Genomic DNA, 72,089 nt, shown 5'->3' with positions numbered 1-72,089 from the left:
ATTGTACGTGGCTTGATCTCCACCACACCGGGATGGTGAACGGAGACTCTTAGTGAGCGCCCTCGTCTTGGTGACTTGGGAGGTGACAAGACTCTTTGTGAGTGTCACAACGTGGATTAGGGGTGTGTGCCAACACATCGATACCACGGAAAAAAAATCCAGTTGTCTCTTGTCCACTTTCTTTATTCAAGCATTTTCTTTCATGCAATTTATTCATGTGCTTGACTTAGGGATCATTACTCTTGCTCTACCTTGCTAGGCTTTACCTCTCTTTTATCTCTCTTAGCTTGTGTAGGTAGCTTAGTTATCCAGTTGGTGAATTGATGCCTTTCTAGCTTTGCATAGGTTAAGGTTGCTTTACCTTGTTTTAGAATTTGAAAAAGGCCCAATTCACCCCCCCTCTTGGTCCATCAATCCTTACAATTGGTATTAGAGCCAGGTTGCTCATTTGGATCATTAGGCTTCACCGCCTAGAGCTATGGCCAAGATGGGTGGTTCACCGCCTCACTTCGAGGGCAAGAACTTTGCTTATTGGAAAGTTCGCATGGCCGCATACCTTGATGCGATTGCCCCCGAAGTGTGGTCGGCAACTAAGATCGGGTTCACCGGAACTCCCACCACCGAACAATTAAAATGGAATGCCAAGGCTAGAAATGCAATTTTCGAAGCCATTAGCGAGGAAGTCTTTGCTAGAGTTAATGGCATGGACTTAGCAAGTGATATTTGGAAGGAGCTCATTGAAATTCATGAAGGTTCCACTAAAGTTCGTGAGCAAAAATATCACTTGTTTAGAGCTAAGTATGATTCCTTTAAAATGCTAGCTCATGAAAATTGCAATGATATGTATTCTCGCTTGAATGTCATTGTCAAGGACATTAATGCACTTGAAATATCCAAAATTGACAGTGCCTCCATCAATCTCAAGATTCTCATGCTCCTCCCGAAGCCCAAGTATAACATCATCAATGCTATGCTTCAAAAGGAGAATCTTGACATAATGGAAGTGGGAGAACTTGTGGGGGAAATTCGCGCTCATGAAATGAGCATTCTTGGTATGTCCGAAGAGCCAACTTCAAGCAAATCAATTGCTCTAAAGACCAAGACAAACAAATCCCGCAAGCTCAAGATGATCAAGCAAGATTCAAGCTCAAGCAATGAAGAAGATGATCATCATGAAAGCTCATCCGATGTTGAAGATGATGGAGAACTTGCTCTCATGATGAGAAAGTTCACACGCTTGAATGAAAAGATCAATAAGAAGGGTTTCAACTTTGACTCCAAAAAGGGAATGTTCCGGCCAATGGATGTCAAGAAGAAAATTTGCTACAATTGTGGAGAAAAAGGTCACATCCGTCCAAATTGCCCCAAGCCGGACAAAAGAAACAAGGATAACAAGAGCAAGCATCGCCATGATTCAAGCGATGATGAAGAAGAAGAAAGGAAGAACAAAAAAAAGAGATTTGGGAAGAAGAAGACCCATGACAAGAAGACCAAGCTCTTCCCAAAGAAGAAAGGGCACACCAAGAAAAGTTTCTTGGTGGAAAAACAAGAGTGGGTGACCGATGTCTCATCAAGCGAAGATTCAAGTGATGAAGAAGACATCGTCACCATCGCCCTCACCAATGAAGAACCACCACTACCTCTGCCTCCTATGTGCCTCATGGCAAAAGGTAACACCAAGGTATGTGAGGTAGATAGTGAAGATGATAGTGATGAAGAGTTTGATCCTAATGAATTCACTAACCTCATTAATGAGTATACATCCGTCATCAAGAGGGAAAAGGGCAAAGTCAAAATTCTTGAGAACACTCATGCCAAGTTAGAGCTTGCCCACTCCGACTTGCTCAAAAAAGCACAATGAGTCACTTGTACTTGCTAAGCAAGTTGAAGAGAGCCACAAAAAGCTCAAACAAGAGCATAGGGAGTTGGCTCACAAGTATCAAGAACTTGAATTTGCCTATGAAGCAATTGACCCAAGTCTTGAGAAAGTTGCTCATGAAACTTTTGAAAAAGTCAATGCTTCTACTTCATGTGATGACCTACTCATTAATGCTAATGCCACTGATATTGTGCCCAAGCTTGCTCCTTCTAGGGAAAAGGAATTGATGGATCAAGTGGCAAGCCTCAAGAGTAGTGTGGAGAAACTCTCAAGAGGAGAATACATCCACAAGGAGATTCTCTTCAACAATGCCCGTGACTATGGCAAGAGAGGTCTTGGTTCATTTCCGGAGCCAAACATGGCTACAACTCCTTCTCCGAAGATCAAGACTAGTTTCATCAAGGAAGTTGGTTCATATTGTCAACATTGCCAAGTCACCGGGCACCACACTAGGGAGTGCACTTTACCATCACGTCCTCTTCCTAATTTACCCAAGAATTACTCATCAATGTTTCAAAATAACCATTTTGTCTTGAGTAAAGTGAAGGGCAAGGTGAAGGCCAAGTTCATTGGCAAAATTGCTAAGGAGTCGAAGAAGAAGCTCCCCAAGCAACTTTGGGTCCCAAAAGCTCTTGTCACACATGTGCAAGGCCCAAAGCTTGTTTGGGTTCCTAAAACTCAAAAATGAATTCTCATGTGTGTAGGTGAACTACAAAGCCGGTGGAAAATATTGGGTACTTGATAGCGGTTGCTCTCAACACATGACCGGCAATGATAACATGTTCACCTCTCTTGAAGACCCCGGCAATCATGAACATGTCACCTATGGTGATAACTCAAGGGGGAAAGTCTTAGGTTTGGGTAGAATTGCAATTTCAAAAGATTTATCCATTTCAAATGTCTTGTTTGTAGAAGCACTTAGTTTTAATCTTATTTCTATTGCTCAATTATGTGATCTTGGACTAACGTGTGCCTTTGACAAGAATGGTGTTGTAGTAACTCATGAAAAAGACAAGTCATTGGTATTCACGGGGTTTAGGCATGGCAACATCTATTTAGTGGATTTCTCTTCAAAGCAAACAAGCACCATGACATGCCTCTTCACCAAGTCGTCTCTTGGGTGGCTTTGGCATAGAAGAATTGCTCACATTGGCATGAGCAACCTCAAGAAAGCCCACAAGAGAGGGATTATCACCGGCGTGAAGGACGTCACTTTTGACAAAAACAAGTTATGCAAAGCATGTCAAGCCGGGAAGCAAGTTGCAACACATCATCCTATCAAGACGATGTTGTTTACCTCCAAGCCGCTCGAGCTACTACACATGGATCTCTTTGGTCCAACTTCATACAAGAGCATTGGTGGTAACCTCTATTGCCTAGTAATCGTTGATGATTTTTCACGCTACACTTGGGTCATGTTTCTAGGCGATAAGGGTGAAACTCCGGAGATATTCAAGACATTTGCAAGAAAAGCTCAAAGGAAGTACAACTCCCCAATTGTGAAGATCCGGAGTGACAACGGCACCGAGTTCAAGAATATGAAGATTGAAGATTGGTGCGATGAAGAAGGAGTTAAGCATGAGTTTTCCGCCACCTACATGCCTCAACAAAATGGAGTGGTGGAAAGAAAGAACAAGACACTCATCACCCTAGCAAGAGCAATGTTGGATGATTATGGCACGTCCGAGAAGTTTTGGGCGGAAGCAATCAACACGGCGTGTCATGCATCCAACCGAGTGTGTCCTCACCGACTCCTCGAGAAAACTCCATATGAGCTCATCACCGGGAGGAAACCAAATATATCATACTTTCGAGTCTTTGGTTGCAAATGCTTCATCTATAAGAAGAAAAGGCTCGGTAAGTTTGAGAGTAGATGTGATGAAGGTTTCTTTCTTGGTTATGCATCAAACTCCAAAGCATATAGAGTATTCAATCAAACCTCCGGGTTAGTTGAAGAAACATGTGATGTGGAGTTTGATGAATCTAATGGCTCCCAAGAGGAGGTTGTTGGCTATGAAAATGTAGGGGATGAAGAGATTGATGAAGTCTTGAAGAATATGTCTATTGGGGATATCAAGCCGGAAGAGGTGCATGAAGGCAATGATCAAGGGGGAGGATCTTCCTCATCTACACCAAGCACCTCCACGGCATCCCAAGTGGATGAAGATCAAGAAAAAGTTGATCCACTACAATCACAAGTCACCCATGATCCACCCCAACAAGCAACCACGCAAGAGCCGCTAGTGAAGCATGGTCGCATCTCCAAGGATCATCCAATTGGTCAAATCATTGGTAGTCCTTCCAAAGGAGTAAGAACTCGCTCTAAGCATGCTTCATTTTGCGAACATCACTCGTTTGTTTCTTGTATTGAACCCACTAGCATAGAGGAAGCACTTGAGGACTCGGATTGGGTGATGGCCATGCAAGAAGAATTGAACAATTTCATCCCGCAATGAAGTTTGGGTCCTCGAAGCTCCTCCGAAAGACAAGAACATTATCGGCACAAAGTGGCTCTTTCGAAACAAGCAAGATGAACATGGGGTGGTGGTACACAACAAAGCAAGACTTGTGGCAAAAGGGTTTTCTCAAGTCGAAGGTTTGGATTTTGGTGAAACCTTTGCTCCGGTCACAAGACTTGAAGCTATCCGTATACTTCTTGCTTACTCTTCACATCATAACATTAAGTTATATCAAATGGATGTGAAAAGTGCATTCTTAAATGGCGTTATTAACGAACTTGTTTATGTTGAGCAACCTCCCGGGTTTGAAGATCCGAGGAATCCTAAACATGTTTATAGGTTGCACAAGGCACTCTATGGGCTCAAACAAGCTCCAAGGGCCTGGTACGAGAGGCTTCGTGACTTCCTAATCATGCAAGGCTTCAAGATCGGGAGGGTGGACACCACTTTGTTCACAAAAGACGTCAACGGGGATCTTTTCATTTGTCAAATTTATGTTGACGATATTATCTTTGGCTCAACTAATGATTTACTAAGCCATGAGTTTGCTACCATGATGTCTAGGGAATTTGAGATGTCCATGATTGGCGAATTGACCTTCTTCCTTGGTTTTCAAGTCAAACAAATGAAGGAAGGGACATTCATCTATCAAGAAAAGTATACTAAAGATATCTTGAAAAAGTTTAAGATGGATGAGTGCAAGCCAATCAAGACACCCATGGCAACCAATGGGCATCTCGACTTGGATGTGGACGGTAAACCGGTTGATCAATCCCTCTATCGGTCGATGATAGGGTCTTTGCTTTACCTTACCGCATCTAGGCCCGATATAATGTTTAGTGTGTGCTTGTGTGCCCGCTTTCAAGCTAACCCAAAGGAATCACACCTTTCGACTGTGAATAGGATCCTTCGGTATCTCAAGTACACCCCTAGCATAGGCTTGTGGTACCCCAAAGGCGCTAGCTTAGATCTCTTGGGATACTCGGATTCGGATTTTGCCGGAAGCCGTGTGGATCGCAAGAGTACCTCCGGGGGTTGCCACTTGCTTGGGCGTTCTCTAGTTTCTTGGTCGAGTAAGAAGCAAAATTCCGTGGCTTTGTCCACCGCGGAAGCGGAATATATAGCAGCCGGTGCATGTTGTGCCCAAATCCTATATATGAAGCAAACCCTTTTGGACTTTGGTGTGAAACTAGATAGGATACCACTCCTTTGTGACAATGAAAGTGCCGTAAAAATTGCCAAGAATCCGGTTCAACACTCTCGCACAAAGCACATTGATATTCGCCATCACTTCTTGCGTGATCACGAAGTCAAGGGGGACATTTCCCTTCAAGGTGTGAGATCCGAGGAGCAATTGGCGGATATTTTCACAAAACCTTTAGACGAGAGTACTTTTGTTAGGCTAAGGAATGAGCTTAATGTGTTAGATGCGGCAAACGTCATGTAAGTTGTCATGTCATATAGAAAAATGCATACATATAGGACACTTGTCTAACCATGGTAAGATAGTGATGAGCAAGGGTGTAGCTAGAGGTGGTGGTCCACTTGTTTTCCTCTAGGCTTGTAGAAAGGCTCATCATGAAGAAGCTTCCCGTGGGTCCAAACTTGACAAGTAGAATTTAAATTCTTGCTATGCATTTCCTGTCATATAGATGTGCTCTTCATGATTGCTTTTCTTTCGCATGTGGTTGTAGCTTGCATTATCATTGCATGCGTAAGGGTCACAAAGGAGATCACTTGATGAAAATGAGACTTTTTTCATATACAAGATCTTAACTCATGATAAGTGAAAAGAGTAAAGTGTTAGGTGCGTTATTGCCTAGTGAGCAATGTCATGATGAGTTTGAAGCTTTCCTTCTTCAATATTCCTATGACATGGCTCATACATTTTTTTTGGCGCTTTGTCTCTCTTGTGGCTTTTCCTTGTGTTTTGAAAAGAAAAATTATCTAAGCTAGTGAGCTATCCTATTTGCTTTGAGGGGTAAAGTCGCCTATGCAAGTCCATAAACTTGAGTTTATTTGAATTTTATAAGTTTATTGGACTTAGCATAGAAGAGTGAGCTGAGTGAGGGTTTTTGGCTTCACCGGTTAAACCGACGCTCAATGGATCTTTACCCATCGGTTTAACCGGCATTACTAAGTTTCAGCTACGGCTCAGTCAATTCAAGCGTTCAACCGGTGTATACAAATTATGGAGCATCGGATCAACCGGTGAACATATCACAGATCTGACCTGAAAATCAACTGTTGTTTGTGTCATTCAACCGGCGAGTTCATTTATCGGAGCATCGGTTCAACCGGCGTGCAGATGCGGATTTGGTGGAGTCTCTGGTAAACTACACCGACGCATCAACCGGTGTTCGAACCCTAAGCGTCGGATCGACCGGCGATAAGGAAATCCGCGGGGTCCACCTGTCATATATCTCTCTTGCCCGCTCGCAACCGCCCGCTCACCTCTCGCCTTCGTCGCCACCCGTTCGCCTTCTGCCGCCTGCTTCCGCCCTCGCCGCACGCGCGCACCTTCCGTACGCGCCGCCGCATTGCACCACCACCGTGCCACCACCCGCGCACCACTGCGCCGCCCGCGCGCCACCACGCCGCCACCACCGCCACAGCGCCACCCGCGCACCACTGCGCCGCCCGCGCGTCACTGCGTCGCCCGCATGCCACCGCGTCCTTGTTACTCCCTGTGTCGTGATGGGCCGTGAGAAGAGGAAGGGGAAGGAAGTTGTGGTCGAGGAGCCCGCTCGCAAGCGGACCCGTGCAGCGAGAGAGGCCGAGAGGGCCGAGATGGTGGCTAAGGCCGCCGAGGAGCAGGCATCAGGCCGTGCTCGTCCGTTCGCGATCAGGGATACGCCAGCCAGGGGCAGAGGCAGAGGTCGTGGTATGGGCAGAGTCAGAGGTGCCAGGGCCACCAGAGCCACGACTGCGGCAGCAGCAGCAGAGTTAGATCAGTCACTTTCAGCTGCAGAGTCAGATTCAGATACAGAGGCAGAGCAGTCTGAGCAGTCACAGAGACAGGGCACACAGGAGTCACCGACTCTATGACGTTCTGGCCGCACTCGGCAGACGTCCCTAACAGGAGAGACTTTGCCTGCGACCGAGCGTCGCACTGGACCGAGGACGCGAGGAGGTCACCAGCCACAAGAGCCTCGCAGGTCCGCAGCAGCAGCAACAGCAGCTCGTAGAGCCGAGGCCCTAGCGGCCGAGCGCGCAGTGTTCCGCATGGACACTATTGTGCATCTGGAGCCAGGTGTGTTGCTCCAGAACTTGACCAAGGCCAATGCAGCGAAGGTCAAGAGGCTCAGGTGGAGTGTTCAGGAGGAGGACTGGTTCCCCGTGACACATGATAGCAGGGTCGATCGTAGGTTCTGGACGCTTCTTCAGGCCAGTTTCTACGAGACCTACCAGAGGCGGGGCCACAGGATCTTCCCGCACAGGGTACTTGACTGGGTGTCTTTGAGGACAGCCGTAGGGGGAGCAGACATCAGTGAGCACTTCGCTCACTTTAGGGGCCTGCCCAGGTTACTCCAGATTGATAGGAATAGATATATCGAGGACTGGGTTAGGGTTTTCTATGCCACAGCTTGGATAGCCCCAGAGCGTAGAGCAGTACACTTCATGTTTGGAGGCCAGGTTTTTGGTCTGTCCAGGGCAACATTAGCAGGGATTCTCGGAGTCGACTTGGTCGACGTCTCCCTGCACGAGATGGTTTACGGAGATGCAGATCCACCACGCAGAGCCATGATTGGCGGGATTGCACCTTCTCACGAGGCGATCTCTCAGTGCTTCCCCCAGCCGTTCCCTGCCTCCTACGCCAGAGTTCCTAGCTTGCTGACCCCAGAGGCATACACAGTACATATGGCACTCCGGAGGACTTTGCTACCGAGGAGTGGCTACCTAGAGGGATTTACAGGACTGCAGCAGCTCCTACTTCTACACATCCTCACTCACGAGCTGTTTGATATTGTTGACTTCATCTTGGCTGAGGTCGAGGATGTTATCATTGACGGGATGGGTGTTGTACGTCAGTTTCCATATGCTCACTGGATCAGCTTTATCTATTCTATGATCGTGCCAGCTGAGTCACCTGACAGTGCAGTCTACCGTCAGGACGAGGTTCCCTGGTTCCCAGTTTACCGTCCGACAGCACCTCAGGATCGGAGGAGAGGTAGACAGGCCGATCGAGCTGCCATGGCACGGTTGTCACCCGAGGCACAGGCTCGTGTGGCACAGGAGGATGAGGCACTGCTAGCCGCTGAGGCACAGCTTCCCGGAGGAGAAGATGAGATACACTGGTCCGACCTTGAGTCAGACTCCTCCGAGGATGAGGAGTACTTCCCTGCACCAGCCCCAGCCAGTCACGACCACGAGGCAGGGGGGTCCGGAGAGCTAGCTCCAGTGTCAGCCGCTGCTGCTACAGTTTCTGAGTCCCAGGTGTCTCAGCCGTCTGAGCTCACCGCACTTCTACAGCAGCTTGTGACACAGCAGAGAGAGGACCGTCTTGCACAGGAGGAGGCCAGGAGAGACCATGAGGCCAAGCTTGCAGCTATATAGAGAGAGGCCGGCCGAGAGCGGGCTGCGACCGAGGAGCGTTTTGTCGGGCTTATTGATAGAGTTTCTCAGAGGACAGACGCTCAGTTCCAGCAGATGCAGCAGGGCATGATGGCGATGTTCAGGATGATCTCACAGCTGTACTCTCACACCGGACTCGCCCCGCAGCAGCCAGGACAGCCAGGCCTTCAGGGTGTTGGAGCACCTCCGCTTGCCGTTACACCAGCTCCAGCCCCTACTGCTCCAGCTTCCTCAGCGACCCCAGAGACCATGTTCTCGATGTCCGCACTACTTGGGTCTGCGGGTCGCCCTTTCTTCTCACCACTGCCAGCGACTTCACTCTTCCAGGAGTCTCCTTCAGCAGTGCAGACAGTCGCCCTCCCAGTTGTACCATAGCCATTACCTTCAGGGGGAGGTGGGGAGGGTTCCTTGCTTCAGCAGTCGACTCAGCCGGCAGCTTCAGCACTTACTACTTCAGATGTTGACACATCTTCTGCTGAGCCGGTTACTACTTCCACGGACCCTCTTCCAGGCAGTGCCAGCATGAGAGCTTCGACGACAGCCACACCCCCAGTCAGCTCAGCTCCAGCAGGCAGTTCTGACCAGCAGCTCCCGTCCGTCACCGAGGATCCACCGTCCGACGACGAACACGACGATGACCCGGACCGTTTCCTTGCCGTCCCACGATAGCCGAATCAGTAGCTCGCTCCTTTTTGTGCTTTGATGCCAAAGGGGGAGAGGGAGTTGGAGTCAGGGGGAGGGTAGAGTTAGAGAGAGCTCATAGTGATCAGGACTTTGATGTTTTATATCACATTTGGTGTTAATTCATGGATATGTACATTTGTCGCTTGAGTATGCTGTGTTTTGAGACATATCTATGAATTTCGTTTGAGCCGTTGAATTCTTTGGTTCTCTCTTTCCGAGTTTGCTTGTGTTTATTCTTGCATTATCTTTCTCGCTCTCTCGTTATTTATGTTTGTGTTGTCATAAATCACCAAAAAGGGGGAGATTGTAAGCATCTAGGCCCTCAAGGTATGTTTCGGTGATCAATGACAACCATTATTGTGACTAATGAGTTTGTGCAGCTTAATAGATCATTATCGCTCATTTGGTCATATGTCAAAAGAGGCCCCTAATTTTCGTTATTCAAAAAAGGCGATCTTGGCATTCAACTCAATTATATATCAAGACTAAGGATCTTTCTAGTCCTAAGTGTCATAAGGTTGAGAAGGACACTTAGGTTAGTATAGGTTTTATAGTTTTGTAGTGATCGCACTATTAAGAGGGGTTAAGGCTAAGTAACTTGAGCATGGACATGGTCATTTGAAAATGGATGCACACAATGGTCACTCAGGTTTCTAGCAGTTCAAATAAGTGGTTCTCAACTCATATCTCAAGAATATTTGGATTTCATTCAAGACTCAAATCAGAAAAGGCAAAATTAGGAAAAGTCTTTAACACCGGTTTAACCGACAATCTAAATTTTCTATACGTCGGTTAAACGAGGCAGCAGAGTCTGAACAGTCAATACATCGGTTAAACCGATGATGTTTGAAATGGGACATCGGTGCAATTGACCAGTGAGATGGTTTTTCCAAGGATTTCAGCAGTTGTACTCACCGGTTAAACCGATGATGTTTGAATTTAACGTCGGTGCAGTTGTCCAGAGACTTGGTTTTTCAGTTGATCAGTGGACAACTACACTCACCGGTTAAACCGATGATATGTCGGTTAATCTGCCCAAGTTGTAACGGCTAGTTTTCAGAAGAGGTAGTTGACATTCACCGGTTAAACCGACGATGACTATTGGAGGTACGTCGGATTAACCGGCGCTACGTAGTTTTCTGGCAGCTTTTTCTCCAACGGCTCTATTCGTGTGAGCTGCCTATATATACTCCTCCAATGGGTCATTTTGCTACTCTTGACACCAGGCAACATCCAAACACTCATACTATAGTCAAGAGCCACTTTGAGCTTCATCATCTCACATACTTGTTCATTCAATCAATAAAGAAGCAAGATTAAGGACTTGAGTAGAGAGAAGCTTGTGTGCATCCGTTCTTGGTGATCGGTTCTTGCTCAAGTGAAGGCCTTAGCTTGTTACTCTTGGTGATTGGCATCACCTAGGTGATCTTGGTGATCGAGGTGTTTCTCGCGGAGCTTGCCAAGGATTGTGGGAGCCCGGAGAAGAAGATTGTACGTGGCTTGATCTCCACCACACCGGGATGGTGAACGGAGACTCTTAGTGTGGCAGAACCAACCTGAATTATACTGGCTCAAGTACGCTAGTCCTCCCTGGAGGGCTAACTCGTACTTCAAATAGTATAATACTATTGGTCTGTCGGGTAACGTCCCGATAAACCACCGAACTCAGGATCCAACAAGGTACCTCACACGAAGGTGAGTCCAGAGATATAACGCCAAAATAACTTACACCATAGGCAGTTTATATTACAAGAATGTACAAAATAACATTTATCCTCACAGAGGAGAACTTATTACAACACAAGCTCAAGTTTCTAGTTAACGCAACGGAATTTGAAAAAAAATAGAGTCGATATACACGGCGTCATCACAGATATTATGCTAGCCCTGGCATAATATCACTCGGCGGGGTCTGCGTTGGCCGGGGACGGATCCCATTCCACGGACCAACCATCAGGCAAAGGGTAAGGCCATGGTGTAATGAACGCTGGCTCATCAGAAGGGTTACCTGAAGTAAATCAACAAAGCAAGGCTGAGTATACTAATACTCAGCAAGACTTACCCGGAATTGGGTATATCTTAGCCCATAACTAGACTCATGCTGGCTTTTAGCTTTGGATAGGGTTTTCAGCTGAAAAGCAATAAAGAGTAGATCCTTATTTTCAATTTTTAGCTTTCAGGTTCTAGTTGAATTAACCATTCTAAGTAAGCACCTATAGCTATCCAAACAAGGTAGAATCTTTACTCAAACATCATCTTTAATAATCACATGAATACTCTTGTTACTCTATGTGATAAAGGGGATAAGCAGTCTCATACATCGTGAGAGGCGGACGATTCTGAATCGAGATTCAACCCTTGCAAGGTAAACCTAACACACACGCTTGGAACGCCACAGAGTCGTTCCGAAGCAACCGTTTGCCTTTCATTCCGACTCGTGGATCAGTGCCACCACAAGCGACTGCAGGTCATATGCACTACAAAAGTGCAGGACGTACGTCTGTAGCGCGACTACAAAACCCGTACTCCTGGTTGCCCAGCAACACATATGCCTACACGTCGAACAAAGTAACCAAAAGAAGCAAATACATGTGGTGGGGGTATGTCCACTCCTCGGGCCGATCGGTTACTAGGCTTACCGCTTACCATATTTCACGGCATGTGGCTAGTACTTTCAAACGCTTAACCACCGCTACCACACACTGCGACCTTATCAAATTCATCAACACAGACGGGGTATCATCTTGACCATGATACCTCATAGAACTCCCGTCCGGCATCCTTATAGTGATAACAGGAATGTAAATTATTACAATTCCTAAGTCGCGCGAGTGACAGGAAATCACTCGACTTCTACCGGTCCTATAAGCAGAGCAGCTAGTCGAACTCCAATTCTAGTGTTCAATACATTGGTTCCTAGAATCATGCAACTAAGTTTCCAAACAACTCCTAAGAACCTAATGCATAAAGAGATATATATATAAGTAATATAAGTTGCAGTGTAATAAGGTAGGGGTTATGTCCGGGGCTTGCCTTCGCTGGTGGAGTTGGGGTTAGTCAAAATATTTCCTTCCGAACCTTGGTTCGGGGCTTCAGAGAAATCCGTAATAAGAGTCCCGGGGTCTTCAGAACAATCTCCTTCTTGTTCCGGGAGCAGTTGATAATCCCCGTCAGCGAGCGTGGTCGAATCTATATGAGATGCAAAAATTACAAGTTATGGGATGCTCTTACTTTTATTCTACTTCCCGATAAAGTTGCAATCCAACTTAAAGACAATTACATTACGACGATAATCTAACTACCCTGTACTGGGCAGTCATTTATCGAGTACTAATTAAACTAACTAGTCTCGTTAAGCAACCGTGGTGGGTTACCTTAAACATCTAATTTAACTCTATTGGGTAGTGTATCTAATTACCTTAAGCAACACTACACACACTTAGCAATTTTTATTTATTTTATTAGCTAAACATTGTAATTAACCTTTGGTTATTACTTAATTATGGCTAACTTGAATTATTTAACCAAATCTTAAGTTAAGATAAATAATTAATTATTATGGTTAGGTTTTATGGTAATTTTACTCTAAAGGTTCTAAGTCACAAAACTAATTAAGATTAACATTGAAATATTAAGATATAATTGGAGTTTTATATTAAGACTAGGGTTTTTATACAACAATTAGGGTTCACAATTTAAGAATATCATAAACTACTTAAGTCTAGTATTCTAGAAAAATTCCATAAATTTTTATGCATTCCAATTATTATTTATGACTCATCTTGCAATCTAAGTTTAAAATTTATAACTTAAGTTATATTAGGTTTCTGCTTCTAAAATTTTTATGTTATATCACACTCATAAAGACCAAACTATAGTAAAAATTTCATCCTTAAATATGTATAAATATTTCTGAAATTAAATTGTCAAGCTTTTACTAACTTATAACAAAAGTAACTAATTACTCTAGCTAGAGAGCTGATCTAGGCCTCAAAAATTTACACAGAACTACTTACATTGCCTACAATACATACTCCAAAAATTAACAGCAACAGGATTAAGGATCACAAGATTTAATTAATGCATCCTTTTACTAGTATTTAAAATACAGAACAAACTATGTACTTTCAAGGCATGGTGATAAAATAAAAGTTACAGAGCTTATCATAAGGTTTCCAACCCAACTAATTTCATATTTTTCTGATTTTCCTACTGTTTTCTATGCATTTTCAAAGTTCACAGCAATAACTCAAACAAGGTTTACACATCAGTCCCTGGAACTTAGCACAAAACCCCCTAGATTTTCATTTCTTCTAACCCGCAGTCCCTGCTCCAATCCCCCCCCTCGGTCAAGACAACAACCCGACGTTGATCGGCCGATTCCGGCGACGGCGAGCTCCGGGGATGGAAACAGAGGGGCGGGAGAGCATCCAGGGCTCGATGCGCACCTGTGCGAGCCGGGAATTGGAGGGAGATGGCTCGGAGCGGCGGCGCGACGAGGACCTGCGGCCGGCGGCGAAGTGGCTCGGTGGGGCAGTGTTCTAGTGCCTTTGGACGACGGTGGAGAGGTCCGGGAGCTGCCTAGGGAGGTGCTGGAGCTCAGGCCGGGGTCAGTTGGGGCTAGGGAAGGCCGGGAGATGGAGCCCCACGGTGGACTGGTCACGGCGGCGGCAAGGAAGTTCGGGGAGCTCGTCGGGGAGCCAATGTAGGGCCTTAGACACCCAATGGATCGGTCGGGGAGCGTCGTGGGGGTGATGTGGTGCAGGCTCAAGCATGGAGGTGGCGTGAAGTGGCTCGGGCTGAGCTGCCCACGGCGGTGCCGAGGCGGCGGAAAGGGAAGAACAGCACGGCGGCGCTACGGTGGTCGAGTGGGGAAATTGGTTGGTCGAACAGCTGCGCAAGGATGCGGTGAAGCTAACGGTGAGGTGGTTGCAGGCGGAGCAGCTGCAGAGAAGCGGGACGACGGTGAGCTTGTGCTCGCCGGCGTTCGGGCGGCGATGGCGACGGCGTTCCGGAGGCTAGAGGCGAGGAGCTAGCGAATGGACAGTTAGAATAGGTCGAGGAGATCCCAGTGGTGTTGATGCGCTCACAAACATAGGAGTTGGCACTCGGGTTGGAGCTCGCCACGGCGGCAGCTCGGTTGCGGCCGCACAGCGACGGCGTGCGCGTGGCAAGCGCGGGGAATGCCAGAAAGGGAGGGGAGCAGAAGTGGAACAAGGCAAGGGCAACGCGTGGGAGTGCTCTGCAGCTGGAGGTGGCACTCGGGTGGTCTGCGCCGGCGGTGAGCGGCGGTGGCAGTGCGGAGCAGACGGGGAAGCGGCGCGGCCAGAGGAGGAAGAAGCAGAGAGCTGTCAGGAGGACTAGTTTGTGAATTCCAAAAATTCCAGGGACCCCACTGTAATCTAAAATTTTCTCACTGCTACAAGGATCAAATGGAAAAGTGTTCAACATGAAAGTTGTAGAGAATTTCAAATCCTACAAGATTGCTTTAAGGTTCAAGTTCCAAATCTCAAAGAATAAAGTTTTATTTAAAACTTTAGAGTGTCATTCAATTTATACATTTTGTCTTGTAATTCCAACAATTTGCTTTAATGCTTAGGGTCTTTTTGCAAGTTTTCCTGCAGTCATCATTACTAGTTCTTTTTACACTTTAGTCCTTAGGTAAAATTGAGTTTTACTTTTATCTTTTACCATTTCACATGTAAATCCTTATATGTTTGTAATAATTACATAAAGGCCCTTAGTTTCATATTAAGCCTATTTCCCTTAGTGTTTATTTATCTTTTGCTCTTTTCTTTTCTATAACCATCTGAAATTTGACACTTAGGACCATTTCCACATACTTGCACATGAAATTTATAAGACTTGAGATTTACAATGTACCCTTATTGCTTTGTACACTCATATACACTATATCCTGCTTACATATTCTACACCTAAACTTAGTATCTATTTGATTAACTACCTGGATATCACAGCCTTCCCCCCTTAAAAGAATCTCGTCCCGAGATTCCGAAGCTGAACAGAAATGGATAATTAGATTTGGGGATTGGCTTGAAGGAAGTTTGGAAAATTCCGTTGAAGATAGGACTCAGTTTCCCAAGTCGCTTCTTCTTCGGTGTGATGATCCCACAAGATCTTGTACATCTTAACTGCCCTCCTTCTGGTGAATCTTTCCTTAGTATCCAGAATTCGAAGAGGTTGTTCGATGTATGACAGATCAGGTTCAATCTCAAGGATACTTGTCTCAACAATTTCTGTGGGTACTTTGACACACTTCTTAAGTTGAGTGATGTGAAAGACATCGTGAATAGCTGCCCATTGAGATGGAAGACGAAGTTTGTAAGCCACTGGGCCACAAACATCAAGAATTTCAAAGGGTCCGACATACCGAGGTGTTAACTTCCCCTTTATGCCAAAGCGTTGGACGCCTTTAGTTGGTGACACTCGGAGATAGACAAAATCTCCTATCTGGAATTGCAGAGGTTTTCTCCTCTTATCTGCATAACTCTTTTGTCTGGACTGAGCAGTTTTAAGATTAGATTGAATAACCTTAACCTTATCTTCGGCTTCAACAACTTGGTCTGGTCCGAAGACTTTGCGTTCACCGGTCTCTGACCAATTCAAAGGAGTTCGGCATCTGCGACCGTATAACGCTTCGAAAGGAGCCATTTGAAGACTAGCTTGGTAACTGTTGTTGTAAGCGAATTCAGCTAGACCAAGACACTTGTCCCAACTTGTACCATAATGAATAATACAAGCTCGGAGCATGTCTTCAAGAATTTGGTTAATTCGCTCAGTCTGCCCATCAGTCTGGGGGTGATATGCAGAACTTCGAATCAATTTGGTTCCTAGAGCTGATTGCAATTGCTCCCAGAACCTTGCAATAAATTGGGGCCCACGATCAGATATGATAGTTTTCGGAACCCCATGCAATCGAACGATTTGTTCCAGATAGACTTCAGCATACTTCTTAGCAGAGTAAGTGGTATTTACCGGAAGAAAATGAGCTGTTTTTGTGAGTCTATCGATGATTACCCATATGGAGTCATGTTTTTGAGATGTGTTGGGAAGACCGACAATGAAATCCATACTAATGTCTTCCCATTTCCACGACGGAATGGGTAATGGCTGAAGTGTACCAGATGCCTTGAGATGACTGGCTTTGACTCTCTGGCATGTATCGCACTCAGACACATATTTGGCAATTTCTCTCTTCATTCTGGTCCACCAAAAATGTTGCCGAAGATCGTGATACATCTTGGTGCTACCAGGATGAATAGAGAATTTGGACAAATGTGCTTCGTCGAGGATTTGCTTACGAAGTTGATGATCCTTAGGCACAACAAGTCGATCGTTGAACCATAGGACTCCTTGACGATCAGTGTGAAAACACCGATACTTAGCTTCTCCCAAGGATAGCTTGGATTTAATAATTTTGACACCCTCATCATGTAGCTGCGAAGTGACGATCTCATCCCGCAAAGTAGATTCAATGGAGATCAAGTTTAAACTACCTTGGGGAATAATCTCCAGATTGAGTCTCCGCATTTGATGACAAAGAGTGTCATTAAAAGTGGATATGGTCAAACAGTGACAATGTGACTTGCGGCTAAGTGCATCCGCAACCACATTGGCCTTGCCCGGATGATAGTGTACTTCCAGGTCATAATCCTTAATTAACTCCAACCAACGCCTTTGCCTCATATTTAAATCAGCCTGAGTGAAAATATACTTGAGGCTCTTATGGTCAGTGTAAATGTTACACTTGGCGCCCATAAGATGATGTCTCCAGATCTTGAGAGCATGAATAACTGCTGCCAACTCAAGATCATGTGTTGGATAATTTTGCTCATGAGTCCGGAGTGCTCGGGATGCATAAGCAATAACCCGGTTGTTTTGCATAAGAACACAACCAAGGCCAATTCCGGAAGCGTCACAGTAGACATCAAAAGGCTGGGTACTATCTGGCTGAGCTAGCACTGGAGCAGTCGTCAGAAGTTTTCTTAAAGTGTGAAATGCTTCCTCACACTTCTCATTCCAATGGAACTTAACTTCTTTCTTGAGTAGCTCAGTCATGGGTTTAGCTATCTTGGAGAAGTCGGGAATGAATCGGCGATAATATCCTGCCAATCCAAGGAAACTCCGTATTTGATGGACTGAAGTGGGAGGATTCCAGTCCATAACTTCTTGAACTTTGGTTGGATCAACCGATATGCCTTGACTAGAGATAGTATGTCCCAAAAATTTCACACTATCCAGCCAGAATTCACATTTGGAAAATTTGGCATAAAGGCGATGATCCCGTAATCGTTGAAGAACGACATGTAAATGGTTAGCATGGTCTTCTTTGGTTCTGGAGTAGATCAGAATATCATCGATGAAGACCACGACGAATTTATCGAGCTCCGGCATAAATACGGAATTCATGAGATACATGAAATATGCCGGTGCATTTGTAAGTCCAAATGACATGACCAGATATTCATAAAGTCCATATCTGGTTGAGAAGGCCGTTTTTGGAATATCACTAGGTCTGATCTTGATTTGATGATAACCAGAGCGTAAGTCGATTTTAGAAAAGACCTTTGCTCCAGCTAGTTGATCAAATAAGATATCAATGCGGGGAAGAGGATACTTATTTTTAATAGTAACCGCATTGAGTGGACGGTAGTCGACACATAGCCTCAGACTATCGTCTTTCTTCTTGACAAAGAGAGCAGAACAACCCCAAGGTGAAGCACTGGGGCGGATATAACCTTTATCAAGAAGATCTTGCAACTGAATTTTCAATTCTGCCAATTCGTTTGGAGGCATACGATACGGTCTTTTTGAAATTGGAGCAGTGCCCGGTTGAAGTTCAATGATGAATTCGATGTCTCGATCTGGTGGCATTCCAGGCAGATCGTCGGGAAAGACATCGGGAAATTCACATACTATCGGAATATCCTTGACCTTAATATCTGTGATAGCATATGTGCAGGGGTGCAGATATTCTGGCTGGGGCAGATAAAGAGTGGTAATCCCATAGTATGGTGAATTGATTTCAACCACTCGGGAACAGATATCTAACCGGACTTGATGCTTAGTCATCCAGTCTGTCCCAAGTATAATATCGATACCCTCCAAACTTAATAACACCAAATCAGTTTTTATTTCTATACTACCTAACTGAATTGGCACATATCTACTTATTTGGTTGGAAGTAGTATTTCCTCCAGGGGTAGTGATCATATATGACCCTTGGATAGGACAAGATTCAAGTCCTAGTCGGGTACCACAGTTGTTACTAATAAAGCTATGTGTTGCTCCAGAATCAAATAAAGTAACAACTGGTTTATGGTAAATAGAAAATGTACCCGACATGACAGGAGCTCCTTCTGGAAGTTCTGCCAGAGTGGTGAAGTTAATCCGTCCTTGACGAATTTGCATCACCGGCTTCTTTCCCTTATTCTGGTTTCCCTGGTTGGAGCTCTGTCCTGGATTGGATTTCTTAGGTCGCGGGCAATCTCGGATAAGATGATCCGCACTCCCGCAATTGTAGCAGCGATAGTTGTTACCCTTCTGTGGCACTTGCGGAACATTTGGCCGTTGGCCAGATTGTTGTGCTTGTTGTAGTGGCACAGGAGGTCTGAACCTTCCTTGCTGCTGAGGCGGCCTAAAAACCAATCTTCCCGTAGGGGCATTGCGTTGTGGTGCTCTGGGTGGCGTATTGGAAACAACCCGATACCTCGGTGGTTGTGTACTTGAGGTCCCAGCAGGGTTCTTCCGCTTCTTCTCAGCAGAATGCGCCACAATGCAGTCTTCTTGAGTTAAGGCCATGTTGACCAACTCACTGAAAGTATTCGCCTTCACAAGATTCAGGCGTTCCTTGAGTTTGGTGTTCAGGCCCCGGCGAAAACGGTCTTGTTTCTTGGTATCATTATCTGCATGATACCCTGCATACTGGCACAGATGATTAAAATTCTGTGCGTACTGCAAAACTGTGTTGGCACCTTGTGTAAGAGCCAGGAACTCGTTAAGTTTCCGCTCCAATAATCCTGCGGGTATGTAATGCGCTCGGAAGGCAACCCGAAATTCATCCCACGTGATGACATGCTCTGCAGGTTGCATGGCATAAAAATTGTCCCACCAGATTCTAGCAGCACCACGAAGTTGTTGAGCAGCAAAAGAAGCCTTGCTAGAATCTGCACATGGTATGGTCAGGAGAGCGAACTTCGACTCAATGATGTGGAGCCAGGCATCACATCTAATGGTTCCTCTGCCTTACTGAAGAAAGGCGGTTGGGTACTGAGGAAATCCTGGTAGCTAGCCACAGGAGGATTACGATCATCCCGGCCTCCTCGGAATTGTTGCTGCTGATTCAGCTGGGCTTGAACCAACATATTAAGTAATTCCGTTTGCTGAGCCATGACTTCGGCAAGATTGGGAGGAGGTGGTGGTGGTTGCTGAGAACCACTGGCTTGATCAGCCCTGAAACCCTCCGGGGTTCCTCGTGTAGCTCCAACCATCTGAAATAAAGGAGATGTCCATTATTAACCATATATCCTTACTCCCAATTTCAGAAGACATAATCAATGCATATATTCCGCAAATCATCTCATCTCAAGATTTAAAGATAATGAACAAGATGATGAAACCGGAAATTATATTACATTGGTGATTCAGATAGTTCTCACATCGCATGTCGAAATTTTACTACATAGGCCATCTATATTACATCAAATGGCGCGAGGTTTGACTACTTTAACTATTACATTCCCTTATATTACATCTCGAAGGTTGACGATTTTACTAAAAATCGTCGAAATTTCCTACAGAAGATTGACTGCCAGAAAGAGAGTGATGAGGACTAATAACAGGGTCCCCATGCTCAGAATCAATCTCTGAAATACCCTCAATTTCCTCGGGGTCTTCTTCTTCTTCCTCTTCAGGTACAAGGGGTATAGCAGGAAGGATGGGTTGCTGCTGCAATTCTTCAATATGAGCCTGGGCATCATCCGCTTCGAGCATCAGATCATGAATATGCTCTTGTAGAAATTCTATAACAGCATCACGTTGGGTGATAAGATGATCACTCTCCATGATCTGATCTTCGCGGTGAAGAATTGTTTCATCCCTAGCTGCAATGATTTCATCCTTTTGGGTTACCAAAGCTTGTAACTCTTCTATTTGGGTCACTCGGTGATCAGCATTCCGATAGTGGCCTTGAGCCACACCGGTTATCTGATTTACCCCATGACGCAGTAGCTTTTGGTAACGGTATTGCACATCCATAAACCTGGTAACGATACGGACAGTTTCTTCAGCTACATCCCCTAGCAAATGACCATAATGGTCTGTCCGAACATCCCAGTCCGAATTACTCGGGTCTATGGTAGGAAATAACCCAATAGGATATGCAGCAACTTCAATCGGATGTTGATTGCAGAAGAGTTTGATTCCTTCTAAAGCAGCAGTTTCAAGAGTATCCACTAGACGATATCCAACCACTTCCACTTCTATGGGAGGCCATAAGGAGCGGAAAGGGTGTTGAGGAATCATCATCTTAACCCTGCAGCGGAAAACTCCTTCTTCAAGATACTCTACCCCATCATACATAGGAGGCTCTGTATAATGGAACATACTCAAGGATTCCCACAAAAGACGAGGAAACCCTTCCCAATGTAAACCATTGGTGTGAAAATGCCCCTCCTGATCCCAAAAGGTACTAGTAGGAGCAGCCATCTGCGACAACAATGCAAATGGTAAGATATTTTTACCCTGTTGAGAAAGCCTACAAGGTAAAATGGATTAAGACAGCTAATTCTGATAACAGCAAAGGCTGGAAATCAGATAGATACCTAAGATACCTAGCTAAAGATTCTTACCCAAATTAAGAAATACCAACATGTTATCTATTCCTTAGGAAGTATCGATTTAAACATGCAATTTAGTTGATTAATGGAGTATGCATGCACGTACTAAACGATCTCACAACCAAAAATTAACTGCCAAATAATCTTGGTCTTACGTGGTTAATTACGGTGGCACATTATAAATACGTCTCTCCCTATTAACTAGTCGATAAGCCCTATCCGTCCTAGTTTTGGAATCGTGGTTAGTGTACCTGCAGAAAACCACAATGCATATATATATCCAATGAACCTTTCATGCCAGCATATCATGAAAGCGTCCCCATTCATTACTGTTCACTATAGAAACAGCATCTGTACAATTACCGCCGTACAGACAACGTTAGCATACGTTATTGGATAACGTATTCACGGGGGTACCGCAAAATGCGGGGATATGAACAGCGATCGCCATACCCTGCGCCGAACCATATACTCCCAATGTAGTCAACCGAGGTTGGTACATTGGCAGCATCTCAAGTAGGCCACTGCTTGAGACACAGCGTTCGGTTCGCATCACCGACAGGAAGGCCAAGCTCCCTCAGTTGACTGAGGATTCTTACCTTCTTACCTTCCGATCGAAGATGTCGTTACATAATTGTAAAGTTGGATTGTACATAAAATTAAATTTCAACTGAAAGGTAATGCTGGAAGTTAGTCATATATATACATATCACAGCCACCTTTAATTCCCATAATAGTATTACCCTAGGGCTTACGTACTATACATAATCCTTAACGAACCAACGTAGTTCGCAAATACTTGATTAATGAAATTTTATACTAAAAATTACTTTTTAAGGTTAATTATATCTCCGGGGTACACTTGTTAGCTCTGATACCAGCTGTGGCAGAACCAACCTGAATTATACTGGCTCAAGTACGCTAGTCCTCCCTGGAGGGCTAACTCGTACTTCAAACAGTATAATACTATTGGTCTGTCGGGTAACGTCCCGATAAACCACCGAACTCAGGATCCAACAAGGTACCTCACACGAAGGTGAGTCCAGAGATATAACGCCAAAATAACTTACACCATAGGCAGTTTATATTACAAGAATGTACAAAATAACATTTATCCTCACAGAGGAGAACTTATTACAACACAAGCTCAAGTTTCTAGTTAACGCAACGGAATTTGAAAAAAAATAGAGTCGATATACACGGCGTCATCACAGATATTATGCTAGCCCTGGCATAATATCACTCGGCGGGGTCTGCGTTGGCCGGGGACGGATCCCATTCCACGGACCAACCATCAGGCAAAGGGTAAGGCCATGGTGTAATGAACGCTGGCTCATCAGAAGGGTTACCTGAAGTAAATCAACAAAGCAAGGCTGAGTATACTAATACTCAGCAAGACTTACCCGGAATTGGGTATATCTTAGCCCATAACTAGACTCATGCTGGCTTTTAGCTTTGGATAGGGTTTTCAGCTGAAAAGCAATAAAGAGTAGATCCTTATTTTCAATTTTTAGCTTTCAGGTTCTAGTTGAATTAACCATTCTAAGTAAGCACCTATAGCTATCCAAACAAGGTAGAATCTTTACTCAAACATCATCTTTAATAATCACATGAATACTCTTGTTACTCTATGTGATAAAGGGGATAAGCAGTCTCATACATCGTGAGAGGCGGACGATTCTGAATCGAGATTCAACCCTTGCAAGGTAAACCTAACACACACGCTTGGAACGCCACAGAGTCGTTCCGAAGCAACCGTTTGCCTTTCATTCCGACTCGTGGATCAGTGCCACCACAAGCGACTGCAGGTCATATGCACTACAAAAGTGCAGGACGTACGTCTGTAGCGCGACTACAAAACCCGTACTCCTGGTTGCCCAGCAACACATATGCCTACACGTCGAACAAAGTAACCAAAAGAAGCAAATACATGTGGTGGGGGGTATGTCCACTCCTCGGGCCGATCGGTTACTAGGCTTACCGCTTACCATATTTCACGTCATGTGGCTAGTACTTTCAAACGCTTAACCACCGCTACCACACACTGCGACCTTATCAAATTCATCAACACAGACGGGGTATCATCTTGACCATGATACCTCATAGAACTCCCGTCCGGCATCCTTATAGTGATAACAGGAATGTAAATTATTACAATTCCTAAGTCGCGCGAGTGACAGGAAATCACTCGACTTCTACCGGTCCTATAAGCAGAGCAGCTAGTCGAACTCCAATTCTAGTGTTCAATACATTGGTTCCTAGAATCATGCAACTAAGTTTCCAAACAACTCCTAAGAACCTAATGCATAAAGAGATATATATATAAGTAATATAAGTTGCAGTGTAATAAGGTAGGGGTTATGTCCGGGGCTTGCCTTCGCTGGTGGAGTTGGGGTTAGTCAAAATATTTCCTTCCGAACCTTGGTTCGGGGCTTCAGAGAAATCCGTAATAAGAGTCCCGGGGTCTTCAGAACAATCTCCTTCTTGTTCCGGGAGCAGTTGATAATCCCCGTCAGCGAGCGTGGTCGAATCTATATGAGATGCAAAAATTACAAGTTATGGGATGCTCTTACTTTTATTCTACTTCCCGATAAAGTTGCAATCCAACTTAAAGACAATTACATTACGACGATAATCTAACTACCCTGTACTGGGCAGTCATTTATCGAGTACTAATTAAACTAACTAGTCTCGTTAAGCAACCGTGGTGGGTTACCTTAAACATCTAATTTAACTCTATTGGGTAGTGTATCTAATTACCTTAAGCAACACTACACACACTTAGCAATTTTTATTTATTTTATTAGCTAAACATTGTAATTAACCTTTGGTTATTACTTAATTATGGCTAACTTGAATTATTTAACCAAATCTTAAGTTAAGATAAATAATTAATTATTATGGTTAGGTTTTATGGTAATTTTACTCTAAAGGTTCTAAGTCACAAAACTAATTAAGATTAACATTGAAATATTAAGATATAATTGGAGTTTTATATTAAGACTAGGGTTTTTATACAACAATTAGGGTTCACAATTTAAGAATATCATAAACTACTTAAGTCTAGTATTCTAGAAAAATTCCATAAATTTTTATGCATTCCAATTATTATTTATGACTCATCTTGCAATCTAAGTTTAAAATTTATAACTTAAGTTATATTAGGTTTCTGCTTCTAAAATTTTTATGTTATATCACACTCATAAAGACCAAACTATAGTAAAAATTTCATCCTTAAATATGTACAAATATTTCTGAAATTAAATTGTCAAGCTTTTACTAACTTATAACAAAAGTAACTAATTACTCTAGCTAGAGAGCTGATCTAGGCCTCAAAAATTTACACAGAACTACTTACATTGCCTACAATACATACTCCAAAAATTAACAGCAACAGGATTAAGGATCACAAGATTTAATTAATGCATCCTTTTACTAGTATTTAAAATACAGAACAAACTATGTACTTTCAAGGCATGGTGATAAAATAAAAGTTACAGAGCTTATCATAAGGTTTCCAACCCAACTAATTTCATATTTTTCTGATTTTCCTACTGTTTTCTATGCATTTTCAAAGTTCACAGCAATAACTCAAACAAGGTTTACACATCAGTCCCTGGAACTTAGCACAAAACCCCCTAGATTTTCATTTCTTCTAACCCGCAGTCCCTGCTCCAATCCCCCCCCTCGGTCAAGACAACAACCCGACGTTGACCGGCCGATTCCGGCGACGGCGAGCTCCGGGGATGGAAACAGAGGGGCGGGAGAGCATCCAGGGCTCGATGCGCACCTGTGCGAGCCGGGAATTGGAGGGAGATGGCTCGGAGCGGCGGCGCGACGAGGACCTGCGGCCGGCGGCGAAGTGGCTCGGTGGGGCAGTGTTCTAGTGCCTTTGGATGACGGTGGAGAGGTCCGGGAGCTGCCTAGGGAGGTGCTGGAGCTCAGGCCGGGGTCAGTTGGGGCTAGGGAAGGCCGGGAGATGGAGCCCCACGGTGGACTGGTCACGGCGGCGGCAAGGAAGTTCGGGGAGCTCGTCGGGGAGCCAATGTAGGGCCTTAGACACCCAATGGATCGGTCGGGGAGCGTCGTGGGGGTGATGTGGTGCAGGCTCAAGCACGGAGGTGGCGTGAAGTGGCTCGGGCTGAGCTGCCCACGGCGGTGCCGAGGCGGCGGAAAGGGAAGAACAGCACGGCGGCGCTACGGTGGTCGAGTGGGGAAATTGGTTGGTCGAACAGCTGCGCAAGGATGTGGTGAAGCTAACGGTGAGGTGGTTGCAGGCGGAGCAGCTGCAGAGAAGCGGGACGACGGTGAGCTTGTGCTCGCCGGCGTTCGGGCGGCGATGGCGACGGCGTTCCGGAGGCTAGAGGCGAGGAGCTAGCGAATGGACAGTTAGAATAGGTCGAGGAGATCCCAGTGGTGTTGATGCGCTCACAAACATAGGAGTTGGCACTCGGGTTGGAGCTCGCCACGGCGGCAGCTCGGTGGCGGCCGCACAGCGACGGCGTGCGCGTGGCAAGCGCGGGGAATGCCAGAAAGGGAGGGGAGCAGAAGTGGAACAAGGCAAGGGCAACGCGTGGGAGTGCTCTGCAGCTGGAGGTGGCACTCGGGTGGTCTGCGCCGGCGGTGAGCGGCGGTGGCAGTGCGGAGCAGACGGGGAAGCGGCGCGGCCAGAGGAGGAAGAAGCAGAGAGCTGTCAGGAGGACTAGTTTGTGAATTCCAAAAATTCCAGGGACCCCACTGTAATCTAAAATTTTCTCACTGCTACAAGGATCAAATGGAAAAGTGTTCAACATGAAAGTTGTAGAGAATTTCAAATCCTACAAGATTGCTTTAAGGTTCAAGTTCCAAATCTCAAAGAATAAAGTTTTATTTAAAACTTTAGAGTGTCATTCAATTTATACATTTTGTCTTGTAATTCCAACAATTTGCTTTAATGCTTAGGGTCTTTTTGCAAGTTTTCCTGCAGTCATCATTACTAGTTCTTTTTACACTTTAGTCCTTAGGTAAAATTGAGTTTTACTTTTATCTTTTACCATTTCACATGTAAATCCTTATATGTTTGTAATAATTACATAAAGGCCCTTAGTTTCATATTAAGCCTATTTCCCTTAGTGTTTATTTATCTTTTGCTCTTTTCTTTTCTATAACCATCTGAAATTTGACACTTAGGACCATTTCCACATACTTGCACATGAAATTTATAAGACTTGAGATTTACAATGTACCCTTATTGCTTTGTACACTCATATACACTATATCCTGCTTACATATTCTACACCTAAACTTAGTATCTATTTGATTAACTACCTGGATATCACACTTAGTGAGCGCCCTCGTCTTGGTGACTTGGGAGGTGACAAGACTCTTTGTGAGTGTCACAACGTGGATTAGGGGTGTGTACCAACACATCGATACCACGGAAAAAATCCGGTTGTCTCTTGTCCACTTTCTTTATTCAAGCATTTTCTTTCATGCAATTTATTCATGTGCTTGACTTAGGGATCATTACTCTTGCTCTACCTTGCTAGGCTTTACCTCTCTTTTATCTCTCTTAGCTTGTGTAGGTAGCTTAGTTATCCGGTTGGTGAATTGGTGCCTTTCTAGCTTTGCATAGGTTAAGGTTGCTTTACCTTGTTTTAGAATTTGAAAAAGGCCCAATTCACCCCCCTCTTGGTCCATCGATCCTTACACAAGGTTAAGCTTTCTCATCTCCCAACAGAGGGTTTCATTCAGAGCCTCTACTGACAAACAAGAGCAATGCGCCTTTCGGCTCAAGGCATCTGCAACTACGTTGGCCTTGCCTGGATGATAATGGACTTCCAGGTCATAATCTTTGATTAGTTCCAGCCAACGGTGTTGTCTCATATTCAAATCCGCTTGGGTGAATATGTACTTGAGGCTTTTGTGATCAGTGTAGATGTTACATTTGGTTCCCATGAGATGGTGTCTCCAAATCTTGAGCGCATGAATCACAGCTGCCAGCTCAAGATCATGGGTAGGATAGTTTTGCTCATGTGGCCGGAGTGCTCGAGAAGCATAAGCGATGACTCGGTTGTTTTGCATAAGTACACAACCAAGTCCGATGCCCGAAGCATCGCAATAGACATCGAAGGGTTTAGAGGCATCTGGTTGAGCTAACACTGGGGCAGTAGTGAGGTGGGCTCTTAGGGTGTGAAATGCTTCTTCGCATTTCTCACTCCAGACAAACTTAATTCCCTTTTTCAGTAGCTCGGTCATAGGTTTGGCTATTCTGGAGAAATCAGGGATGAATCGATGATAGTAACCTGCCAAACCCAGAAAGCTATGGATCTGATGAACAGAAGTAGGAGGCTTCCAATCCATTACCTCCTGGACCTTGCTGGGGTCCACAGATATGCCATCACTAGAAACAGTGTGGCCGAGGAATTTTACTGTATCAAGCCAAAGTTCACACTTGGAGAATTTGGCATACAGATGGTGATCTCTTAACTTCTGAAGAACTATTCGGAGATGTTTGGCATGATCTTCAGGGTGTTTAGAATAGATAAGAATATCGTCGATGAATACCACAACGAATTTATCTAGCTCCGTCATGAAAACTGAATTCATGAGATACATGAAATAAGCTGGAGCATTGGTAAGACCAAAGGACATAACCAGATATTCGTAGAGTCCATATCTGGTAGAGAAGGCTGTTTTTGGAATGTCACAAGGTCTTATCTTGATTTGATGATATCCAGAGCGAAGGTCAATTTTTGAAAATACCTTGGCTCTGGCTAACTGATCGAAAAGAATGTCAATGCGGGGCAGAGGATATTTGTTTTTGATTGTCACCGCATTGAGAGGGCGATAGTCTATGCACATTCGTAGGCTATTGTCTTTCTTTTTCACGAATAGGGCTAGGCATCCCCATGGTGAAGCACTTGGATGAATGTAACCCTTATCAAGAAGATATTGAAGTTGGGTTTTTAGTTCTGCCAGTTCATTGGGTGGCATACGGTAGGGCCTTTTGGAGATAGGTGCTGTGCCTGGCTGTAATTCGATAATGAACTCAACATCCCTATCCGGAGGCATCCGTGGCAGATCATCTGGAAAAACATCCGAATATTCACACACAATAGGAATGGCCTCGAGTTCAATCCCTTCTGCCGTATAGGCGCAAGAGTTGATACACCCCCTTTGTGATAGATAAAGGGTGGTGGTTCCTTGATAGGGTGAGTCTATCTCCACAGCTCTGGACGAGATATCTAGGGAGATATGGTGTCTAGACATCCAATCCATACCTAACAGAACATCCATTCCTTCTAGATCTAGCAAAAGCAAATCTGTCTTCACCAGATTGCTGCCCAACTGGATTGGCACATTTCTACATATTTGACTGGATGCAACTCTACCACCCGGGGTTGCAATCAAATAACTTCCCCTAACCGGATTTAATTCCAAGCCTAGTTTGGTTCCAAACTTTGAACTGATAAAACTGTGAGTGGCACCGGAATCAAAAAGTATAATGGCGGGTTGATGGTAGATAGTGAAAGTACCCGTCATTATGGGAGTGCCCTCGGGGAGTTCGGAGACGGTGCTGAAGTTCACCCTGCCTTGGCAAACTTGTACCATCTGTTTCTTCCCTTTGCCCTTATGATTTGCGTTGGAGGGCTGCCCTTGGGATGATCTCCTAGGTTGCGGACAGTTCTTGATGAAGTGCGAAGGGCTGCCGCAATTGAAACAACGGTTGCCATTGTTTCCTTGACCAAAAGGAGGGGAAGTGGGCCTAAGGCCTTGCTGCTGTTGCTGCTGTTGAGGAGGAGCCGACTGTCGGTTAAACTGGGACTGCTGTGGGGGTCTGGCTACCCATCTCCCTGGTAAATTGGCGCGAGGTGGAGGTCGCATCGCTGACTGCGGCACCAACCTAAACCTCGACTGTTGAGTGCCGGAGGGACCAGGGATGATCCTTCTCTTCTTCTCAGCCCGATGAGCTGAGATACAGTCCTCTTGGGTGATGGCCATATTGACCAATTCATTGAAAGTGTCGGCCCGAGCTAAATTCAAACGTTCCCGGAGCTTGGTGTTAAGACCACGACGAAAACGGTCTCTCTTCTTGGCGTCGGTGTCTGCATGATGGCTCGCATATTGGCACAGGTGATTAAACGCCTGTGCATACTGCATAACATTGCGAGTGCCCTGGGTTAACGCCAAGAATTCATTGAGCTTGCGCTCAATCAAGCCTTCGGGAATGTGATGGGCGCGGAATGCAGCCTTGAACTCTTCCCAGGATACCACATGACCATCTGGTTGCATCGCGAAATAGTGGTCCCACCATATACGGGCAGTACCACGGAGTTGTTGTGCTGCAAAGAGGGCCTTGTTTGCCTCCGAGCATGGTGCCGATAGTAGGGAAAACTTAGACTCCACAGTGCGGAGCCATGTGTCAGCGTCTAGAGGTTCCTCTGTCTTGTGCAATAGCGGGGGCTGGGTACCAAAGAAATCCTGATACCCGGCTGAGGCATTCTCCTCGCGGCTTCTAGACTGGTGATGGAAGTGCCCCAGCTGTGCCCTCACTAGCTGGTTCAGTAGTTCAGTCTGCTGGGCCATTACCTCTGCTAGATTGGGTGGCGGAGGTGGCGGTTGTTGCGAACCGCTGGCCTGATCGGGCCGGAAACCTTCAGGGGTTCCACGTGTTGCTCCAACCATCTGAAACAAAACGAAAAGTCCATTATGTTCTCCATGCTTGTTTCCTTTTGTTAGCAGGCATGCGTATCATAGGTTCAGTTGATCCATCACACATAAGTATGGAAACAAAATATGCAGCAATTGGATGCTAAACTTAAACTCCATAACTGAACATATGGTACAACATATAATACAACACAACTTCCACAATTCATGGTACAAGGCACACCACTTATATTACACCCAAGTGGTCCTTAGTCTGTACAGCTGCTCGTTCTACCCACGAGATCATCCTATTCTACACTAGGTACATCTAGTACAACAAGGAGTGTGACGGACTAAAAGTCGTCGAGATTTCCCACCGACAACACACTTCCGGAAGAAGAGTGATTAGATTGAGGATTTGGGGCGGGATCACCGTGTTCGGAGTCCAGACTTGATTCTCCTTCTATTTCTTCTGGCTCTTCTTCTTCTTCTTCCTCACTCTCATTTTCTTCTGGCATTACAGGTAGTACGGGCTGCTCATGGAGTTCATTGATATGGTTAACAGCATCATCAAGCTCAATGGTGAGATCTTGAACTTGACCCTGGAGGAACTCAATAATGGTATTGCGCTGAGCAATAACTGTCTCCCTCTCATGGATCTGGTTTTCCTGGTTATTGATGATCACGTCACGCTGGGCCAACAGATTGACTTGGGCATTCGTGACAGTGTGAAGCTCATCCAATGCATCAAGCTGTTGGGTGATAGTTCCATGTTGAGCTTGAGCTATAGTGGACAACTGGTTCATGCTCCGACGTTGCAGCAACTGATAATGATGCTGCACGTTCATGATCTGGATAAGAGCCTGCAGTGTCTCAAGAGACAAATCTCCCAATAGATGATTGCAGCAGGAGATCCTGAAGGTCCACTCGGGGTCACGAAAGTCTGTGGCTGGGAATAAACCGATCGGATAGGCAGCCACTTCCTCGGGGTGCTTGTCACAGAAGATGTGAATAGCTTCAAGTGCTGCAGACTCAAAGGTATCCACAAGGCGGTGACCAATCGTGCTAATTGTGACAGGTTGCCACAAGTAGCGAGAGGGATGCTGCGGAATGGTCATCTTCACCCTACACCGAGGAACACACGCTTCAACAAACTCATGTCCGTCGTAGAGTGGGGGTGCATCATAGCCGAAAATCTGAAGTGACTCCCACAAGAGACGGGGAAAACCCTCCCAATGCAAGGCATTGGTATGAGCGTGTCCTTCGCGATCCCAATGAATATTTGGAGTCTCAGCCATCTGAAGCAAGATTTCAAAGGGTGAGATACAGAGGTATAGCAACACAGAACAAGAGTCTAAAGAAATGATGGCATAATTGCGTTGAAAGGCTAAAATGCAACTATTCTACAGAAGACTCACAAGATAACTATACTTGAGATAACAGATTCTGATAACAGCAAAGACTGGAAATTAGATGGACATCACTGATCTTAAGGATGGATAAGCAATGGGGAGATACTAAACTCAATGGCTGTCTGAAAGATTGTGACAAGTCTGCATCTGGGATAGACCACTCTTCAACAGTCCTTAACCAAGCACTCAAACAAAACATTCAAACAGGTTTATTATGCATGCACGGTTCTACTCGACCTTACCAACACACAATTGCCAAAGAAACTTTGGACTTACGTTGTTAGTTTCGGTGACATATATATACGCCTCTCCTTTATAACTAGTCGTATTTCCTATTCGTAAGCCTATTACTCATGGTGAGTGTACCTGCAGAAACCACAGTTGAATAGTGAACCTTTCATGCCAGCACGTCATGAAAGCGTCCCCAAACATTACTGTTCACTATAGAAACAGCATCTGTACAATTACAGCCGTACAGACAACGTTAACATACGTTATTAAAATAACGTATTCACGGGGGTACCACAAAATGCGGGGGTATGAACAGCGATCGCCATACCCTGCGCCGAACCATATACTCCCAATGTAGTCAACCGAAGTTGGTACATTGGTAGCATCTCAAGTAGGCCACTGCTTGAGAAAAAGCGTTCGGTTCGCATCACCGACGAGAAGGCCAAGCTCTCTCAGTTGGCTGAGGATCCTTACCATCTTACCTCGGCGGCGGACGATGATGACTTATACAGTTCTAAAGTTGGTTGTACTGGAAAGTATTTTTTTGCAGAAAGTAGTACTGGAAGTTAGAAACCTAGTATAGTATCTAGCAGTCATCTTGTAGTAGTTCCCAATAAACCTTTAGGGCTCTACGAACTAGACACACAACCTTAGCGAATCCAACGCCTTTTGTAAATTCCTTTGCTACGCCACTTTTATTCTGAAATCATCATTTTTTTTAAGCACTGTAATATTCCTGGATCTTCTCCTACATCTTGTATAGAGTGTAGGTAAACCTACAGCTCTGATACTAGCTGTGGCAGAACCGCCTGAATTATTCCGGTTCAAGTGCACTAATCATCGCTACAAAAGCAAAGATGATCTCAAATGCATTTCAAACGGAACAACTCATGGGTCTGTCGGGTCACCGCCCGATGCAACCACGGTTTCACAGGATCAAAGTAGGTTATACTTATACAAGATAAGCTCCAGGTACATAACAGTGCAAACTTTTATCACAGAGTAAGTAGCATTATTACAAACCAGTTTTTCTCCAGCCCTGACTGGAGCAAATTAACAAAGGGTTGTTTAAAAGCACCGGGTAAACACCCGTTGACCAAAGTCACAGCGGAAAGATAACACGACTAACAACGTCGCTATCAGCAGCACCATGCGTAGCCGATGGCTTTTCATAAACCGATTAGTACTATTTACACTATGTAATCAAATCAACATGCACCTGGTACAGCTTGTCGGTCTCTATAATGTATTTGAAGCTGATTTATTTCGCAACTTGATTGGTGATCATCAGCCTAATGAATTCATCGCCTATATTGTGCTTCCGAATCGACAACACCCAATACTTTGACTCGATACTTCTGATGTTCAATTAAATCTGTATCGGCAATTGAAATAATATTGCTTGGGTATGAACATGTACCACCATGGAGCCGATAGATATATCGACTATCTCGTAATAATCATTGGCACATCGTTCGTGAATGTCTGACCGAGCATGCCAAAAATATGTTGACGCAAAAATTGAGCGGTGAACCACTGCATTGATAACACACGAAAGGATTAGGAGATTTGCTTGACTCCGGTTCTGGTCCTGTATTTCGACTCGTGAGGTGTGCACGGGCGTGCCAGTCAATTTGACCTGTAGTTGACAAGAAAAATGTAAAATACATGAGCCGATAGGCAGCGAAGCCTTCATGCTCATAGATAGGCGTTCTTTGAATAAACACCACATGCAAATAGATATTGAATGAAATTATGTAGTGTAAATGACTAAAACAATTGTGGCACGGGCTACCGATTATGTCAACCGACAGGCTAATAAAGCATGATAAGTAAATAATTAGCCTTGAGGCCAATTCCAGCATCCTGATGAGCATGAGCGGCTCATCGGCTGTCCAAACTAGATTCACACAATTGATAATAATAAAGCATGAAAGCTATCAGCTAGAAAGCCGATAAGAAACGGAGCGCCGTTGAGCTCTTACTCCACTATGACAAAGGCCATAAGCCGATGAAACTTAAATTAACGTTACAACCAGTATTTCTAGTTGAAACTACAGCGATGCGCCCGGTAATTGCAATCTAGAAATGATGGCGGCAAGATGTTAATCTAAACATTACAAGCCAATGGATCTATCCACAATAGAACTTGATCCCAACAGAACTTGAGAGGTAACTGAGATTAAGATGCAACAGACCATTAAATAATCTATCGTCTATTTCAACAAGATAAAAGCTAATTAAAGCAAACTAAACAGTTAGACGATAGATTAAAAGAATATCAGCCGATGCAAGCTTAATCAAGGCTAAGATAACTATGATTCTACCATATTAAGTAAGAGATCAAATGATGCAGTCTTATGAGACAGGATAAAACCGATAACTGGTGAATACACTAGATCAAGATAAAAGCGATGCGTTGTAAATCAGAGATCTAACAGATATGTTAACTTGTGAATAAAATAGATTAAGGAAGAACTGATGCACCATCAACCTAAGATCTATGTTACTCGATAACTAGTAGACAACTCGTGATGCATCCGGTAGTTAAAGCCTAGAATACCTAGTGACGGAAACTTGAAGCTTGCCACAGATGGAAGTCTTTGCAGCCCCGCTTGCTAGAAGACAACTCGTCGAGAAGCTACATTACTTCTACTCCTAAGGTACGGTAATGGCGTGAATCCAAAAAGGTAAATTGTGTTGTATTGATTGAGACAAAAAAATTACAATGACCGCCATCCCCTTATATTTATAGGGGCAGCTTTGGACCTCACGCGGACTCAAACTTGCCTAAACCAACTATGACTTGACTACCTTAATTAATGGCTAAACAAAAAAATATTAAGATATATGGACTCTGAATTTCCTTGTGTAGAGTCCTTATCCATGAAGCTTCTTTGTCCGACCTGTTCGTGAAGAAGCCATTCTGCTTACGTAATTAACTTGGACTTGTCCTTCTCATGCTGCAACTTACTCTTATTTTATTCCATTTACTTTGACATGCACGTGCTGGCCTGCCCTTCCTTTATTTGTCCTACCTCCATTATTAACAATAAAATAATTTGATCAGGGTGCTAACTGTATCTGATTAACAAAGCTCTTCACGTGTGACCTCACGTACGTGCATGCTGCAAGTCTTCTTTACTTTAATTGCCCTGCCCGTGAGCTTTCTTTTCTCTTGCTTGTGCCATCTGATGAAGCTAAGCCAATATTTAAATAAACCTTCTGGACTCCGGCATGAGCATTAACTCCCAACGCTCTCTGGACAAGTCAAACTTGTGAATCATCGGCATGCGTGCCCGCTCGTCGCATGTGATCCATACCAATCCACGCTAGTAGCCGATGATCTCCATATTTCAGCTTAGATCGGATTTACTGATAAAATCCGGTGTCAACAGAAGTCAAAAGTCTTACATATCTTGTACCAAAATATAACTTTAGCTTGGATTATATAAAATAAAAACTAGCCTGGACAGCTTAGGAAATCGGTCCAGCTAGTTTCCTATGGTGTGGATTTCCCTGCAACCACAACTCTCTCATGTGGATTCCAAATTAGACACTATATGTATATATGGATATCGATCCTGAAGAGCTATGCAATAGTAGAGTCCAATCCGTGATTCAACAATTTTCTCCAATCAGTTTGGCCGGTTGTTTTAAGCCATGCTACTTTTTTTGCAATCAAAAGTGGTAAACATTGAACGCAAGAGTTTTGTTTGAAGGGGAATGGCAGGTGCTCTGCCTTTTCATTAAAGGAGAAACAACCACACCATTTCATGAAGTGGTTGTTTCTTCATTTTCCATAACGTGGTTTGCAGGATGTGTACCTACATTGCTGCACATCAACTACCATTGCCAGAGCAATGAGAGTCTGACTCTAATTTACTTAGCTAGTGCGCACCGTGACCTCTGAATTTTTTTGCTTTATGTGGAAATACTTGGCAAACACGCACCCCTATACACACTACAAACAATAGTCATTGTTAGATAGGCTTGGACTTGCGCATGGCATCAGTCAAAATCATAATAAAAGCGTCAATGCACAACAATGGTCCATCCGAGAAAATTGCAATTTTGGGAAACATTGCGCTTCGCATATTTGAACATCGTAATCCATGCAAGAATGAAGAGTAAAAAGATCTTTTCGCAGCCCAAATACATGAAAAGAAAATTAAAAATGAGAGGAAATACACCTAGTGGCAGTATAATTAAGTTGTTAATATTTGGAGTCCCAATTTTACAATGTCAACGTTATTAATGGCAAATATGCGAAGCGCTACCTTTCGAGTCCCAAAATTGTAATTTTCTCCATCCATCCCGTCTAGATTCATTTTTGTCATTGGATTACAATGTGACAGTGTCAATGTAGTGGTGTTCGCGACGAATCGTACGTCTTGTATGTGGATTAAAGTCAGACAGGACGTGGTCTATTCATCCCATCAACTAAGACATGGTCTTCCTTTCATCACTACGCTAGCTGCTCGCACAGTCTAAGTCAATCGGAAATATGGCATCCGCTCTTAAGTACTTTGTATTGACTGCATTAATTATTTACCGGTATGTGCTATTCTCTTCACATTTCCAATTACAGTATCTCCATATTTGCATCTATCGAATACATGAACGTCAGCCAGGGTATGGAGGTTGCGCTTTGCGTGGTCCCATCAACATTAACACCAAACCGACCTGATTAGTCAAGTATATGAACTGCATCTTTGGTCGAATGGAAGACCAATTAAATCCAAAACGGGGAAGACCGTAATGAAGAAAGTAAGAGCACAGTCACATCAATTAGCTGAAAAACATTGAACTTTGAAGCCTCATTTTATTGGGAGGATGCAGATCACGTCCTGACCTAGGTGTTTAATCTCTACTGATCTCCGATCTTTATCCATTATGGTGAACACATGGGACTATGTCACATGAGTGTAAGTAAATACAACATCTATACATGCTAACCGAGAAATGCATGCATATACTACTAGGCCGCATAGCATGAGGTCAAATTTAAAGATCGCAGAAATAGTCCCGTATAGCATAACTATGTTAATATGTTGAGGGTGAAAGGTGAACTCTTACGTCAGATATTGTTAACCATAAAGTATCTTTGACGATAGATCTAGTGGTACACATTTTATTTTACTTAACTAATTGATTAAATAAATACTATTGGTCAAAGGTTTGGCAAAAAACGTCAAGATATTATCCGAGATTGTAGAAATACTACTAGGCCGCATAACTATGTTAATATGTTGAGGGTGAAAGGTGAACTCTTACGTCAAATATTGTTAACCATAAAGTATTTTTGACGATAGATCTAGTGGTACTGATTTTACTTTACTTAACTAATTGATTAAATAAATGCTATTGGTCAAAGTTTGGGCAAAGAAGTCAATGGTGTCATCATATAATTAAGATCAGATGAAGTAATAATTAAACTGACCAAGCAATACAACATTTGCCAATTTATCCAGGTACTAAATACTCCAGCATAAGAACAATATAATACATGAAAACTAAAGGTAGCAAAGGAGTTTACTCCTGTTGTGGCAGAACCGCCTGAATTATTCCGGCTCAAGTGCGCTAGTCATCGCTATACAGTCGATATTAACTCAACGCACTTCAAACGGAACAACCCATTGGTCCGTCGGGTCTCCATCCGAAACAACCACGGTTCAACAAGATCGAAGCAGGTTTACCTCGCACGAAGGCGAGTTTACAATCACATAACAGCTCAACAACTTTAATTTACAGAAATTGAAACATTATTACAAACCGTTTCAAACTTGAAGTAACAAACAAACATTGTTTAACACGACAAGCTAAACAACTTGTCCAGGTTCACAGCGGAAAAGAATTTAACACACGACTAGACGTCGCGAAGGTTGACACCATGCTTAGCCCAAGGCCTGGTGTCACTCAAGAGGGTCACTGCCAGCCGGGGCCGGATCCCACTCCACGGACCAGCCAAATGGAACAGAAGTTGGCCATGCAGGGCTATCCGTGGGGTTCTCGAAGGTCATACCTGAAAAGTTCACTAGCAAGACTGAGTATGCTAATATTCAGCAAGGCTTACCCGGGATTAGGGTATACTTTGCCCATAGCTAAACTCATGAAGGCTTGAAAAGGTTCTGGGTTTACTTTCAGCTGAAAAGCAACAAAGAGTATGAACTATTTTCAAGTTTTAGCTTTCAAATTCTAACTTGATTAACCATTCTAGGTAAGCACCTATACTAGACAAGCAAGGTAAAAATTAACATTCATCAAGATTGTTTCATCAATAGTTGCACTTCTTACTCTATGTGGCAGAAGGAATAAGCAGTCTCAATCTCCGTGAGAAACGGACGATTCTGAATCGAATTTCACCCTTGCAAGGTAAACCTAACACACACGCTTGGAACATCCAAAGATCGTTTCGAAGCAACCATTTCCATCATATTCCGGGTTATGGATCAGGGCCACCACAAGCGACTGCAGGACCGTACGCACACCAATTGTGCAGGACATACGTCTGTAGCGTGACTACATGACCGTATTCCTGTCTGCTTTGCAGAACGCACCCCCACACGTCGGTGCGTGTAAACATAAAATAAAAGTCAAGTGGTGGAGACATGTCCATTTGCCGGGCCAATCAGGTACTAGGCTTACCGCTTTACCATATTTCGCGGTATGTGGCTAGTACTTTCAAACGCTTAGCCACCACTACCACACATTGCGACCTTATCAACTTTTATCAATACAGACGGGGCAAACTTCCAGGTCATGTTATTGCACATGACCCCATCCATGATCCTTATAGTGATTGCCGAATAGTAAACACTCAACTCCTATATCGCGCGAGTGACAGGGAATCACCCGACTTCTACCGGTCCTATTAGCAGAGCATCTACTCGATAAGGACTCGGGCACAATACATAGGTTCCTAGGATTCATGTATCTAGGGCTCCATTTCAACTCCTAGACTTAATGCAAGATAGAATATATAAGTATAAAATTTTAGTAAATTGAAATACTGGGTCATGCACCGGGGCTTGCCTTCTTGAGTGGGGTTGGGAGCAGGAGTGTCAAGGAATTCTGAACTTTGGTTCGGAGCTTCAGTTAGATTCTCGGCGACGTTTGTTGGGTCTTCAGAAAACCCTTGGTCATGTTCGAGGACTAGCTCGTAGTCTCCATCCTCGAGTGTCGTTGATTCTACATGATATGTGTCGGTACATTCAGACAGGGGTACCTCCTGCTAGGGTGTCCAGGCCCTTGGCATCTTACAATCCGTAATCTTCCCCTCGCCTTTTGGGTGACGTGGCAATACGGCCCGGGCCAGGCAGTTGGGACCACGGTCTTCGGACCTTCCCCAGGTTCTATGAGGTCCGGTGCCTCCGCACACCCAGGAGGGCAGGAAGGCTCTCGAGTTGCCCCCGCGGACCGGGACTCTCCTAGGGGTCCGGGGCCGCCGCGTGTGATGGCCGGACCGTCAGGGGCCTGACCGCACCAACCGGCCACGGGGGTCCGGACCTCCATCCCTCCGGGGAGGGGTCCGGAGCTGCCACGTGCCGCCCCTGCAGAGGGAGCAGGGCTGGCCCTGCCACGTGCCTGCAGCCGGAGGCCCTTTGTGTGTCTCCAGCCCACCTACCAGCATTCAATGCGGTGGCTGGGCCGGGCGCACCCAAGTCAAAAAGAGCGGCCTGCCACTGGCACACGAGGCAGGTATGCTGACACCACGGTAAGCCCGCCTGTTTCCAAGGCGGCGCGTCGTGTCACTGTGTACAGCACACCAGCGGCGTGCAGTCCCGTCACGGCGCCGCGCGCGGTGTAATGATGGGCTGTAACAAGAGAGCCGAGGCGTGCGCTGCTATAGTGCATGCAGAGGCGCCGGTACGGCGGGTCAGCGCTGCCTCCCCGCCTGTCCGAATCGCACCCGACAGTGGCAGCACAGCACCACTGTTGGGTAACACTGACAGCAGTCACTGTGCCTGCAAGGCAGCACACGACCGTATCCAGGTTATGGATACACTCATTATCTTCTGGACCGTAAAGGCTACAGCAGGGGGCTGAGGATGGAGATCTCCATATCACATAGAGTAGGCTCCTGTTGGCCGGGCCCACCTGTTGGGGCCCCGCACAGTGTAAGCACCTCCCTTGAACTATAAAAGGGAGAGTGTACTCATTAGAAGACAAGTTTTTAGACACACAAGCTTGGGCTGCTTCCCATTCAGGCTCACACAATCAATACAACTCCCCAGTGGATGTAGGGCGTTACGCTCCGGCGGCCCGAACCACTCTAAAATCCTTGCGTCCTTCCTGTGTTCATCGGCACATCGATCAAGCGCTCCTAAGTCTCCTCCAAATCCATCCTTAACTAGGATTAGGCGGGTGCTTTCCGCCACCTGGCTGGAGAATTCCTCCGACATTTGGCGCGCCAGGTAGGGGGCTTAGGTTTGGTTTGCGCTCGGTCGACCTTCACAACCTCAATGGCGCAGGAAGATGGTCACAACGACCTCCTGTTGGGTGAGGAGGTGGCGTCAATGACGCCACATGTTTCCCGTCGTCCAACGTCCAGGGCGGCGCAAGCAGCTCCGCAACGCGCTGCGGCGCGGGCCTCAGTGGCCCAATCGGTGCCCCCACCGAATGGGCCGCTCATGGCAGCCAGGGAGTTGCTCCGCAATCCCCCTGGTGAGGCAGCCTCGCCCGACGCCCAGAGGCAATGGCGTGACGACGTCGACCGCCTCCTCAACCTGGCACAGGCTTCCCCATGTTCTGCGGGGGGGTCTGCCCCCAGGCAATACCGTCATCAGGGCGGCACGTCCAACTCCATGCACTCACCATCGGTGAGGAGTGCACGGACCGAGGACCTCCGGGCGGAGCTCAACCGCAGACGTGCGGGAGAGGACGCCCGTGTCTCCATTGAGCGGGCGCGTGGTCGCCGGCGCAGTATCGAGGGTTGGGACCTCGATGCCGAATTCACTGCGGTGGCTCCGGCCCCGCAGGGACCTGCCCAGGCACCGGTGTTTGGGGTGGGCTGCGCCGCGCTAGCAGACCACCTTCGTGCGGTCGCCTGGCCATCCAAGTTTCGGCCACACCTACCGGAGAAGTACGACGGGTCCTCCAACCTGTCAGAATTCCTGCAGGTCTACATCACCGCCATCACGGCGGCTGGAGGTAACGACGCCGTCATGGCAAGTTACTTCCATGTAGCCTTGACCGGGCCAGCCCGGACCTGGCTCATGAACCTTACTCCGGGATCTATTCGATCCTGGGGTGAGCTGTGCGCACAGTTCACGGCAAACTTTGCCAGTGCGTATTAGCAGCACGGAGTGGAGGCTCACCTCCACGCCGTGAGGCAACAGCCCGGGGAAACCCTCCGGACCTTCATCTCCCGCTTCACCAAGGTACGTGGAACTATCCCGCGTATCTCTGATGCATCTATCATCACGGCCTTCAGACAGGGGGTCCGAGACGAGAAGATGCTGGAGAAGCTGGCGACCCACCAGGTGGAAACCGTTACCACCTTGTTCGCTTTGGCGGACAAATGCGCCCGGGCTGTAGAAGGCCGTGCATGGCACTCCGCAACCCAGGCAGGTCCCGCTCAGACGAGTGGACCCAGTGTCGCTGCCCCTGGCAGCGGCAAGAAAAAGAATAAGAAGACCCGTGGCTTTGACAAGTCATGGATCAGGGGACCGGCCGTTGCTGCGGCAACGACCGGGGGGCAGAACCCCCGTGGCAAGCGCCCACGGCAATAGCGTACTGACCCCGGGTCGTGCCCTGTTCACCCTGGGGCTCGCCACAGTGCCACTGAGTGCCGCGAGATCCAGAAGCTCGCGGAGCGCCTCAGCAAGAGGCGCGACCAAGCCTCAAGGGAAGGCACCTCCCCTCCGCGGCGGTCCGGCAAGGAGAAAGTCTCCGACGCCGATGCGGCCGCAGCTGAGAGGGAGTTGGGGTACCAAACCCCCAACAAAGACCTCAAGGGTCTCTTCCACCAGTCTAACTCCGAGTCCGGTGGCGACGAGCGCCGCAAGAAGCTGTACATAATGTACGGCGGCAGCTCGGAACTTGTCTCCCAGCGGGATGTCAAGACCCTCCGCCGAGAGGTCCTCTCGGTGAAGCCGGTGACGCCGAAGGCGGCGCCGCACCAGCGGTGGAAGAACACCACCATCTCCTTCGGGCCGTCGGATTGCCCGGAGAACATGGCGGGTGCAGGTGTGCTGCCGCTTGTCACGGCACCCACCATCACCAACGTCCGCCTCCACCACGTGCTGATCGACGAGGGAGCAGGCTTCAGCGTCATCAGCTATGCAGCGTTCAAGCACCTGCAGATCCCGGAGTCCAAGCTGGCTCCTTCACGCCCATTCTCCAGAGTGGGCCCTGATCCGGTGTACCCGGTAGGGACCATCACCCTACCGGTTACATTTGGGACGGAGGACAACTTCCGCACCGAGAACGTGCAGTTCGAGGTTGCGGAGGTTAACCTTCCCTTCAACGCCATCATTGGTAGACTGGCCCTGTACCGGTTAATGGCCATTGCCCATTGCGGGTATTTGGTCCTGAAGATGCCTTCTCCGGTAAGCGTCCTCACCGTCCAGAGCGACCGGGCCGCTACTGTAGTAGCGGTCGAGAAGCTCCACGCGCTGGCAACAGGACTTGCCCCAACAGCTGGCGCCCAGGGGTCCGACCCCTCGACCTCACGTGCCAAGGCTCTGGCCAAGGCACCGAAGGTCCGACCGTCCGACACGGACGATGTTCCCGTGAAGACCGTCCAGGTAGGAGCGGAGAACTCCCAGACTACCCGCATCGGTGGGAATCTGGGAGAGAAATAGGAAAGCGCGCTCATCGCCTTCCTCCGGGCAAATGTTGATGTGTTCGCCTAGGAACCGTCACAAATGCCCGGGATCCCTAGGGAGGTGATTGAGCATCATCTGAAGATCCACACCGACGCCAGGCCGGTCCGGCAGAAGCCGCGCAAGCAGTCCATCGAGCGGCAAAACTTCATCCGTGAAGAGGTCCGCAAGCTACTGCAGGCAGGTTTCGTCGAGGAGGTCTACCACCCAGTGTGGTTGGCCAATCCAGTCGTGGTCCCGAAGGCTAACGGGAAACTTCGGATGTGCATCGACTACACCAATCTTAATAAGGCATGTCCAAAAGACCCTTACCCACTTCCGCGCATAGACCAGATCGTAGACTCCACCACCGGGTGTGATTTGCTGTCCTTCATAGATGCCTATTCTGGTTTTCATCAAATCAAAATGGCTAACGATGATAGGAAGCACACGGCTTTTGTAACAGTGGATGGTCTTTATTGTTATATAGTGATGCCTTATGGATTACTCAATGCTCTGCCCACCTTTGCTCGTGCAATGAACATCACTTTAGGTGACTTGGTTAGGGATATAGTTGAAGTGTATGTTGATGACATCGTTGTCAAGACTAGAGAGTCAAATTCCCTCTTAGAAAATTTAGCTCAAGTCTTCGACAAGTTACCAGCGACCTCCACCAAGCTTAACCCCGAGAAATGCGTCTTCGGCGTGTCGGCGGGAAAGCTTCTTGGTTTCCTGGTCTCCCACCGGGGAATCGAAGCCAACCCAGACAAGGTCCGGGTGATCAAGGCAATGAGGCCCCCTGCGCGCGTCAAGGATGTCCAGAGGTTGACAGGGTCCCTCGCAGCCCTCAGCCGCTTCATCTCCAGGCTGGCGGAGAGGGCATTTCCCTTCTTCAAACTGATGAGGGGGTCCGGTCCATTCACATGGACTGAAGAGGCAGAGCATGCCTTCCAGGAGATGAAGCAGTACCTTACCTCCTTGCCGGTCCTGGTTGCACCAGACCCAGGAGAGACACTATTTCTTTATCTTGCAGCAACGACCGAAGTGATCAGCATGGTGTTGGTCACCGAGAGGTCCAAGCTTCTCCCGCAGGGGGGCCTGGCGGACCCTCCTGCAGAAGAAGGAGGTCCAGCCTCCACCTCTTTGGCAACCGGTCCTACTTCCGAGGATCCGTCCGGGTCCCAACCCGGACAAGAACCAAGCGACCTGGGGACCAATGGGACCCCAGCACAAGCTGAAGGATCCAGTCCGCCTGGCAGAGTCAGGACCGTCCAGAAACTGGTCTACTACATCAGCGAGGTCCTTCATGAGGCAAAGGTCAGGTATCCTGAGACGCATAAACTTCTTTATGCTATACTCGTAGCATCCAGGAAACTTCGCCACTACTTCCAGGCCCACAAGATTGTGGTGGTTACCTCCTACCCATTGAGGGCCATCCTCCATAATTCCAACGCCACTGGCAACATCGCCAAGTGGGCAGCAGAGCTCGCTGGATTCCAGCTCGACTTCCAGCCACGCCACGCCGTCAAGAGTCAGGTTCTTGCTGACTTTGTCACAGAATGGACGCCATCGCCGAGCGTCCCTGGGGGTCCGGGAGATGGCTCGGACCCCCCGCATATGGAGGTCAGGGCTCCGGTGTTCACCGGACCCCACTGGACCCTCTTCTTTGATGGGTCTGCCCGCAGCAAGAGGGCAGGGGCTGGTGTGATCCTCATTGACCCGCATGGTGAACAGGTGAAGTACATGGTGCACCTCGATTTTGAGGCCACCAACAACATGGCGGAGTACGAGGCCTTGATCTTCGGACTCACGGCGGCTCTGTCCTTAGGGGTCCGGGAGCTCCTGGTCAAAGGGGACTCCCAACTCGTCATCAGGCAAGTTCGGGGGGAGTGTTGCTGCAACAACCCCCAGCTCGCAGCCTACCTCATTCACGTGAAGAGGCTAGAGAAGGACTTCAATGTGCTGGAACTGCAACACGTTCCACGCGAGGGTAACTCAGCAGCTGATGCACTCTCCGCGAGCGCATCGACTCAGGCACCCGTGCCTGAGGGCGTCTTCCAGAGACGCCTGCTGAAGCCTTCCGCCCAGCCTGCCGACCTGGGCGAAGGGGGTCGGACTAGCACCTCGAAGCTAGCAGTCCCGGCGGTGCTCCATCCGTGGAGCCCGCCAAGGGTTATGTACTCTCTTGAGGGTCCCGAAGTCCTCAGGGAGCTAAGCCCAAATTCTCAGGAAGGTCCCGATGCATGGATCTCTAAGGTCCGGGACTACCTGAAAGATAATTTCCTTCCTGAAGACCAAGCATCTGCTGAGCGCATTACCCGGATGGCTAAGCGGTACACAGTGGTAGAAGGGGATCTCTATCACCGTGGTGCCAACGGCATCCTCATGCGATGCATCACCCAGGAAGAGGGCCGCGACTTGCTCGCGGAGATCCATGGAGGCGAGTGCGGAAGTCATTCCTCATCCCGCACGCTGGTCGGTAAGGCCTTCCGGCACAGCTTTTACTGGCCAACAGTGCTCCAGGATGCAGCTGAGTTGGTAAGGTCCTGCAAAGCGTGCCAGTTCCACGCAAAGCAGATACACACTCCAGCTCAAGCGCTGCAGATGATTCCTCCCTCTTGGCCCTTTGCCGTGTGGGGGTTGGATATCCTGGGACCTTTCCCTAGGGCCGTCGGCGGGTACCGGTACCTCTACCTCGCCATTGACAAATTCACCAAATGGCCGGAAGCAACCCCAGTGGTCAATATTACCAAGGCATCAGCAACTGCTTTCCTCAGGTCAATCGTGTGCTGGTTCGGAGTCCCGAACCGTGTCATTACCGACAATGGGACTCAGTTCACGAGCCAATACTTCCAAGAGTACTGTGAAGACATTGGCATCCAGCTCTGTTTCGCCTCAGTGGCGCATCCCAGGAGCAATGGCCAAGTTGAGTGGGCCAACGTTGAGATCCTTAGAGGGCTCAAGATCCGGACCTACTGTGATCTTGAGAAGCATGGCGCAAGGTGGATTGATGAGCTTCCGAGTGAGCTGTGGGGAAACCGGACCACACCCAGCCGGGCAATAGGGGAAACCCCTTTCTTCCTGGTCTACGGGGCCGAAGCGTGCCTTCCCCCGGAGATCACCATGGGCTCACTACGAGTCCGGTCTTTTGATGAGGGTTTGCAGGAACAGCAGCATCGCCAAGAAGTGGACCTCGTCGACGAGCGCAGATGGCGAGCAGCAGTCCGAAACGAACGGTACAACCAAGCGCTCCGGCGCTACCACCACCGGTTTGTGCATCGTAGGGAGCTCCGGGTTGGGGATCTAGTCCTAAGGCGGATCCTAAACCGAGAAGGCATGCACAAGCTCTCCCCCGGTTGGGAGGGGCCCTTCAGGGTGACAAAGGTGTACCGACCCGGATCTGTTCGCCTGGCTACGGAGGAAGGCATGTAGCTACCCAATCCATGGAACATTGAGCACCTCCGTAAGTTCTACCCCTAGGACCTAGTTGAGAGGAAATTTTTCCTTTGTAATTGGTAGCATCAATGTGCGGACCAGGGCGGTAGAGGTCCGCCCTCGTAAACCCGGCCCCTGGCCTACATCGCACAACTGTCCTGTACCAATTCGTTAAGGAAAAATTTGTTTCTCAATGTGTCCTTGATACCTATGCAATTCTGTTTATCCCTATTTTCCGTCACGCTAACCCCCCACGTGGTTTTTCACGTCTGTGCCGTATCCAAGGTCCTATCTAAGTTGCTGCACTATGTCTCTGCCCGGGACCCCCATCTTGCGGATGAAAAGGAACCGGACACCTGAGAACTGCTTCAGGGAGACGTGCCCGTTCTTTGCTGGGGTCCATGGCTGTGTAGCCGCTTAGCCTGGTTTCGTACCCTAAGCCTACACGCCCTGCCCCCCTAGGACGAGTACTGTTGTACCTCGAACAAATGGACCCAGGGGCCGGGACCCCTTAGATTCCCGAACTGTGGCTCCGGTGCTCTGACCCGTTACGCAACTTAGTAGGCCTTCGCTGGCCGGACCGGGACCTCATGGGGATGTCTACTAAGCGTCGATCTGAGTCACGTGCAGGACCTCACGTTTATGGCAGCTAGCCCCGATCTATCGCGACTACCTCCCAGGGGGCCACAGGACCTCGGTGTACTCAAGAAGCACTTTACAGATCGACAACCGGGAAAACAGCTAAGTTTTTCACGAAGAATAGACGCATGAAACACTTGAATACATCACTGATAATATGTACAACATTACGAAGTTATGTTACAAAAATAACTAAAAGATACTAGTACTACTGCTCTGGTGGTCCGGAGGCACTCCCACTTTCTGCAGGTTCGGGACGGCGCCGGAGGCGGGCTGCAACCATGTCCACTACCTCCAGGACCCCTTCTCGCGCGGCGGCCGTTGTTGTCCGGAGGGGTCCGACCAGGACTGGAGTCAGCTGGATGGCGGGGTCGTGGCTCCGGAAGCTGGTGAGGATGTACTCTGCCATTCCCCGAGCAACTTCTCGCCCCTCTGTCTCCAGCAGGTCCTGTATGCCGACCTCCACGTCCCGCAGCCGCACGGCGGTGGAGTCCAGTACCTGAAGGGCGGTGCCAAGTGGCGAAGGAGTCTCTGACACCCAGATGGGGTTGGCACCGAGTGCTTCCAGCAGAGGGTTCACTGCACCGACCCATCTTGCGATTCGGTCGGCGCTGGCGCTTCGCTCCGGCAGGAGCCTCCGTGTCCCAGCTGCCAGCTCCTCCTGCATGGCCTCCTCCCGCTCTTGGAGCCTCTGTCTCCCGGCTGCCAGCTCCGCCTCCATGGCCTCTTCCCGCTTCTGGAGCTCTTGGAGCGGGGCCATCTCCTCCGCTTCGCGGGCAGCCAGCCACTCCTCTTTCTTCGCCGCGGCTGCCGCCAGCGTTGCAACAGAGGCTTCGTGCGCCTCGACCACTTTCGACACCTTCCTGACCGGGTCGGCCAGCTCCCGGGCGGTCCGCTCCCTGTCCGCTGCCGCCTGCATCCTCTCCTCCGCCGCGATGTGCCGCTTAAGGGCTTCCGCTTCCCGTCGGACTGCTGCTGCCTCCCGAACACGAGCATCCTGCAGTTGCTCTTGCAGGAACTCGCGCTCCAGCAGGAGCTTGGCGCGCTTGTCGGCGTGGCGGGCAGTAGCGGACTTGATGCGGTCCCCTAGGCGGTGCTCCCAGTTGGAGAGCCGGAGGTCCTCCGCCTCCAGCTTCTCCAACTCCCGGCGCATCCAGCCTCCAGCTCCTGCAGGACTTGCTGGCATTTGGCTATGAGTCGGGGGAGGGGGATCTCCACTGGGCTCGGGAGGAGGCGCCTTCCCAGCACCACCTCCAGTTCTTCCTCCTCCGTCGGTGGTGCGGCGGTGCTGGCGACCTCAGCGGCCTCCGGTGCCGCTGCCTTTGTAGCCTCCAGTGCTGCTGTCCCTGGCGCCGCTGCCTCCGGTGCCGCTGCCTCTAGCTCCGCAACCTTCGACGCTGCCGCCTCCGTTGTGGCAGCGGCCCCCTCTATTGCTGGCTCAGTCGGAGGGGGCCCGGCCTCGACGCTTGGTGCTGCTGCTGGTGTCTCGGTCGCTGCAGCGGGACTGGCGGTCCCCTCCTCTTGGGGGGCGGCTTCGGGTTGTAGCGGTGTGGTGGCCTCTGGCTCCGGACCCTTGGGTCCGGAGGCTTCTGGAGCTGACCCTGGCGGAGGCCCTGCTGGGGCCGACGCCGAGGACTCCGACGCTGGCTGGGGGCCGGGTCCCCCAGTTGGAGCATCTGAAAATTGGGGCCTGCCGTACCACCATTATGGTCAAGGCCCAGAAGCTAAGAGGGATAATGAAAAACTATTAGAAGACTGCTTACGTGTAGTCATACCACTCCCATCTGCCCCGGGCTGCAGGGGGGGCCTTCCTCCCTGCTGAAGACCCCTCGGACCTCTGGCGGGTGTCCCCGGCCACCGGCACTTCTGGTGGCGGTGGAGGGGTCTGTGGCCTGGGCTCGGTCGGAGGTGGTGGTGTCGCCGGACGCCGTGCTGGTGGTGGTGGTGGAGGTGTCTGCTACCTCGGAGGAGGCCGTCGTGCTTCCTCCGGCCTCCTCTCCGACCGCTGCTGTTGTGGCGGAGATGGTGGAGCTCCGCTCTGCTCCTCCGCCCCTACCGTCCTCTAGCGCTTGGGCGCCGGCTCCCCCACCAAGGAGCCGTCACCACATTGGAGCCTTTGGGACTTACTCCCTTCAGCTTGACTGCTTCGCGCGGGTGCCGCCCCCTGAGCCTAGTCGCTCTTTTTGGCCGGGGCAGCACCCGCATAGTCCTTCTCCCGGTGCTCCGGCACCGGCACCCTCTCCTTCCCTTTCCCGCTGGGGGCTGGGCCTCCGAGATTTGGCCCCCCGGGACCTCCGCTGGTGCGCTGCTGACGGTCCGGTGCGGCGCCAGGGATTTGGAGCCCACGATTGGGGTCGCCTCCCAGCTGCCGGACCACCAGGCCGCCCTCGTCCAGGGTCGGCATCGACGCTAGGACTGATGTCCGCAATGCCTGGTCCTCGTACAGGGCCTTGACCCCACTCAGGAGGACCAGGGACTCTGGGATGAACGCCTCATCGGTCATCGCCCGGAGCGCCGCCTCCAGTTCCGTCCTGGTGAAGTCGCCGCCTAGCCCGCGCGCGATCCTACAGCAGTCATTTAGCCCTGTGTACACGTAGGCCATCCGGGACCGCTGCTGCAGGGGAGCGATTCGCCGCTTCAAGAAGTCACCCAGCACCATCATGGATGTCAGGCCGCTCCTTGCCAGCTTCTTGATCCGGTCCAGGACCGAGTCGAGCTCCGCTGGGATCGTCGGCCTGGCCTTCCAGGTACTCCGGTCACTTTGGGGGGCCTCCGTTGGCAGCTCCAGGCGGTCGTGGGGGTCAGCCACCGCGATGACCCAACCTTCACGCTAGTCCTCCCACTTGGAGCTGGAGAAGGCGCCAATGTAGGAGCTCGCCATCCCGTGCCGGAGCTGGAAGTAATAAGCGCCGATCTCGCTGTGCTTAGCCCTTCCAGTTCCGACCAGGGCGTAGAAGTGTTTGAAGATGGTGGTGCAGGGGCGCACCCCTACGAACATCTCCATGAAGTGGGCAAAGACCGCCGCGAGGAGGATGGAGTGGGGGGTGAGATGATGAAGTTGAAGGCTGAACTCCTCTAGGAGTAGGAGGAAGAAGGAGGAGAACGGAGCGACCAACCCGCACATAATGTACGAGTTGAAGAGAACGAACTCCCCGGCGGCAAGGTCGTCGAGGGGAATCCTGCCGGCCCTGATTTTCCCGGCCAACGCCGGTGCAGTCCATCCAAGCAGGCGCCGCACTAAGTCCAGCTGAGCCTGGCTCTGGAAGCGGCGCGGGAAGGGAAGCGAGGACATGGCGACGGCGAAGAGATCGCAAAGGGGCAGGGAAGAGAAGGAAGCCGAGCGCAAGGAAGCAGATCGCAGGAAGGGATGCGGAGACGAAGAGGTGCTACAGCGTCTATTGTTGGCAAGAGCGAAAAGGTAGCCGTTCCCTTCGGCGGCTACCTTTTATGCCAAAAGCTGTTGCCCTCTGGCGCTCTGCGACGACCAAGGAGAAGCCGAACGGTGTGACCGCAGGATGGAAGGGGAAAAGGCGGAATCCGAACCGCCCGAGCCATGGAACGGGCTCAAATAAGACAAGAATCTGAACCGCCTGATGCGCACGGCGCGGGCGGGGGACGTGCCCCTCGGGAATCCCGCTTTGGGCGAAAGGACGTTCGTGCCCTTACCCGGCGGGAATGAGCTGTCCAGGCCCTTGGCATCTTACAATCCGAAATCTTCCCCTCGCCTTCTGGGTGACGTGGCAATACGGCCCGGGCCAGGCAGCTGGGATCACGGTCTCCGGACCTTCCCCAGGCTCTATAAGGTCCGGTGCCTCCGCACACCCAGGAGGGCAGGAAGGCTCTCGGGTTGCCCCCGCAGACCCGGACTCTCATGGGGGTCCGGGGCCGCCGCGTGTAATGGCCGGACCGTCACGGGCCTGACCGCACCAACTGGCCACAGGGGTTCGGACCTCCCTCCCTCCGGGGAGGGGTCCGGAGCTGCCACGTGCCACCCCTGCAGAGGGAGCAGGGCTGGCCCTGCCACGTGCCTGCAGCCGGAGGCCCTTTGTGTGTCTCCAGCCCACCTACCAGCATTCAATGCGGTAGCTGGGCCGGGCGCACCCAAGTCAAAAAGAGCGGCCTGCCACTGGCACACGGGGCAGGTATGCTGACACCACGGTAAGCCCGCCTGTTTCCAAGGCGGCGCATCGTGTCACCGTGTACAGCACACCAGCGGCGTGCAGTCCCGTCACGGCGCCGCGTGCGGTGTAATGATGGGTTGTAACAAGAGAGCCGAGGCGTGCGCTGCTACAGTGCACGCAGAGGCGCCGGTACGGCGGGTCAGCGCTGCCTCCCCGCCTGTCAGAATCGCACCCGACAGTGGCAGCACAGCACCACTGTTGGGTAACACGGACAGCAGTCACTGTGCCTGCAAGGCAGCACACGACCGTATCCAGGTTATGGATACGCTCATTATCTTCCAGACCGTAAAGGCTACAGCAGGGGGCTGAGGATGGAGATCTCCATATCACATAGAGTAGGCTCCTGTTGGCCGGGCCCACCTGTCGGGGCCCCGCACAGTGTAAGCACCTCCCTTGAACTATAAAAGGGAGAGTGTACTCGTTAGAAGACAAGTTTTTAGACACACAAGCTTGGGCTGCTTCCCATTCAGGCTCACACAATCAATACAACTCCCCAGTGGACGTAGGGTGTTACGCTCCGACGGCCCGAACTGTCGGTGTTTAACCGGCTGCCCACCGAGGGATATACCCAAGGTGGTAAGTTTTTGGTGAGGGGACACCGAGATCAGGAACTCGAAGGTGCAAGGAACACAAGACTTTAGACAGGTTCGGGCTGCACGGAGCGTAACACCCAACGTCCTGTATGGTGGTGTGTATTCCTTTGGTGTAGAATGACCTAATGATCTTCTGTTTTGAGGGGGGTCCCTGACCTCCCTTATATATCCGAGAGATCAGAGTTACAAAGATGCTAACCAACTCCCGTCGAGGGATCACACCAGAACACATCTCGAGTAGATCTTCTCCGTGTTGGTTAGCTTTATCTCCTATTTAAACGGGATAAACAAGAGATAAACAGAATGAATAAGAGATAAGACGGGCTTAATCTCTTAAACTACATAACGTGCCCAGCCCGGTGGCCCCGGGTCTGACAAGCCCCCGAGCTCTTCGTAGCTGAGTACTGCAGGCTTATCGAGTACTTTCGAAGCAGTCTTCAACTTCTTCTGATGATCCGTCTTGAAGTCCTTCTTCGAGTACTTGTTTGGCTGCATCGAAGCTATGAGGTGCTCATGCCCCGAATTTTTGTTATGGTGTGCGATTTTCAAAATCGCACTCCATATGGAGTAGCCCCCGAGCCTTAGGTTGAATAGGAGAATCAGGCTGAGGGTCCCACTTGTCTGTAATCCTCTTTATCCTTCAAAGAAATTTGAAAAATAAGTAGTCGATGCCACATACCCCGCAGCCCCCGAGCCTTGAATCCCAATCCACAAAATTTGGAGATAAGGATCCAACAACCGTGGCATGCAGGCTAAAAATGACAACGTGCCAAATTACCAAAACGATGGTACAGATGATGGGTATTAGATTGTTAATTCGAAGAAACGCTTTTTTCGGGCGAGCAAACCCTGAAAAAATTATTAATCGAATATCCAATCCAAATAATCCATCAAACGACCCCTCAGATTCGGAATATTCTCGGAAGTGACTCTTGAACTTCAGAACAGTAACTTTTCCCCACCCCGCTGGTTATTTAACCCCGCGATAACTGTAGGAAAAAACCACGCTTTCAATCTGCATCCCATCAAGAGCCACCGAATTCCCCAATCCGAGCCAAGCACCGCCGCCTTCCCCCAAGAAAAATCTCCCGCTCCGACCTCCCCGCCCCTCTCCCCGCAGCCCCGAGCATCTCGTGGCCAGCGCATCGGAGATGGCGTCCAAGAAATCAGAGATCGAGGAAATGAAGAAGGATGCGGAGCCATCGACCGCGGAGTGGACACACAGTAAGTGCTCCCTCAACAATCTGAAAAAACTGGTTTCCGAGGGGTTGCTGCAAGAGAAGAACCTTGTCAACTAGCGCCCCTCTTTCCGTGAGCAGGCCTCACCGTCAGCAACGAGCATTCCTCGACGGGCCTGGCGGGTGAAGAAGGCCGCCAAAAAGAAATCGACACTGTGAGTTGTCCTCCTGTCGCTTGAAGATCCTGCTCTTGCCCACTTGGATAACAATGTCTTTGATGTCATCAGGGCTGCAAGCGCAGTGCAACTCCAGCTGGAACCAGGCACGGCTGCAGCAGCCCCAGAGCCATCAACCCGCGCTGATGCGGAGCCTGCCTCGGCTGCTACAGCCTCCGAGCCCTCGGCGCCTGGGGGGCCAGTGCCCGCGGAGGGGGCCCCTGAGGCAGATGTGGCGCTCCCCGACTTGCCGCCTCCCGAGCCCCGACAAGAGGGAGCCGGACCCAGTGGCGGAGAACAAGTCGAGAACCCTGATGCCGCTCATACCGATGGCACAGGTACGCGCTTACCTGCCCGCGACTGGTTGCCGAGGTCGAGGCACAATGTGTTGATTACATTGTATGCGTGCAGGTGTCCAGCCGCCGCTGTCGGGGGATACCGCCGGGCCCTCGGGGAGTCCCCGTGAAGTGCTGAGAGCCGGGCCGGGGCACCGGAACGTCATCACCACCGACCTGGTGGACGACCTCCTGCTGTCGGCTGAAAATCTGAAGACCTTCAAGACCACCTTCAAGGAACTATACGACTTCTCCATGGTAGTGCTCGGGTGATGTTCCAGATGTATACATTGGTGAGTTGTTTGTGACTCAATTTCCGCCTTTTGCGCAGCATGTAATCACCAAATCCCAGAAGAAGTCGGAGAAACTCCGTGCGGTCGTGAGTGACGCGCGAGAGTTAGCTGCCCTGGACAAGCGCATCTCCGAGGAAATCACAAAGAACTGCTATCTGCAGCAAGAGCTGGATATGCTGAAGCAAGAGAGAACTCGAGACACCCGGCTGCTCAAGAATGATCTGAAGAACCTCGAAGAGGCCAACTCCGAGCTCCGACAACGGCTCAAGGAGCAATAATCAGAGTACCAGGAGCAGCTCAAGGCTGAGAAGAAGGCGCACCAAGGTAGGCCATCGCTTCCCTCGAGTACTGTTCCTCAGTAACTCCCCTTAGATGCTGAAGTGCCTTTACCACAGAGCTTAGGAAAATAACGAAACACAAAGAGGAGCTGCTTACTGACGTGAAGAATATGCTGTATCGTCGTACAGATGATGTCGAACGGCTGCAGAAGGTGATCGGCGACACGGAACGTCAGTTCGTCGACTGCCTTCAGCAAGTCAAAACGCTGGGTGAGAAGGACGAGCAGCTGCGCAAGGAGCTGGAAGACCTCCGGGGGGCCGCCCAGGAGCTGGTGGACATGGTGGATCCGCCAGAAGAAGGCGAAGCAGGCCCGCGGCCCCTGCTAGAGCGACTCCACGAAGCCCTGAAGAAAATGCTCAAGTTCCTATCCGAAGCTCCAGTTGCGTGCGTGAGTAATGCCCTCGCCTATGTAAAGTCCTTCGTGCTGAGCGCGCAGCTGAGCATCTCTGCACAAGGGATGGCGGCGGACTGCACAGACGAGCGGTTCGAGGAGTACCTGCAAGAAGCCCAACCTGTAGCCGAGCAAATTATACACAGTGTACTGCAGGATTAGGGTGTATGAAACAATTAATCAGTCTCTTATGTAAATGCTTCACGCGACATCTCTACTTGTTTGTGTGTCTTAGCTGAATTGGGATCCAGGCTTACGAGACTCAAGTAGTAGATGCTTCCCTGGGTGCAACGACCCGAAGGGCAGCTAGTACTCGTCTAACAGAATAGCCACAACTCGATCAAGCGGGTCTAGACTTGTTAGGAAAGAACGCGAGCATCGTCGTGGGGTTGCCGTGCATAGGGAAAAAAAGGGACTACCCCGAGTATGGCGACTCGGAGTGTAGTCGAGGAGCGCTCCTTCTATGAGCGTGCTCCGTAAGCTAGGTAGGACCCGGACGGACGGATCAAGCTTGCAAGGAGCAAGTGCGGGCAGCATCATGAGCTTGCCATTCTTTTTGGCAAAAACAAGACTGTTCTGAGTGCAGCCACTCAGGATGTAGTCGAGGTAGCTCTTTATGCGAGCCTTTCCAACGTACTAGGTGTAAGCCAGTCAAACGGATCGACTGTGTTGGAAAAAATGCGACTACTGTCGCGTGCGACCATCGAAGGTCGCGGCAGAACTCGATATGCCGAGGAGTTAGCCGGAGCCGAGGGCTCCATCAGAAACGGAAGTTGACGGGAGATGACCGTGGCCGAAGCCCCCGCGTCATGCACGACAAGAAGTCGATTTTGTATTTATGTATGTTTGCACGTGGCACTGGCCATCATGGAAGTAAGGAGGCATGTACAACCCGAATCATGTGGCTTATGGCCTCCAAATTGATTCGGGGAAAGAAGATCTTCTGAGCCCCCGGAGAATTAGCGATCACCGGCCCCGACTTAAGGGTAGAACTTGCGCAAGTTCTGAACGTTCCAGGAGTTCAGGACATCCTGACCCTCAGGGTATTGTAGTCGATAAGACCCTGGCCTTGTGACCTGCTTGACGACGAACGGGCCCTCCCATCTTGAATTGAGCTTGTGTAGGCCAGACTCGTCCTGAATACGACGCAAGACCAGATCACCGACGCTGAATGACCGCTCCCTGACGTTGCGATCATGGTATCGCCGGATCCCCTGTAGGTACCGGGCTGACTGAACAAGGGCGGTACAGCGAGCCTCTTCCACAGAATCGAGCTCCAACTGCCGTGCCTCATCCGCCTTGCCTTTATTGTACATTTCGACCCTTGGAGACTTCCACATGATATCGGCTGGTAGGATAGCTTCGGATCCATACACGAGGAAAAAAGGTGTTTGTCCTGTGGCTTTGGACGGCTGAGTCCGAAGCCCCCAGATGACATGTGGCAGCTCATGCACCCATTTGCCTCCCTTCTTGCTGTTTTCATCATAAAGTCTCTTCTTGAGGCCGTCGATGATCAAGCTGTTCGCCCTTTCGACTTGTCCATTGGCCCTTGGGTGTGCAACCGAGACATATTTGACTTCAATGCAAGCATTCTCGCAGAACTCCCAGAACTGGTTCGCCGTGAAGTTTGACCCCAAGTCCGTGATGATGGAGTTGGGGAAGCCAAAACGATGCAAAATATCTGAGATGAAGTCGATGACCCGATCTGGTGTGAGCTTGGCTATCGGCTTGTACTCGATCCACTTAGTAAACTTGTCGATAGCCACCAGAACGTGGGTAAAACCGCCTGGTGCCATCGTGAAGGGCCCGATCATGTCAAGACTCCAACAGGCAAAAGGCCAGGATGGCGGGATGGTGATGAGGCTGTGAGCTGGAACATGCGTCTGTTTGCCGAAGAATTGACAATTTTGGCACCTGCGCACGAGATCCTCCGCGTCGGTCACTGCGGTGGGCCACCAGAAACCGGCTCTGTACGCTTTTCCCACCAGTGTTCTCGAAGCCGCATGGTTGCCGCAGATGCCATCGTGGATCTCCCGCAGTATGTCGTAGCCATCTTCCTTTGTGACGCACTTCATGAGAACCCCTGACCGAGCGCCTCGCCGATAGAGCTTGCCGTCGACCAGGACGAAACCCTTGCTTCTTCGCAAGATGCGAGCTGCTTCGGCGCTCCTAGCGTCGATTCCTGCTGGTAATCGCTGGTCTCGAATGAAGTCGATAAAAGCCACTCGCCAGTCCTCCTCCAGCACCATAACCTCTCGATCGGGTTATTGGGGACCCGCATTGATGGCTACCTGCGGAGAGGACTTGATGGATGGCTGTTTGAGCTCCTGGACGAAGACTCCTGGCGGGACCTGGGCACACATGGACCCCAGTTTGGACAGGGTGTCCGCGCCAACGTTGTGCTCCCGCAATACATGATGAACTTCCAGGCCGGAAAATTTGCTTTCCAACTTGCGCACTTCCTGCACATAAGCATCCATTGTCTCCTTGTTGCAGTCCCATTCCTTGTTGACCTACTGAACCACAAGGAGAGAGTCGCCATATACAAGTAGTCACTTGATCCCTAGTGATATCGCCAAACGAAGCCCGTGAAGCAAAGCTTCATACTCGGCTTCGTTGTTGGATACCGCCCACAGGATCTGAAGGACGTACTTCAACTGCTCACCTCGTGGAGACATAAGCAGAACCCCAGCACCACCGCCGTCGAGCTTGAGGGACCCATCAAAATACATGGTCCAGTGCTCTGGCTTGTCCACTGGAGTTGGGATTTGATTCTCCCTCCATTCAGCCATGAAGTCGACTAGAGCCTGTGACTTGATTGCAGTGCGTGGCTTGAAGTCTATTGACAAAGCCCCCAGTTCCACTGCCCACTTGGATATGCGCCCCGTGGCATCTTGATTATGAAGAATATCTGCCAGCGGGAAGTCCGTGATCACAATGATCTTGTACTCGTCAAAGTAATGGCGCAGCTTTCTTGATGTGATTAAGATTGCATACAAAAGCTTTTGAACAGCAGGATACCGTACCTTGGATTCGGAGAGGACCTCGCTGACAAAGTAGACAGGCCTCTGCACTCCAAACACATGGCCTTCTTCGCCTCGCTCGACTACAATAGCACTGCTGACAACATGAGTTGTTGCCGCGATGTAAAGTAGTAGATCCTCCCCTGGCAACGATGCTGTAAGGATTGGAGGTGATTGCAAATGGTGTTTCAGATTCTGCAAGGCCCGCTCAGCCTCCTCCGTCCATTGGAACTTATCCTGGCATTTTAGGAGCTTGAAGAAGGGCAGTCCTCTCTCCCCGAGCCGGGAGATGAACCTGTTCAGAGCCGCCATACAACCTGTTAACTTTTGCACATCCTTGATTGTGGCCGGAGCCTCCATATCAGTGATGGCCATGATCTTCACAAGGTTGGCTTCAATGCCCCGATTGCTGATGATGAACCCAAGCAATTTTCCTGAAGGTACGCCAAAGATGCACTTGGTGGGATTGAGTTTCCAACGAAATCTGCGCAAACTGCTGAATGTTTCCTCCAAATCTGCAATCAAGTTATCGGAATCCCTGGTCTTGATGACCACGTCATCCACATAGGCTTCAACATTCCGGTGCAGCTGATCCACGAAACACATCTGGATCGCATGCTGGTATGTTGCTCCTGCGTTCTTCAACCCGAAGGACATTGTTTTGTAGGCGTAAGTCCCGTACGGGGTGATGAATGCAGTCTTGATTTGGTCCTCCTCCTTGAGCGCAATCTGATGATACCCTGAGTAACAATCAAGAAAACAAAGAAGGACACAACCAGCCGTCGAATCAACGACTTGGTCAATGCGCGGCAGCCCAAAATGATCTTTTGGGCAATGCTTGTTGAGATTGGTGTAGTCGACACACATTCTCCATTCATTGTTCTTTTTCTTTACAAGGACAGGATTGGCTACCCACTCTGGATGGATTACTTCCTTAATGAATCCAGCCACGAGAAGTTTAGCGATCTCCCGTTTAATGGCCTCATGTTTGTCGTGGGCAAACCTCTGCAAGCGTTGCTTCTTAGGCGTAGCCTTCGGGTGTACATTCAAAGCATGCTCGATCAACTCCCTGGGCACCCCTGGCATATCCGCTGGTTTCCATGCGAATATGTCTCGGTTAGCCCGAAGAAAGCTGACGAGCGCGAGTTCCTATTTGTCACCCAAGCCCGCACCAATGACGGCGGTCTTGGATGAATCTCCCTCCTGGAGCTGGATCGTCTTGAGGGCCACATCATCAGTCGACTGGATGCTCGACTTGTTGGCCTTCTTGGAAGGAATCTCCAGCCCGGTCTGGGAGAGCTGCTGCGCGGCCGCGAGTACTTCTCCCGAAGCATCTGGCACGCGAGTAGTCGAAGCGTACTGGATCGCCTCCTGATTGCAGTCGTACGACTTCTTCAAGTCGCCGCGGAGGGTGAGCACTCCACCGAGTCCTGGCATCTTAAGAAGCAGGTAGACATAATGCGGCACTGCCATGAACTTGGCAAGTGCCGGACGACCCAGTATTGCATGGTAAGAAGAATCAAAAGTAGCCACTTCGAACTTGATAAACTCAGTACGATAATTCTCCCGCGTGCCGAAGGTGACTGGGAGAACCACCGTACCAAGTGGGTGCGCCGCATTACTCGGGACGATGCCGTAGAAGGGGGACTTGCTGGGAACCAGCATATCCTTGAAATCCAGGCCCATCTTCTTCAAAGTGCTGATGAAGATGAGATTGAGCCCGCTCCCGCCATCGATCAGGACCTTGGTAAGCTTGACCTCCGCCACCACAGGATCCAGGACCAAGGGAAACTTACCAGGCTCGGAAAAGCTCGTCCACTGGTCATCACGAGAGAACGAGATGGGGACCTCCAACCAACGGAGTGGTCGTGGTACCGCCGGCTCGATGGACAAAATCTCTCGGAGGAGCAGCTTCTGATCCCGCCTGGAACAGAAATCCTCGTTCCCCCCCTAAGATGACGTTGACCACCTTTGACGCATCCTGAAACTTCGGGTTGCGCCCGTGATCCTCCTGATCATCATCCTCGGGTTCTTTGTCAGCAGGCTTCTTGTTCTTCTTGCCGCCACCAAAATTGCTGAACGTCCTCCGAAGGTGGTAGCAGTTGATGGCGGCGTGGTTGGCGCCCGGGTGCCACGGGCACTTCTTCTGCAGGAGCTTCTCGAACTCCTCCTGAGTTGTCAACTTCTTGCCCCGTGAAGGACGATCGATAGCCCCGAAAAGTCCCGCTGGCCTTTGTCGCCACGGTTGTCACTTGGGCGCCGCAGATTGCTATCTTGACGCCGTGAGAACCGCTCCCGCATTTTCTCCTCCTGCTCGGACCAATCGTGCATCATATCACGAAGGCCCGCAACAGTTTTCGGCCTGTTCCGCCCGAAGTCCCTGTATATGCCCGGGTCGGTGATGCCGTTGTAGAAGCAGTCGATGATGTCCTCCTCCGAGATGTTCGCGATGGTAGCGCGGACGTCGAAGAAGCGACGCATGTAGGACCGCAGGAGCTTGTTACGTTCTTGCTTGCACTGGGCAAGATCGTGTTGAGTACCTGCACGGGTGATCGCTCCCTGGAAATTGTTGATGAAGACCTTCTTAAGTCATTCCCAGGAGTCGATGGAGTTGCTGCCGAGGCTCTCCAGCCAAGTGAGCAGCGCAGGGTCCAAAGCCATCGGGAAGTAGACGACTTTGGTGATATTTGAGCCCCCCGCGACCTCAATGGCCGTGGAGTAGCAGCGGAGCCACTGCTGGGGAGCCTGCTTGCCGTCGTACTTGGTGATGCCAATCGGCTTGAAGCCCTCCGGGTACTTGTAGCTGCTGAAACGAGCAGAGAAAGCAGGGAATCGATCGCTACAGTCAGTACCTTCAGCTTCGACTTCTTCACGGGTCTTGCGCCTGGAGGAGATCACGGTGCGCGCGTCGCGATCTTCGTTGATGTGCTGGCGCAGATCCTCCGGAGGAGGTCATCGACTGGCCTGTCGCAGATAACCCCCTTGCGGTGGCTGTTGCCTCCCGCCAGGGGCCTGGCTCCCGCGTGCATTGTCGTTGCTAATCTGGTGTTGAGGACGTCCACCAGCCGTTCAACTGCGAGCCTGGCTTCGACTCTCGTCCACGCGCTCTTCCCGGATGATGGACGCCGGATTATGTTGATCCAGCTGGATCCAAGCCCTCTGCGCATAGAGGAGTGCTTGACGTACCTCCGGGTCGTGGCTGCGCTCGAGGATGGCCGTGACCCTGGTGATGTTGGCCACCAGAGTCCTGAAACCCCGCTCGCTTGCGGTAGCAAACTCAGGGTTGAGCTCGCGATGCATAGATCGCCTTCGCTCATTGGCTCTCCTCCGCCGGATTGCGCGGGCCCTATTCCTAGCCCTCCGCGCCTCACGATCAGCATCGTTCTCGTTACCGGTGTTGGCCGTGATCTCATCTTCAGAGATCGCTTCAAAGTTGTCGATGGGAAAATCCCCACCGTCCTCGCCTTCTTCAGCAATTAGCACCTGGCGGGAGGAAAGCTCATGAGAACTTTCATCGACTAGCTCTGTCGACCCCTCCGCTGTGGTGGTCAATGGCCTGCCCTCTTGGAAAGGCAATGGCTCGAGGTGAGCCACAAGCTGGCTCTCAGCCTCGAGTAGATTGGAGAGCATCATGCCCCTCCAATGCACAATGTGCCCCTTCGGCGAGGAGGTGATCACCAAATCGCCGGGACCAGAAATACCCGAAGCCTCCCGACACGCGGTGGCTTCAGGATTTCTATCCCGAAGCAGCAGGTCCAGATCCTTCTCTAACATGGGAGAGGGATCCAGATGCGTTGGCCTCCCGAAGATCAGTGGCCGGTTCGCACAAGCCGGGTTGAGTCCGACCATGCGAATCCCTAGATTGGAACAAGTCCAAACCAGGGGAAGTTGTCGCGACACCAGAAGAAGTCGAGCTTGGAACAAATTCCATCTTGATCTGTGCCGCGGAAGCATGGAACGGCAAGTTGTCGAGCTCGTCGACGAACTTGTCGAGGCCGCTGCGAGGATCCGCAGCGACAGTTTTCAGCGTCATGTCGACGAGGAATCGCCGAAAGTTGCCTGCACCATCTGCGATGCAAACCCACGAGCCAAAAACGAACGTCGTTCCCTGAGAGGGAACTGACCTGATGAAATTGAAAGATGCCATCGAGCTCGCCGATGGATCTTCGATGCGCACCCCTACCTGGCGCGCCAGCTGTCAGTGTTTAACCGGCTGCCCACCGAGGGATATACCCAAGGTGGTAAGTTTTGGGTGAGGGGACACCGAGATCAGGAACTCGAAGGTGCAAGGAACACAAGACTTTAGACAGGTTCGGGCCGCACGGAGCGTAACACCCTACGTCCTGTATGGTGGTGTGTATTCCTTTGGTGTAGAATGACCTAATGATCTTCTGTTTTGAGGGGGGTCCCTGACCTCCCTTATATATCCGAGAGATCAGAGTTACAAAGATGCTAACCAACTCCCGTCGAGGGATCACACCAGAACACATCTCGAGTAGATCTTCTCCGTGTTGGTTAGCTTTATCTCCTATTTAAATGGGATAAACAAGAGATAAACAGAATGAATAAGAGATAAGACGGGCTTAATCTCTTAAACTACATAACGTGCCCAGCCCGGTGGCCCCGGGTCTGACACGAACCACTCTAAAATCCTTGCGTCCTTCCTGTGTTCATCGGCACATCGATCAAGCGCTCCTAAGTCTCCTCCAAACTCATCCTTAACTAGGATTAGGCGGGTGCTTTCCGCCACCCGGCTGGAGAATTCCTCCGACAATATGCACGGATTTAAGTGAGATGGTGCTTGAGGTAAAGATTTTATTTCACAATAAAGTTGCAATCCAATAAATTAACAAACATAAAATCATGAAACAAAGGGGGGTTTGAATTCTAAGTTATTAGTTACACTTAAGTCATGAAATTACGTTGAAGTAATTGACAAGTTTAATTTTTATTTTAAAATCCATAAAGATTCTAACCTTGAATTGTGGTGGTTAAATTTATTTTCAATAAATAAGCTTATTGTGAATTTTTTATAATTTTCTGAAAATAGAAACTAAAGCTTTAGAATTTGAATTCAAATCTTGGGTAATTAGAACTATAAAATCTTGAAAATTTAATTATGAACTAATTATCAATATATTAGATTATGGTAAAAAGATCTAAACACAGAAGCCTTAGGATCATGCTTAATTTAATTCAAACCATTTCAAATTTGATTTGCAAAAGTTTAAAAGAACTTAAACTACAAAGAAATACTAGGCTTGAAATTTTTACATAAGCTTACTCATGACTCAAAGGAACTACATACCAAAAATTATAAGAAAATAAGTTAGTATGCAAAAGTTATGCATAAGATACCCTTTTACTTTGAGTTTAAAATAGATCAAAATGCATTTAATTTCATACTAAACTTTATTAACAAAAGTTGTAGATTTACATTTCTAGATTCCAGCAAAACTGGTTTGGCAATTTTTGGATTTTTCTACACATTCTTATGGATTTTACAAGTCAGCTGTTTTGCACACATGAAATAATAAAGGAGTTTCGCAGAGAGGCCCCTGGTTTCTTGCATATGGGACCCTAATACATAAATCTAGATTACAATTGGGTCCTTGCTGGGGGAAAACGATGGCCGTGGCGTCTGGCCGGCGTGTTCTCGCCGTCGGCGAGGGTTTGGCCGGAGATGAACTGATCCCACATGATCTACATGAGCTACTGTGTTCACGGGTGGGTGATGTGCACCAGAACACGCGACAGAGCATGGCCAGCGATGATGGATGGCGGCGGCCGTGACAGGGTGCTCATGGTCCCGGCGAGGGGCCGGCGAACACGGACCACTAGGGCATGCATGAGCATCACGGGAGTGTGGGGATGCTTTCCCAGTGCCTAATTTGGTCGGGGACAGGGCGGAGGGCGGTGCTCAACGATGGGGTGGTTCAGGTTCTCACCGGCGGTGATGGCGGCGCGACGTTCTGTGGGTTGGGATGGCAGAGGGCGGTGAAGGAGGGGTGGGATCGCTTCAGGGAGATGACGTGGTGCTGTTGGTGCCCTTGGTCGGGGTGAAGAGGCCCTGTACCGGCGGGTCGACGTGAGGCCGAGCGGTGGCGGAGTAAGGAGCTCGTCGGTGCAGCGGTCCGGCTGTTCTGGTGGAAGAAACTGGGATTGGTTCGCTCGGTGAGCTGCGGTGGGTCACGGCGATGCTGTTGGTGCTTTGGATCAGGGATGGGGAGCGGTGGTGGGGGCTGCCGACGGTGAGCCGAAGCTGCGGATGATGTCCGGTGAGGTGTGGTGGTCGGAGCAGGAGAAATAAAGCAAAAAAATAGTGTGTGCGATTGCAAGAGCAAGCACATTAGGAGCTCCAGGAGGTGTTTGGAGTCTAGACTAAGATGTGGTCATGCGGGAGCTAGAGCTAACAGTCGGCGGCGTGCATGGCGGCCATGGCGTGGTTCGAGCAGAGGGGGGGTAGCGTGGCGCGCAAAGAAGAAGACAGCAGGGAGGGCTGCGGCGGCAGCCGGCTGGAGAGCGACACGTGGGGTCGCCGGAAAGCAGGAGGTGGCGCTGGGCTGCAGCGACGGCGAGCGGCAGTGAAGTGCGGCTCGGGCAGGCGGTAGGTGCGACGTGGAGAGGGCAGGGGTGGCCAGTGCGGGATCGGGGAAGGCGGTGGCGAGGCAGGGGAGGGCACGTGGACGAGCGCAGAGCGGCGCTGGGGCAGCAGGGGAGGCGCACATGGCCAGCCAGAGCGGCGGCAGCAGCGCGCGCAAAGAAACAGAGGAGGGAGGGAGAGAGGTAGACGAAGGGGGACGGGATTGTAATTTTCAGAAAGGGCAGGGATCCCACTATAATGTATAAATAACTTTTAAACCAGAGCTCGAATGGAAATGGACCCAAAAGCAAAAGTGCAGGGTTTTCCAAAATCTACAACTTTATTTTAAGGTTCATCTACAGAAAAGCTAAGGATGTGTCATTAATATAAAACTTAGCAAGATTTCCAAACTTTACATAAATCCTATTTTAAAACTACACTACATATATATCCTATGTGTAGTTTCACCTATATTTGCGATTTAAACACAAGTTTTTGACTTTTGCCAAAACAACCTTTATGTATTTGAATTCCACTTCCCATTCTCATCTATTTAACACTAAAGGACCTTTATTAAATTATAATTATGTAAAACCAACCCTTTTTCTTAGCATTTAAATTTTTAAACACACTTTCACCATATTTTGCACACAACATCATACTAAAAATTAGGGTGTGACAATACTAATTACCTGAGTGTCACACCTGTCATCCCAAAAGGATAACCAAATTGATTAGGATATTTCCAATCGTGAAATCGGCTTGCTAGTTATAAGGTTGCCAATCCCACCGGTAGACAAATAGAGATCATAATACACAACATCTCCAAATGGGGCTTGCTGGCTTTTTCTATAGTTGGGAATAAAAAAAATTAACACAATAAGAAGAGCATGAAAAAACATGGTGTTTTGGGCCACATTGAGATGCACAAGCATCAACTTTCCATAAAAGTGTCAAAGTAAGCACGAGAAAAACAAAAAGTTAAAGCAACACTATCACCCTTATGCTCAATTCGACAGTCCTCTATACTACTAAAAAATAATTTGTAGAAATGCTATTTTTTTCTAGGGACGGATCAAAAGGTAACCCGCTCCTACAAAAAGAGCTCAGTTACTATAGCATCTGACCCACCTCTGGAAATGCATTTTTAGGAACGAGTGACACCAACATCTGTCCCTAAGGATACCCGACAAAAGTTGCAGCCCACCCTTCTTCCTCCTCCCGACACACATTGTTTTGCTCGGGGGAGGTGCTGCCCCAAAATCCAAAAAGAAGAAAAAGGGAGAGAATGTGTTATACTTGATTTCCTTCAAGTTGGGGAGGTAGGAGTTTAAGTTGATGCTAATCCCATGTCCTTTTTAAGCTTTTTGGATAGTTTTAAGGCTCAAATGTAGCTCTCTTTGCCTCTAGCTGTTGACTGTCCTTAAATGCAAAATTCAACCGTCAACTATACTCGGAAATAAAGAGGAATGACCCTACTTACTCACATATTTGTTATCACTAATCTAGTTCCACAATATATTGTATATTAAACCATTTCAAGGATTCAAGTCTGAATAAGAGCGAAATGAGCAAAGTACGCAGAAGAAATACACAGAAGATCGCATCCTACATCACACCAATAAAGAAGGGCCCACATGATAGAGCAAACCAGCCTACTTTTGCAGGAGTCACCGAGTACCAGGGCAAGGACCCACCTATCAGCTAGTCAAAGGAAGGCGGTGCCTAGGGTCCCCACTAGGGGTCGGCCGAACCTGGACGGGATCCAAGCCCGTAAGCTTTGGCGAGAAGATCTCTCGCGCCCTCCCTATGTCGGTTGCAGATGTTTCCATTTATACCTCAGCCAGGAACTGCCCTTGGAGGAGTATAAAAGGAGGAGGAGCACCCCCTCATTCCATACACCACACTTGAAATCTCTCTCCCTCTCTCAAAGTTATGACTTGTAATCCTTAGGCTAGTAGAGCTAGGCTAGAATCTTTCTTAGCGAGTGCAAGTCGTCCTTGGGGTCTTGGAGTAACCCTCGGCCTTTGGTATGGCTTTGTATTCAACTTGTCGGTACTCTATCAATAATTCAAAGTTTATTCATATAATTGTCTTTCTATCTTGATAGTTTGCCATGCCATGTCTTATGCCTCCTCAAGTTATATACCCATGTTTAGTTTAGTTTTAAGCCTTGACATCGGTTTAATGTGCTTTTAGGCTTGCTCTAGTTCTATGCCTGTCGATCATCATGGTTAGGGTCTCAGAGGGGCTAGAATAGTGATCACGAGTGCGGGCGTGGTGCTCGGGCATCGTAGGATCCATCAAATATGACTGCATTCCATGGTCTGTCGGGTAGGCGGCAGGTGGTGATAGCCCTGTCCATCCCTTATAGTCCCGCACGTTCGGATGAGGTATAGGAGTCTAAAGTGCTCTCTCATCTTGCTGGCAGTCCAGTGCTGTGTAGTCTCCCTGTAATATCGAACGCTGTTATCGCCACAATTTAGGCGTTCCGGAGAGGTGGGCCGTGGAGCAAGATGGGTTTGAAGGATAGTTAAAATGGGCTTGCGAATCGGACCCTTTGCAGATATTTTGGGCCAAGGTTGGCCATGTATCTAGATAGATATGTATGTTTAAACAGTTTAGATAGAGATAGTTAAGATTTGTGTCGTGTTTGGTTAGGATTGGTTAGGAAAGGCAAGTCTACGGACTACAAATATGTATCTTGGGTAAACAATAAAGAATCAATCATTCATCAACAACTCTCGGCGCATCGCCACCCCTGTTCTAGGGTTTCTCGGGTAAGTGCCGTGCGGCCCCAATCACGCCTCGTGATCGGGGCAGCAATGTCCTTGCTTGTTTACCTTTCGTGTTTCTCGTTCTGAAGCGTTATTGATGACGAGTAGCACTAGTTATCTTGACGTGTATAGAGTAGCATCAGCTCTTCCATGCTTTAATCGTGCTTTGCTTGTTATCTATGAACGTCCAGCCGTCCTTGTATTCGATCTCGGGTATAGGGATGGTGCTTTGCTCTGTTCTTGTTTAGTAGATCTAATCCGTTACGGTTAATCTTCGTCAACCGAAGATTCAGTTTAATATCTGTTTGATTAGGCCCTTCAAATGGGTTGAATGTTCCGGCAGTATGCTTGGTACTTTATAACAGCTTAAAAAGGGATTGTTCCAGGAATCGGCTTTTGGTTGGTTTTTAGGCCTCTGTTTAGGTTGTTGTTTCGTTACCTCCCGTATTTGTTAGGCTCAATTACGTGCAGGATGTTCTGATTACATAGTGAAAGCTTTAATTATCGTAGATTGGATTAGCTTAATGTTTACAGAGCAAGATTTATATTACCATTGGACATATTTGCTTTATTTATAGATCTGATCCGGTATTGAACACAATCGGCTCTTTACAGCCGATACCAGTAAACATCCGATGAGCCGATCACGGCTCGGACTAATGTTTACACGTGTCTGTGCATGTAGGAAACTAACACACAACACCTTCCTAATCAGGTACAAGGTCAGGAGGTACGCCTAGCGATCCAGAAGCCAGGACGTGTGCTGGATCTCGGGCCGTTGATCGAGGGACGGGGGCCCACCAGCAGTCCCGGGAGCCTCCCGGCTCCTCGTGTTGCCTGTCACTGCTCGACGATGGGTTTTGACCGACAACACATTCTAGCACGTCTGGTGGGACAATCATCGCCATCTTCATCGACTTCACCATCTTCTTCGACTCCATCGACTGCTGTTGACGGGATGGCGAGGGATGAACCGATCACCTACGAGGAGCTGCCTGCTGAACATAAGCATAGATATGACAATATTAAGGCTCAATTCAAAGCCGATCTCATCAGCTCTTTCGAAAGGACCCACCACCACGGTGTCAGGTGGAAGGGGTTTTCGCCCAAAGGCGCCCTTGCTGGAGTGGATCTGTCTACCCCATCGGAGGACCGTACCAGAGCTCTACGGCAAGAAGTAAACTACAAGGTGGGAGGTCATCCCGTGGATCATCAATTCTTCAGCGAGCCGCCCAAGGAGATCCCGCATGGATATATGTGTACTTATATACCGGACAGTAGTAATCTGGTACATTCAGTACAGAGGGCAGCCGGAGGAGTTCCTGGAACGGATGCAGACAAACAAGCGTGGCTAGCAGCCTATGCCACCGGGCCAGGTCACGATAGTGCACACTCAGCCCCAAGATCACAGATGGCGAAACAGATCAGTGCCATTCTGAGGGATCAGTTTGGTATTCTACCAAAGAGGAGGGCAATCGGCTATACTAAACCGTATCCCAGTGATTATGACTTAATTCCCCTACCGCCTAAGTATCAGCTTCCTGAATTCACTAAATTCAGTGGAGCAGAAGGATCTAGTTTTATTGAACATGTGAGCCGATACTTAGCACAATTAGGGATGATTTCGGTGTCGGATCCCTTGCGAGTAAGGTTTTTCTCACAATCTCTCATAGGGCCAGCCTTTGGGTGGTATACATCATTAGGCCCTGATTCGATTCGCACCTGGAAGCTGCTTGAGGAACAATTCCATATTCAGTATCATTCAGAAGCTGCAGAAGCAGGAATTGCCGATTTGGCACAAGTACGGCAGAAGCGCGGGGAAACTATGGCGGAATATGTCTAACGCTTCAGAGAAGTAAAGAACCGATGTTACTCGACACGGATTTCGGAGAAGGCAGTCGAGTTGGCATCTTTGGGATTACTAAAGCCGATCAGGGATCTGGCTTTCCAATTGGAGTTCACCTCTTTGGCGCATTTGGTACAGAAGCTAACAACGCATGAGCAGCACCACCCAGAGCTATATCAAGATAAGTTCAAGCGTCAAGTAGCATTGGTCATCACAGAAGAAGCTGAAGACTCTGGGGATGAGCAGGAGGTGGCAGTTGCAAAGTGGACTCGGGGGGCAAACCCCGTGTCCTGTAAATGGGTGAAACAGAAAGGGGCTGTGAAGGGTTTTGACTTCGACATTAGCAAACTCGAACAGATATTCGATCTATTATTGAAAGAGAAACAGTTGAAGTTACCCGAGGGTTATAAGCCTCCTACAGCGCAGGAACTGAAGGGGAGATCATACTGCAAGTGGCATGACTCTTTTACTCATAATACGAGCGACTGCAAGGAACTTCGTCGGTAGATCCAATCGGCCATTGAGCAAGGCCGATTAATTTTGGGCCAAACCGCCATGAAGGTCGATACCCAGCCCTTCCCTAGTGTGAACATGGTGGAAGGTTGTGATCGGTCTGCAAGGCGGCAATTGGATTTTGCACTCGGCATCAACATGGCGGGGTTAGCGTCACGTCGCCAAACCAAGAATAAAGAGTCTGATCCTTGCGATCGGCCCCAAAAAGGAGAAAAGGGGTATATCATAGAAGAGCAAGTGAGGCATGTCAGGAATTAGCGGCCGGCTTCTTCTGATCTCCTCAAGTACGAGTACCAGTACCAGCAGCATCTCCAGGGCGAGACAGAAGAAGAGGAGTATGAGTGCCGTACTGGAAAGCGTTTGAAGAAACATGAAGACGCGCGTGATCATTAGCATTGCTTGTTCTTCAGGTGTTGTTGGGATTCTGGCATGAGTCGATTGCCTACTACCAAAGACTGCCCAGAGTGCGGACCTGTGAAACCAGATGCAAAGGGGGTCTCGGTTTTTTGGCATTTGGGACCTATTCCAACTCAGCAAGAGCAGGTTTGATTGCCACAAAGGAGGGTGAACCTTGAGAAGGAAGAAGATAATTATTATCATCCGCGGTGGTGCCCTGATTGGCTCAATCATTGTCAGAAATGCAGGGTTCAGCGGTTGTGCAGCCTGGAAGAAGCTGAAGCCATGTGCAGAAAAGGAAGGCGCGCCCTGTATCCACCAACATCTTGAATCACTAAGGAAGGCGCGCCCGGATTTGGCAGATAAGGTCCACCATGTGCAGAAAAGGGAGTCGCGCCCTCCCAGGAAGGAGTGGCTGCCAAAGCCGACAAGAGCCGATGTGAGGACATCGGCTGATACACATATGGTATTTGTGCTCCGTGCAGAATTCCACGCTCGACCCCATGAGGAGTCAGTAGCTCAGCTCGACTTGGGACCCTGGCCGGTAATATTTGAGATACCACAAGCAAAGAATTACAAGCATTTGAAGGCTTTATATCTCAAGGGTTACATAAACAGCCAGCCCATTAATAAGATGTTGGTGGATACAGGAGCAGCAGTTAACACAATGCCGTATTCAGTTCTGCGACGCTTGGGGCGGTCCATCGGAGATTTGATCAAGACTAATGTCACGCTGAGTGATTTCAACGGATAGATTTCAAAGGCTCAAGGCGTCCTCAGTATGGATCTGACCATCGGAAACAAGACCATCCTAACCTCTTTCTTCATCATCAATAGCAAGAGCACATACAATGTCCTACTTGGCAGGGATTGGATTCATACCAACTATTGCATCCCTTCTACAATGCATTAGTGTCTGATCCAGTGGGATGGAGATGAGGTAGAGGTGGTTCACGCAGATGATTCGATCGACATCTTGCATGCTGCTATGAGCATATGGGATGCGAAAGACCAGGAGCCGATATCAGGGATCAGTTTGGAGGGCTGCGACCGTATTGAAGCTAAAAAAAATAGGGTGAGGCTGGTCTTATCCACTGGCCTTACAGAGTAGATGAGTTAAAGGAGAACAAGCTGCTCCGACGCATTTAATAAGGCCGATTCCTGCGATCGGCCCCAAAAGATAAAGAACAAACCTTTGATGTCAAGTATTTTATATAATCATAGTTGTTACAGAAGGGCCCGCTTTGACAGCCGGCCTTACCTTTTTTGTAAAGTTTCGAAAAGCAATGAAAGACATGGAGCGGCCGATCTCGACGATCGGCCAAAATTCTTTTTGTTATCTTCTTTGTCCATCTGCAGTATTGATTTAACAGATGATGGGAAACTAGGATATGGGTTTACATTGGCTGACGAGCTTCAAGAAATATATATTGGTCCTGGGGATAAGCCATGACCAACCTTTGTCAATAAAAAGTTACGCCCGTGTTTACGAGAGCCAATGATAGCTTTGCTGAAAAAATATGCAGACTGCTTCGCCTGGGATTACACGGAGATGCCCAGGTTAGACAGACGCATAGTTGAGCATCGGCTCCCTCTCGAGAATGGATTTCGGCTATTCCAGCTGCGAGCATGACAGATGAAGGCTGAAGTTTTGGTTGAAGTCAAAAAGGAAGTGGAAAAATTGCTAGAAGCAGGGTTTATCAGGCCTTGCAGGTATGCCGAGTGGATTTCAAGTGTTGTGCCTGTGCAGAAGAAGGACGGCCAATGGTGAGTCTGCGTGGATTTTAGAGACCTTAATAGGGCCACTCCAAAGGATGAGTACCTGATGCCTGTTGCAGAGACGTTGATCAACACAGCTGCTGGTCATAAAATCTAAAGCTTCATGGATGGCAACGCTGGTTATAACCAGATCTTTATGGCTCCTGAGGATATATACAAGACAGCCTTTAGAGTAGCCGGGGCAGTGGGTCTGTTCGAGTATGTGGTTATGACCTTTGGGTTGAAGAACGCTGGCGCTACGTATCAGCGTGCCATGAACTACATTTTCCACGATTTAATCGGCAAGCTAGTGAAAATTTATATTGATGATGTCATAGTAAAATCTGCATCAGTTGAAGGACACTTGGAGGATTTACGACAGGTTCTGGAATGAACTAGAAGGTTCAGGCTTAGAATGCATCCGACAAAGTGCGCTTTTGGCATGTCGGCCAGTCAGTTTTTGGGTTTCTTGGTTCATGAAAGGGGAATCGAGATTGGCCTAAAGAGTCAGGAAGCCGTGCGCACCATGGTGCCACCTACTACGAAGAGGGAGCTCCAGCAGCTCATTGGCAAGATCAACTTTGTCAGAAGGTTTATTTCCAATCTCTCTAGGCGGATTGAGCCTTTTATGGAGCTGGTAAAAGTTAAAGCCAATGAAGAGTTTCGCTGGGGGGGCAGAGCAGCAATGGGCATTTGAAGAGATCAAGGAGTATTTGTCAAAGCCACCTGTGCTTGTCCCACCCCAACAAGATAGGCCATTTTATGTGTATCTATCAGTAGGTGACACCTCCATCGCGTCAGTAGTGATACAAGTGCATGACAACAAAGAGAGGGTTGTGTTCTACCTCAGCAGAAGGATGCTAGATGTGGAAACAAGGTATCCTAATATCGAAAACTTATGCCTTTGTCTATTCTTTACATGCACCAAGCTTCGTCAGATCCTGCTATTAGCCGAGGTAATTGTTATCTGCAAATCAGATGTCATAAAACACATGCTATCGGCTCCAGTGTTGAAAGGCTGATTGGGAAAATGGATTTTTGCATTGTCTGAATTTGA

Source organism: Panicum hallii, chromosome 8, assembly GCF_002211085.1.
Source record: "Panicum hallii strain FIL2 chromosome 8, PHallii_v3.1, whole genome shotgun sequence".
NCBI lineage: Eukaryota > Viridiplantae > Streptophyta > Magnoliopsida > Poales > Poaceae > Panicum > Panicum hallii.
The sequence above is the reverse complement of the archived record's forward strand: the minus strand, read 5'-3'. Positions refer to the sequence as shown.